The sequence below is a fragment of the Dipteris shenzhenensis genome, chromosome 2 (assembly GCF_047967505.1).
Source record: "Dipteris shenzhenensis isolate YYH24624 ecotype China chromosome 2, Dip_SZ_1.0, whole genome shotgun sequence".
Classification (NCBI taxonomy): Eukaryota; Viridiplantae; Streptophyta; class Polypodiopsida; order Gleicheniales; family Dipteridaceae; genus Dipteris; species Dipteris shenzhenensis.
The window spans coordinates 58,679,921-58,752,009 of NC_141597.1; the positions used below are offsets into that span (position 1 = coordinate 58,679,921).

General features: G+C 39.2%; 1 protein-coding gene across 2 annotated transcripts; it reads right to left on the reverse strand.

Moving 5' to 3' along the window:
- Positions 1 to 13,417: 13,417 nt before the first annotated feature.
- Positions 13,418 to 33,542, reverse strand: LOC147905056 (cytokinin hydroxylase-like). Of its 2 annotated transcripts, XM_087397506.1 has the most exons (6): positions 33,440 to 33,505; positions 33,142 to 33,329; positions 32,528 to 32,757; positions 32,190 to 32,437; positions 14,326 to 14,686; positions 13,418 to 14,223 (listed from the first exon to the last, which is right to left on the reverse strand). In XM_087397506.1, the coding sequence occupies exons 2-6, from the start codon at positions 33,305 to 33,307 to the stop codon at positions 13,795 to 13,797; spliced, it is 1,434 nt and encodes a 477-aa protein (XP_087253632.1). In that variant the 5' UTR covers positions 33,308 to 33,329; positions 33,440 to 33,505; the 3' UTR covers positions 13,418 to 13,794. The 2 variants fall into 2 exon arrangements, with proteins under 2 accessions (XP_087253632.1, XP_087253623.1); XM_087397497.1 differs by having other exon boundaries at positions 33,142 to 33,542.
- Between the last annotated feature and the right edge of the window lie 38,547 nt (positions 33,543 to 72,089).

The window sequence follows — 72,089 nt, forward strand, 5'->3', positions numbered from 1 at the left end:
GAGCATGGACGCAATGGAGATCAATTGCATGAACACAATAGTGAGCCTTGAACATTGAACCCCAAAGACTAGGAGCTTCATTCGATTGAGAAATATTTATACATCTTGGTCTCTACACCATCCATAGGTACCTCCGTGGTGGGACCTCTTTTGTAGGAGACATTTTGGACAAGATTCCCTCCACTTTTTGGGGGACCTTTTGGGTCTCTACACAAAGTTGGGGGACCCTTTGGGACTCTACACAAAGTGGGGGGACCTTTGAGTCTCTACACAAAGTGGGGGGACCTTTTGGGTCTCTACACAAAGGGGGGGAACCTTTGAGTCGAGTCACAATACAAAAAACAAAAATTTGATGGGGTGATCAAAGCTTTTTATTGCTGCTACCACAATGTAGAATATCTTTTGGATAGTAGTGGAGGAAGGAAGAGAAGGAAGAGTAGCACCACTGTTACACCTTTTTCCACAAAATTAAACTCTCTTATTCCATTTGATACTTTAATCTCAGGAAGAGAGAAATGTCCTTACATAGGATTTTCCTACACCAGAGACATTCGGCTCTAATTATCAAGGATATTTCAATTGATCCCCTTATCCCAAGCTGAATACTTGAAGGGACATTTGCACACCGGGTTGACCATAAGTTGTGGTCGCTCAGTGACTTGAGCCTTTACAGCACCTATCACATTTGCAATGTGGGCAGTCTTGGCAGGGATCACTGAGAATGTTGATACTGTTAAAAAAAGATAGGAACATGGGTATTGATGGGAGATGAGCACATACTGATAACATTATCTTACCGGAACTCTTTGCTCTAAATGAGTTGGAAGAGTACTTTTGCACATCAAAACAAGGGATTTTTCGCACGCGCGCGCACACACACACACACACACACACACACAATAAATTTGATTAGTAAATGTATCTCACACACATAGACACTTATTTCTTTACACATGAACACACACACACACACACAAAGTATGGCTAGTTTGCACTCTACCAAGTGACACTTACAGAACTCACAGTCTTTTATATGATTGGTCAATAATGCACATCGTGACATTGATGGGTGCTTTTAATGTTGTCTGTAGGTTGCCATCACTTTGATTGATGAGTGATCCACTAGGTGCTTAGACCTGAAGAAGGAGTGCTATTACTAGGATTGTTGCAAGAATATTTTATTTACATCTGCCTTGGATTTGTTTGATTTGTTAGGATTGTTCTGTTATTAGTTAGCTCCTTGGCACCTATGGATGTATGATTATTTAAATTTCATATAAAATGTGTCTGCTACTACTGTAATAAATCCATGGAGCATTCTCCATGATTTCCATGGCAATAATATATTGACTTTTTATGGCCCTTTAGTTTAATTGTCTTAGGCCAAGTATCCTTGGTAGTTAATGTGTTCCGTTGGTTAGTTTATACTTATCAATTATTTTTTTCCTTTTTTATAAGTATTAAGATATAGCTAAATTTTCCCTTTTATTTTTTTCCTTTTTATAAATATAGACATATGTTAAATTTTTCCTTCTGTTTTTTGCTTTTATAACCATAGACATATAGTTTTTCCCTTTTATAAGTCTAGACGTATAGTTTAAATTTTTCCTTTAACATTATGGACATATAGTTAAATTAGCCTTTTATTTTTCTTTTTGAAGTATAGAAGTATAGTTAAATCATTCTTGTAATTTCCCCCTTTTTTAATTGTGGACAAATAGGTATTTTGTCCATTTATTTTTTCTTTTGTTATTTTACACCTATAATTAATGTTCCTTGCGATGATTAATGTCGCTTGCAAATAATGTTAACTTTAGATTAGTTGTGGTTAATTTTTTACGTGAGCAAGTTTGCCTTTATAGATGTATAAATTAGTAATACCATATGGTGAATACAACTTGGCCACCTTGATGGTAATAAGTGAAAGTCAAGGTGATAATGCTTGGGATAATCATGATGACCCTGTGGTAATGGTTTGGCAATGGATGGATAACTTCTATATGTGTTAGTATTTCTGACTAGGTGGTTTGCATATCTTGATGTTTTTGCATTCATTTGATGCTTCATCCTTGATTCTAGAGAGAATGAGCATGGTGTGACTTCCTCTAACATTTTCCCACTTCTCCTGCATCTTCTAGCTACCTTTTGCTTGCTTTTGATATTCTGCACCTCTCTAGCTATCCCTAGCTACCTATTGCTTGCTACTGTGACTCTATGGGCATTTTTGCATCTTCACTTATGACCCAATCCACTACATAACAATGGCCACTTCCCAAGTATGGGATCACTCACTCTACAAATGGGTATGACTGTTATTATGACCTCTATTGTGATGTTTCCCAGACTTGAGCTTCTAATACGTAGGTATGGCCTCTTACTTGACTAGAGCTAGCATTCCATTTGCATTCTATAATAGGAGCTCTAGTGCCTCTAATACTTACGGGTCAACAATGGAGCCTTATCTATACAACGTGTTTATGTATTGCAACGAGTAACTCATGATGCCAAGCCCTCATAGCAGATAGTCTATTGTCTTGCATGGCAGATAGTACACATACTTCTAGTGTGACTTGGGTACTAGTACATGTTGTCATGTTGGCTACAGTATTCTAGTTAGTACGAGTCTTGTGTTCTATTGAGTTACCTTATGCAGGGCTAGCGGTATACATTCTCACATCCTCTTGCTCTATAGACTCTTGTTCAAGTGCTCTACTTCGCACCTTCTTCCTTGCTTGATGCCTAGCATAGTTTCCCTTCCTACCAACCATTCATGGTCACTTTTCTTCCCTTCAACCTGCAATCCTTTAACCACTAAGCTACTTAGGTATTGTCGTGGGTTCTACTACACTGTTGTCTATCATCTACATACCACCTGGGACTCTACCCCATGCTTGGTTTTCTCTTGCAATCATCCTAATGTGGGCGGCTATCATCTCTTATTAACCCTTAGCTATCTCCCTTAACATAGCTAGAGTGGTGTCTTGCTTCACATTGCGTGATACACATCAACTGAAGTTCATGCCTCCCTGATAATGGGTTTTGCTATTGTATGCTTGCCGAGATAATGGTCGAAGCTAGGTCAATGGTTGCTTCTTTTGTCACTTGTCTAGATCCGAGGTCTCTTTCCTATGATCATTCCTCTTGCTGCCCACTTCCTTTGTGCAGAATTTGCTCTTTTGTATTTTGATGTGTGTGTGTGTGTGTTCGTGTGTGCGTGCATGTATGCATGTGTGCATGCATGTGTGTGTGTGTGTGTAGTAGACATTTACAACACCCCTTTCCATAGTGAAGGGTAGACAAATTTGGAGTAAGAAAGAGAAATGTTTAACAGAAAAAATTTGACATAAACATCCACAAAAAATGAAGTAGCATCATTAAAGGATGAACAATTTTTCTAAAAGGAAATGTGAGCAATATAGCTTTGATAAGTCATTGGCAGCATCACTTTTATTAAAGAGGGGAGTCTGCCTACTTGCCACCATCCAACAAGAAAAACATGGTGAGAACCCGCTTAAAGCTTAGTTGGGAAGACAGGTGTCATAAACACCACTCCCTTGTTACTAGGATCACAATAAAATTAACACTAAACCACAAACTCATCAAGCATGTTTTAATTTTAAGAGTGTCAAGTAGATTAGAGTAACCATAAGTGAATTTTGTACTCTAGAGATTATATAGGGTGAACTTAGTATGTTGTAGAAAGAAAGGATGAGAAACAAAGGAAGGGGGAAGGGGGAAATGGAAGAATTTTGAGAGGAAGTTTTAAGAATATAGAGGACAGAGGATTAATTAAGAACTATGAAAACAAAGTATGTGTGTGTGTGCGTGTGTGTGTGTGTACACACACACGCACTCACACACACACACACATATATATAGATATAGATATAGATATATGTATGCTCCTTTACTTCTTTACTTCCCTCTCACCCCTCTAAGTTTACATAGTTGTTAGGTCTTTTCCTGTTAACCATGCACAAAAAAATTTATGCAATTAGCCACTCAACCTCTTAGTTGCTCTCTTATCTTGGTTGTTCTGTATTAAAACTTTCAATTCTTCCTTAGAAGGGTTACCTTGAAATAATGTGTACCAGAGTTGTTTGGTACTTGCCTACTCTTAGTGTTGTAATTTCCTAGGGGCCTTTTCTAGAAAAATTCTTGATTTTTGGAATAGACCTTTTGGCAACTAAATTTATCCATGGTTGCATGTAGGAGTTGCATGTAGAACATGCATGTAGGAGTTGCATGTAGAACTCGCATTTAGGAGTTGCATGTAGAACTCGCATGTAGGAGTTGCATGTTGCATGTAGGAATTGTGTGTAGAACTCGCATGTAGGAGCTGCATGTTGCATGTAGGAATCGTATGTAGAACTTGCATGTAGAACATGCAAGTTGGATTCCTAAGAGGGATTATTCCTAGCTTTATGCAAGTACAGGCGGAGCTTTTTTTGCTACTCTACACACATATTTTGTGCTACCTAAGTCCATGTTGGCACACAGACAACAGGACCCAAATCATGCTAAGTAAAAGCTAAGTTAGATAAGATCATTCAAATAGGTTTCATTTATTCTATTGATAGAAATGATTGGCTCTTTCTTATAGTGATAGTCCCTAAGAAAAATGGGAAACTATGAGTTTGTGTGGATTATAGCAAGTTAAATGCTAGACTGTACCCGACCCTTTTCCTATTCCATTCATAGATAGTAAACTTGATTAGGTTTTAGGACATGAGATATACTCCTTCATGGATGGATATGATGGCTATAATTAGATTTTTGTTGCAACAATAAAAGATCAAACTAAAATTTATTTTGTCAACTTATATTGCCAATGTGCCAATGGTGTATTCCAGTGGTAGATTTTGCTACACGAGTGCACCATGGTGTTTTTGGATGCTCATAAAGGTCTTGTAAAGGTTCATAAAGGTCTTGTTGGAGGTCATTTTATAAATGATCCTATACCTTAGAAGGTGTTACAAGTAGGGTCATGGTGGAGCACACTATTTTGGGATGCCCATGCCTTTACTGCTTAGTATGATGCTTGTCAACCTATAGGAAAGTTTCTTCCATGTGATCACATTTCTTTGCATACAAGTGACCCTTGGAAATCTTTTCAATGCTAGGGCCTCAACTTTTTTGGTCCTTTCAAAATAGCTAAAAATCAAAATAAGTATGTTACTATTGCCACTAAATATACAACCAAGTGGGCTGAAGTAAAAGCTATTAGAGACAACTCGGCTCACACTATTTCTAAGTTTCTCTTTGAAAATATAATCTCCAGATATGGCTCTCCTATTGAGTTTGTAAGTGATCAAGGTACTCATTTTATGAATCAATTCTTTGAAATCTTATTCATGATGGCTCATCAAGTGGCTACTACTTACTATCCTAGATGTAATGGAAGACTTTGAAGTTTGTACTTACAAAGACTATCAATTCTAATTGCACTGATTAGGACTCTAAATTGAATCCAATGTTTTGGGCATATAGAACTGCTTATAATGTCACAACCAATCATACTCAAAATTTTATGGCCTTTGGGTTGGAAGATGTTGTTCTAGTTGAGTTTCTAGTCTCAACTTCATGTGTAGCTTCCGAACATGAGTTAAGGGAACCTTGGGCATTGCAGTGGTGTCTAGAACAACTCACCAAATTGGATGAATTAATATTAAGGACTAAGAGCTTCATGGACACAATATGTAATTCAAAGGAGGAGGAAATCTTGCCATGACAGGTACATTATGCCCCTAAGAAGATAGAGATGAGCATCAGCCTTGTCCCTTTGTTGTTACAGACAAAGAAAGCCAATAAAAAACTAGTAGGTCATAAGGGGAAAAGGGTCACGGATGGGTTGACTGATCCAAGTGATCAGAAATCTTCAAGTTAGGAGGGTATCCCATAGCTTTCTTAATCCTAGAACACATAGATAATTAATTCGAGTAAAACAATAGTAGTTAGCAAACTTTATATAGGAGATGATGCTCCAACATATTGGACAAAATTTAAATGTGCATCTCTAGAAGATTCGTGGCAAATCCCTAGGTTCTCCTCCATGATATGTATTACCAAGTGAGGGTATCCACCCTCTATACCACTTTAAAGATTTGGCAACCCTTGAGGCAATTACTACCAATCAGTAGTAGCAGTTGAGAGAGACAAGGCTCAAAGTAGCAATAGGTGGTGACCCTTAAGCAAATCTAGGTCCTATTCTAGGACCTTGACTAGCCTGCACACTAGATCAAATCTTCAAAAAGAGATCTTCCAGCTAGCTCTTCACCTAGTATCTGTTTAGATCGCCATCTAAGCTTCACTGTGGGAGCGCACAGGTGGATGGAGCTATCATCTGTACTACATCAATATTGAAGGAAAATTTTGTTCATCTCCAGTTTGCTGTGTACTCTCTATTCTTTGTTCAGTTTCTCTTCTGTTGCGCCGTGTAATTTAACATGGTATCAGAGCCCAGGCGGCTATAAGGATCGAAGAATAGAAGAGATTTGGCTAAGTGTTGCATTGTCAAATGTGGACATAAAAAAGGCATCCACTAATTATATGAAGGTATTTGTGAAATATTGGAGTCCTATCCATAGAGAAAGATGTAGTAATGTAGTACGATATACGAATTGCTGGAACAAAGAGTGGTGATATATGGGGGATGAGGACTGTTGGGAGCATGTGGATTCAATAGTATGGAGTTGGAGCACAACAAAATTTCCAAATAAAAGAGGGTCAAAATACCACAGAGTGCAATCTTGAACGCATAAGAGAATCTTCAAATGCCTGTGAACAATAGTAGGAAGGATGTTTTTATTGTTGATGATTTCTTGGATGATTAAATTTAGTGAAAGATCAAGTCAATAATTACTGTGAAGATTGTGGGAGAGAGGGAAGGAGTCTCACTTACGGCTTTCTCACATACACAATAGGGGAATACACACAAAGGTGGAGGCTGAAAATAGTTTTCCTCTTCTTAGTTGTGTAAGCCAAAAGAACTCAAGTACGAAGAAATAGAAGAACCCTATATGTGGGTCTCAAACCAAACTCAACTAACTAAGGTGGCATACTAACTGAGCCACAAACTAGAGTAGATAAGGATAGCTGTCATCCAGCTATTATTTGTGGGCGGTGTACCAACCGCATCTCCAGCTAACAGGTTGGTGACATAAATGCACAACAGTCACCCTGGCATATCGCGAGTGGAGCTCGATATCTCAACACTCCCCCTCGAGCTCAATCCCAATTCCTGCACACCAAGCAGGTCTCTGAACTTGCGCAGCTTCTCTGTGCCCAATGCTTTCGTGAAGATGTCAGCTACCTGATCCTCTGTGCTGACATAAACTAGATCAATGAGACCTAGTAAAACCTTCTCCCGCACATAGTGATAATGCACCTCAATGTGCTTTGTTCTGGCATGAAAGACTGGGTTCTTTGCCAAATGTATACTACTCATGTTGTCACAATAAATGACAACTGGCCCATCTGTAGACTGATGCATATCATAGAGTAGCTTATGCAACCAAGCTACCTCACATGCATCCATTGCTACACCCCTGTACTCAGCCTCTGTGCTCGACAAGGCAACTGTAGGCTGTTTCTTGCTACTCCAAGTGACTGCAGCACTCCCAAAAGAGAACACATATCCACTGGTAGATCGTCTATCAGAAATGCTACCAGCCCAATCAACATCAGTGTATCCATGCAACTGTATCTGAACCCCAGCCTCATAAAATAGTCCATACTGCAATGTGGACTTCACATACCTGAGTATGCGTCTAGCCGCATCCAAATGCGGTTTCCTTGGAGCTTGCATAAACTGACTTACCAACCCAACAGCATAGCTCAAATCTGGCCTGGTAATAGTCATGTAAATCAAACTTCCTACTATGCGTCTGTACATAGTAGGGTCTTCCAGAAGCTCACCTGCATTTGTACTCAGCTTCACATTCTGCTCCAAAGGAACTGAAATAGGCTTATAGCCTGTCATCCCATATTTGGACAGCATGTCCAATCCATACTGCCTCTGCAAGAGCTGTATCCCACTTGGTGATCTAATCACCTCAATGCCCAAGAAATAACGCAGCTCTCCCAAATCCTTCATCTCAAACTTCTGCTCAATAGCATTTTCACATGAAGGATATCTTCATCACTATCACCTGTGATGATCAAATCATCAACATAAATGACCAGCAGCATAATCCCTTTCTCTGTTTTTCTCACATAGAGTGAGAAATCTGCCTTGGAAATCTGAAAGCCAATAGTGACAAGATACTGTCCTATCTTGTCAGACCATGCTCTAGGTGCTTGCTTCAAGCCATACAAGGCTTTCTTCAACCTGCAAACAAACTCAGGATGAGTAGCATGAACATAACCTGCTGGCTGCTCCATAAAGACCTCTTCTTGCAAATCACCATGCAAGAAGGCATTCTTTACATCCATCTGATGTAAAGACCATCCCTTTGATGCAGCCATAGCAATGGCTACTCTTACGGTTGCCATCCTTGCAACCGGGCTGAAAGTTTCTTCATAATCAATGCCATATGTCTGTGCATACCCCTTGACAACTAATCTTGCCTTGTATCTATTCACAGAACCATCTGCATTGTGCTTGATCTTATAAACCCACTTACAGCTAATTGCATTCTTGCCTTTAGGCAAAGGCACCAATTCCCATGTAGCATTAGCATCCAAGGCATCCATTTCTTCATCCATGGCTTTCTCCCACTTTTCATTTCCCATGGCTTGCTCAAAAGAAGTGGGTTCTAGTTCCTGTATCACTTTGACCATATAGGCATAGTGAATGGCTGTAAATCCATCATATTTCAGCCTATCCACAGGATACCTAACCCTGGTAGACCTGCGCAAAATAGGCTCACTTCCAGGTGCTCTCAAAACATCCCTGGTCTTCCTTAATCCAGGTGTAACAACAGAAGGAATACCCAACTCATCATCAATGCTCTGTTCTGAGCCACTGGATTCACCATCCACATAAGAGTGACCTGCATTCACATCAAACATGGGCTGATCTACCTTCTCTTTTCCTTTTCGTGATACCTGCGTACCACTATCTACATTGCTTTGAGGGGATTCTCCTGATCTCAATCTGCCTGTCCATGGCGAAGTATGTGAACCACTGGTAGAGGACACTCCAGGTCCACTGATATTTTGTGATTGCTGCTGTGCATTCTGTGCAGCATTACCATTTTGTGCATCTACATCAATCATCACATTTATTGGTTTATACCAGCTGCTCATCTCATCAAAAACAACATCTCTGCTCACTGTGAACTTACGTGTAGAAGGGTTATAGCATCTATACCCTTTCTGCTGCAGAGAATAACCAATAAAGACGCACTTCTCGGCTTTTGGATCCAACTTGGACCTCAACTCATCTGGCACATGGACATAAGCAATGCAACCAAAAATCTTCAAATGAGAAATATCTAGTTTCCTACCAGTATACATCTCCTCTGGCGTCATGCCATGTATTGCTGCAGTGGGAGTCCTGTTCATTATATAGACTGCTGTAGCAACTGCTTCAGCCCAATAATAATCTGGTAGATCTTTTTCATTTAGCATAGCCCGAGACACCTCTCCAATATGCTTGCTTTTTCTTTCTGCAATTCCATTTTGCTGTGGGGTATGACTGCATGAATATTGCTGCTTTATACCATGCTCCTGCAAGAACCTTGCAAACTCATTTGAGAGGTACTCTCCCCCTCCATCTGACCTTAGGCATTTTATTTGCAGGCCTGTTTCTTTTTCAACCATAGCTTTGAAAGCTTTGAAGTGCCCAAACACTTCACTTTTCTTTTTCATAAAATACACCCACAGTTTTCTGCTGAAGTCATCAATAAATGTGACAAAATAGTGACAGCCTCCAATAGATGCAGCTTTTGTAGTCCACACATCAGAGTGGATTAATTCCAATGATTTTTTACTCTCTTGAACATGCCTAGGAAAAGGTTTCCTTGCCTGTTTCCCAAATTGACAGGCTTCACAAATCTTGTGCATTTCTGCAACCTTGAATTTTGGCAATCCTGCAACAATATTTTGGGCTTGCATTGATTTAAGTCGCTGTATATTAACATGACCAATGCGTTTGTGCCAGATATCAATATCTGCAACTACACTGGTCCCATGTGCAAACATTGCTGCACTCAATTCAGGCATGTCTGCATCCAACGTAAACATCCTGCCCTTCTTCTTTCCTTTTGCTACCAAGCGACCATTATTTTTCATATCCTCAACAAAGCATCCATGAGGATTAAATCTAACCTGCAAGCCCTGCTCAACCATTTGACCAACAGAAACCAGGTTCTTGGTGATGTTCGAGACATGAAATACATTAGACAAGTATTTCTTTTTCCCATCCTGCATAGACAAAGGAATTTTGCCAATCTGCACAATAGGATGTGCAGTATCATCACCAGTCTCCACAAATCCTGGTTTTTCCATTTTTCTTGCATCCTGCATCCATTCAGCGTGACCTGTCATGTGGTTTGACGCACCCGAGTCAACATACCACACATCATTGCTTTCTTCTGCACTTGTTACAGAATTTGTCATATGCTGCACCATAAACAAATGCTCATTTCTGTCATCGCCCTGTCTACTAGAGGATGCATAATTGCCTTGCTGCAATTTTCCACTCATAATGTCATTCTGCTTTTTGTAGCAGTCTTTAGCCATATGACCCATTTTGCCACAATAGTAGCATTCAATATTGCTGTTTGCATTTTGGCCTCTCTGCCATCCACCACGGCCTCTTTGGCTCCCCCTGCCTCTAGAGTTACCACGTCCTCCTGCATAGGACTGGTTTTCTTGCGTTTGCTGCATATTCTGATTTCTACCACGGCCTGCAGATCGGCCTCCTCTACCTCTGCCTCTACCTCTGCCAGCATTTGAGTAGAAGACAGTTTCTTTTGAAGTTCCTGCTGAAGAAGATGCACCCCCATTTCTCTGCTCTTCAGAAATTAGAAGAGCAATCAACTCCTCAAAATCAGGAAAGTTTTCACGGACGGCAATGGATGTCCGGAACTGTGCATAATCCTTTCCTAGACCGTTCAAGGTCACAGAGACCAAATCGTCATCATCCACTGGCGACCCAATGGAAGCAAGTGCATCTGCAATTTTCTTCACTTTCATGTGGTAGTCATTTATGCTCAAATTTTCTCTCTGCACATTGTGCAACTCCTGTTTGAGTTGCATTTTCCTGGCTTGCGTATTTGTGCTGTACATCTTTGCCAAAGTATCCCATGCCTCCTTTGGCGTATTTGCATCCTGAATATGCACAATCATGGAGTCCGAAATACTGATAGACAGCCAGTACATAACTTTCCTGGCTCTCTCATGCCATCCTTTAAATGCCTGCATTTCCTATTGACTAGGAACATTAGGAAGAACAGGTTCTTCTTCATTTCCTGTAATGAATTCCCAATAGCCTTTTCCCATCAAGAAATTCGTCATTCTAAACTTCCATGCCTGGAAGTTGTTCTTGTCAAGCTTTTCAGTGACAATCTGTGAAAGAGAATCAGATGCCATTACAGAACACTGCAAAATATTCTGTCACTGCAAAAAACACAGCTTTTGCCTCACACGGGCAGATCTGCAAAACTGACGAAAGTGGTATTTCACCACACAGTCACTTCTTAGTGACGATTTTGCATCAACAGGCAACAGGCATGAATCTGCAACTCCCAATATCTCTGCACACAGGCATACGATGCAATTTCTGCGGCACCTTTCCACCGACTAGCCGCGCAGCAGTGGTCGCACAGCAAAAAACAGGGCCTTTTCCTGAGTGCCCGCGAAGAACTTCCGCCTTCAAAACGGGCCCCGAAACGGCCTCAAATTAGAAAAATAAAGTCACTGAGGGCTTTGCCCATACCCGCAGCATATACTGTGCTCTCGCCACACCGCGAAGGGCGTCTCAATCTGAAACAGTGCACTCCTGCACTTCTGGCTGTGCTACCTGCAGAGATTTGCTCCCAAACTCGAAATAGGAAAGCAACACTGGTCCTCTTACCAAGACACCACGAACTTGGCTTGCTTTCTTGAGCTCCTTACCACGAACAAGGCTCTGATACCATGTGAAGATTGTGGGAGAGAGGGAAGGAGTCTCACTTACGGCTTTCTCACATACACAATGGGGGAATACACACAAAGGTGGAGGCTGAAAACAGTTTTCCTCTTCTTAGTTGTGTAAGCCAAAAGAACTCAAGTATGAAGAAATAGAAGAACCCTATATGTGGGTCTCAAACCAAACTCAACTAACTAAGGTGGCATACTAACTGAGCCACAAACTAGAGTAGATAAGGATAGCTGTCATCCAGCTATTATTCGTGGGCGGTGTACCAACCGCATCTCTAGCTAACAGGTTGGTGACATAAATGCACAACAGTCACCCTGGCATATCGCGAGTGGAGCTCGATATCTCAACAATTACATGCATGTGCAATGTTTTGTAATGGAAGTACATATCATATAAACATTGAACATACAACGCATCATAAACATGGAAACTAATCACAAAAGTATATACAACAGTGAGTACATACAAACCAAATCGACCTTACCTCATACGTTGGACATGAAAGCCTTTAATCCAATTCAATTATAAATATTCCACAAATCATGCCACTAACATAAAAGAAACAAAACTTGAGAGTTTGAAGCAAGCCCCATTAAGCAAAAAAGAGCTCATTTTCTTCCTTCAAAACCAATTTGGAGAGTTCGAATTTCATTGGATTTTCCCACTTTTCCTAATACGGTCTTTACCCTTTTGTATGTCAAAATGTGCAAAATAAAGATTTTAAAATCCCTTCTTTTGAACCTAGGTGCTATGCTTATATATTTATGAGTGACCCCTCGAGCACCCCATGTAGCACAAATCCTCATGATAGTATTATCAACTAACTTTTGCATCAGGACAGTGAGTAGGTTTCATACACTAAGGAACCCTGGAGTACATGAGAGGGCATCTTCCACCCAAGCACTTACACTGTTTGCATCTGAGCACAGGGTACACTGGTCAACTAAGGAGTGATAGGGAAAAGCCGTCAATGTTGTGCCATGCACATGTAAGAAACACTGTTGCACGTTCTTGTGCTGTGCAGATGTATACATGCATGTAGTTTCTATGCATGTGTGTGTGTGTGTGTGTGTGTGTGAGAGAGAGAGAGAGAGAGAGAGAGAGAGAGAGAGAGAGATCACAACTAATATACTATGCATCCCTTTGATCTTCAGTGCTGCACGGTTTGAAAAAATCGAACGTATAGATAGATTTACATGTATGCACATAGACATTGAGATGCTATGTAGTGATAAGTAGTATCTATAAGATTCACATCTATTGGAGTGATTTGACAATGTGGTAGAGAAAATATCCATAAAGTTGATCATTACAGTACAATAAAGAACAAACAAGATATTGTATTCTTGTTAGCCCTTCCCTAGACCCTCCATTTTCTCTAGTTGTGAAATCCATCTCGTCAAATTTCTAATTCAGGTTCTTTGAAAGTGCCCCTCTATGTAATGTGTACATATAACCTGCTTTAGTGCCATTGCTAAGAAATTCACCTTGTGTGAAAGTCCCTCCACCTGTAACGTTTATATAACCTATTGTGACTCCATCCTACATGGGTGCACTTGTGATCGTGCGTGATACCAAGTGAGCTCGTTATGATAGATGATTTTTCTTGTAATTTCGTGATTGTGGATCACAAGCTGTTTTAGTTTAAGGTCATGTCCTAGCGTAGATTCGTATGTTTTTGTCGTGTGATCATTGTGCTTTGCTTCTTACACTAAACTTTGTATGATGATAGGGACACCATGTTTGGGCTTCAGCGTGAGCTCGAACACAGGAGCATGCCTGTAATTTGCAGAAAGATGGAACCTAAAGCGAGAAAGTATCATTCCAAGCACCACCTTTGCCTCCATGACTGCGAAATTCTGGCCAATGCAGCTTCTCGGGCCACAAGAGAAGGGCAAATAGGCCATCGAATGGTTGGGTGCCTTCGCTCCGCCTTCTGCAAACCGCTCTGGATTGAATTCGTTTGCATCCTGCCCCCAAATGCTCTTGTCGTGGTGAATTGCTAAGACAGGTACCCATATGGATAAACCTTTTGGGATGAACAGATCGCCCATTTTGATGTCCGCAAATGCTTGCCTCGGAAGAGGAGGTGCCGGAGTGTAAAGTCTGAGCGACTCAGATAGAATCATGCCCAGCTACACATGAGATGGTGGAAATTAGAGTGAATTGAAATAAGAAGAGAAACCGACGAGACCATAGCAATATGCCTACTCTTGCGAGAGAGAGGATGCACTCACCACCTTCAGTTTACTAAGCACGTCCCCATCTGGTGCGTTACCCTGGAAAACCTTCTGCACCTCTTCTCGCGCACGCTCTTGCCAGGAAGGATTTGAAGCGAGAAGCATGATGGTCCATGTTAAGAATGAGTACGTGGTATCATGTCCGGTAAAGAAAAATGTCTTGCACTCGTCCAGGATCTTCTGACAAGTGTAACGAAACGAGTGTCTCTCTTTCATAGCACTGTCCATTTCTGAGAGAAGGAGGCCAAGCAAATCGTCGCCATAGAAGGTGGGGCTTCCTAGCTTGAGTGCGGAGTCGCGGCGAGCATCGATTATGGTTAATAGAGACGTTTCCACTTCCTCCTTGAGTATCCGAATCCTGCATGCAACATATGCGAGATTTTAATAGCTTCTTTTTATCACCGTTTCAAACACAATCTGTGATGCATTCTTGAGCAGTCATCTAGCACTACTATCCTTCACTGCATTTCTCCGCATACCGCCATACCAGCTTGATGAGTATTTGAGAAAATTTAGGTGACCTTAATGCGACGAGTACCACGTGCACTTACATAGCACTACATCTACCACGTGGCAGCAACTGATCTAATAGTATCGCTTTTGTTAGCATTGCCCCATTAGGGGCACACCTCTAGCTCATAGAAAGATACTATTTTGGAAGCCCTTTGAAAGGGGAACAATAGCAGTTTAGTACTTAGTCTCTTGGGGGTAGTGCTCTAGGCACGTGTGCCTCTTGTTTATGATTGTGTAGATCTATGTTATAAATATTCACAGCCTATTGAGTGATTTTATCACGAATGTCTTCACTAGTGGATCCTTTGTGTATGCATGTTACTTAATCCTTTGTGTATGCATGAAACAAACCTATGAAATGAAATATGCATGAGACATCATCTCTCATTAACTATTAAAGGTCCTAGCAAATAGGAGGAAGCACCATGGAAATGGGAAAAGGAGGTCCAATACATTTTCAAGGTGTATTTCTATCCTATTCCCATCCTACCATGTACTACATATATAAGAAGTTTAAAAAACTAGCATGGGTTAGGTGAGAGATGACATGTATGGTGTTATTCATATGTTTAGGAGGTATGTCCTCATGCTATGCTTTCCAATCCCTTTAAAAGGGGGATCCCATTCTAGTTCTCAGGACCAAGTGAGGCCATAGTTTCTAGGGCCAAGTGAGGCCATAGTCCAAGATGAAAGAAAAAGTAGTTATTCGCATTCCAAACCCATCCTAGATCATTTGGTCTTGGATGGAAATAATGATGAAAAGTAGATTCCTAACCTAGTCCCATGAGCTTTGTATATTTTCTTCTTCATTGGTTTCCATTTCCTATAGTGAGTCTTTGTATGAACAACAAAGCTAGTAACATGCATAATATATGATCTTCTTGGGTACATGTAGAAAAATGTATTGTTGCATAGGTTGCTTCCACTCCTTGCTGTTTATGTGAACTTAAGTTGTTAAAACCTCAAATTGGATGCCTTGATAAGAAATAATGGCCTTTGTTGATTTCTAAGCTTTTATACTAGCTTTGGTGAACAAGGATCCATCTAGTCTAGCCTCTCTTAAGGAAAAAATTTCAACCATTGCTCTTATGCTTCCAAAGAAGGAATGGATAGCCCAATGGACTACCATCTAGTTTAGCGTCTCTAAAAGAGAAAACGTCTAATGAATATCCAACAAGTTTCACCTTCCCTATATGGCATGATTGTAATTAATAGACACATATATACGTACCAAACAATACGTAGATAATAGAAAACTAGTTTTCATTCACATGATAACATCTAATTCTAAAAGTTTCTAAGTTAGTAAATTATGCAATAATATATAACATTGATGTATCCATGCCTAAGGATGGTGTTTAAATTGCAAGGCTTAGGATCAAACCCTAACCATACCCCAAGGGGTTCGTGCATATATTCATGTTTACAACTCAATACAACATTATTACTATATAGCTACCTTTCTTGTGTTCTCAATTTTCTCCTCCTGGTCCTCTACTATGGTATGAAATCCACTTATGCTCTATACATTGTGAGAGAGTGCAAGTGCTAGCCCTTTCTTCATTTAAGAATAATCCCTTGCTCTTGTCAAGGTGAAATGAACTTTGTTAAGACTCTAAGCCCAAGAATAGGGATCATTTGATCTATGGAGCAAGCCCTCCTTCTTGATGCAACTTCCACTTTCTTTAGCTCACCTTGTAGAGCTCATTTCCCTTTCCACATTCTTTAGAAAAAGCAACATTTTGATGCCTAGAGCTTGAATTATGGACTTTTAAGTGTTTAGATTCTTTGAGAGAGATTGATTTCAAAGGTTCATTACATTACTTTTGTAAGATATCTTTTCAGAGATATGGATTTTTTCTCTATGCAAAGTTTTGCCTTGGCTCCATAAGGTTGGTCATGTCCTACCTTGAGGATAGAAGAAACTTTAAGTCAGCCTCAATAGTTAAGACAAACATAAACATTAAAGACTAGCAAGGGATTGAGCAAGGCATCAAGTATTATCAAGTAGCAACAAACATGCAATGTTGACAAAGACCTTGACTACAATTACACAGACCACAAATCAGATGTGACTAATTGCTATGCCAACAAAACTAATGCCACGACAAGCCAAGGATGAAAGCACAAACCTACAAGTAGAAAGAAAACAAGTGACACTAGCAATAAGCCCAATTGTAACACAAGACACATGGCCACAACAAGAATATTAAGTGCAACACATAGCATCTACTTTGATGGGAGTGAATTAAAAAACAACGATTGGCAACATAAGAGACTGAAAACATAAATAACACAACAACACAACTACAACTACATTACTTCAATGACAACAACCAATTATAGCTAAGCAATGGAAACCCAAAACAAATAGATGACTCACAACATACAAAACTTCAATGATAGCCCAAAAATGCAAAGATTAAGCCATGAAGATAGTCAAGTAGTTAAGTAAATAACAAAACATAGACAATAGAATGAGCTTAGAACAACATCCACAGAACACATGACAACGCGTTCTTCATCTTGTTCAATGATGCTACTATTGTTCTTCATCTCCTTCATCCTTAGCTACTATCGATGCCATTCTTGATATCCTTTGTCCCCAATTGCCATCATGGACCATCTTCTTTAGAGCTCCATCTTCTTCTCTTTAGGCTACATAGAAGCCATAGCCACATGCTAGACAAGATAGGGCTAGGTTTCAACAATTGTCCACCTCATACAGTCATGTGATTAGACACATTGTAATGCCACACAACACACATAGGTAGTTACCATGTCATCATGACCACCACATATTTGTTATCCATGTCAACAAAGTTTCCATGTTATCGATCACATCTTTGACCATATCGTTATGGCCACATCCACATGCCACATCATCATGGGCTACTTAAGCACACTGTGCCACATAGCTACACTTTTGTAAGCAACATGTGAGCAAATAGTGCCACATCATCATGCTAGCCACATCTTTATTTCAACCCCCTCCTTGACAAAGTTTGGCCACTTAAATGGTCATAAATTTTAATTCCTTAAGGACTTCTATAGAGATGTATAAAGGAACAATAGCAAATTGTGCTCTATGTAATATTAAGTCATATCAAGATTGACTTTTGAAATTTCCATATTGCAAATCATCAAGACACATCATTGGGAGCTAGTTCTTGATCCATTGTAGCCTCTTCAACCCAACACATAACTTTTAATGATAAAATATTTGGTTGCATGAATTATATATCACTCGTATAGTCTAAATGTAGAATAGCATAGCCACAGAGGAGACCAAACCACAGTAATCCAAGCAAACCATTGTATAAACTAGCTGATTAATTCCCACTAGTTTCAGTACTTTTAATCTGTCTGCAATGTCCACACTAATACATCGAGCACATAAGCTTGCTACTTTTGAAAGTAGGAAATTAATCACATTAGAGACTTTCGACACTTAGTAAAGTGATATCTCTTGGATTTAGGATTATTACACATATTGCACATATATTCCACACATGTAAAGTCACATTTTAAAAATAAAACTATTTTTGGCACTCTTCCTATGCGTACGTCACCCTTATACAACCTTTTGTGTATTCACAACATGTATTTATCGTGATTGCATTACAAGCTTGATACTATGGTGCATAGGTTTTCCACTATAGTTCTTACTTCACACATTGCTCGAAAGTTGAGCACTTCTCTCAAATCCATGTAAGTTGAATCATGCTTAACAAAACACTTTTGTTTTGTAAGGGAGTAGGGTCAATGGACGATCGAGAGTAGCCAATCATGTAATCACTATTGGGGCATGTTTCATTTGAACAGGTGGGGGGGTTATAAAATCAAAGGGTAGGCCATGATGAGTGGACTAGCACCCATGCTTACTGGTTTCTTTTCTAGATATGAAATGGAGGTCACCAAATTCTCACCACAACAATTTTTTTACCAATCGCCATCTTGTTACATAGCCTCCTTTATTGCACCAACACTGCTAGCATCATCAAATTTATTGTGTGGTGGTCGCTTACCACATGGACTTAAGCTACATTGGCGCTTGCATGTGGCACTACTAGTGCATACCACATGGGCTTAAACTATGGTGTCCATCACATTAGTTATTGCACATGGCATTGCTCGTGCATCTTTGAATCCATGGACATGATTCTTGGTGTAGGACATACAATCATGCTAAACATTATGCTTGCTAGACCATTGCCTTAGCCCATAGCCATGCATACCACATGATGGCTATAACCAACCAACTGAAACTAGACACATCAACCCACACATAAGTCTTTCAATTAAGGGAAATCCTAATGCATAACCACAATGTTTGAAATTAGCCACACCCACATTAACCATCACTTGGTTGAAACTAGCCACAATACCACCGTGATGGTTGTAACCACCCAACTAAAACTAAATATGTCAACCTGTAAGATTTTTTAAAGCCTTTGAGTTAAGGGCAATCCTAAAGTTTAATGAGAATTGTATCTTAAATTTCCAAAAAGTCATATGAATATCAGGATTTAAAATAAGTGCTACCTTTGTGTGCCAACTGAATGACCATCTTCTGTGCGAAGATGATGTGACCTAAGAGCATACCATCTTAATACAAATAGTACATTCATTCGAGTTAAGACTTAGGTGACCTAATTGGCAACAATGAAATAGACACATTGAACATAGACACTAAAATATCAATACTTTGAAAGGTTTACCAAAGGCCATTTCAAAGACCAAAATTCATAACACGTTTGTATAGAAAGTGTGCTTTTCATACAAGAAATCTCAACAAGTGCTTGGAAGGGCTTAAATTTAGGGGCTAGGCTACAATAATATTAGGTCTGTAGCATAATAAATTTGACATCTTCATGGATCAAAAGGTCATCCCATCATGCAAGCTAGATGGCTATATTGCATGCGAGCCTAGTGGCTATTCAATCGTTTGCAATCTTGGTGTATAAAAGAAGCAAAATGAATTCATCCCACTTAACCGTCATCGAGATTTGAGTGCCTCACTGCACTAATATTTCACCTAGATGGTGCTCTCTGCTCCATAATTTTAAGCTAATTGACAAGCCCTTTCCCATGTACCATTATAACCAATTCTTATAAGTTCAAGATAACCTAAGTAACAAGGTTCTGGACTAAAACTAGTTGATAGTAATTTGGTAGTGGGAATAGTTAGAAGTCATGCAATAATTAAAATGGCAACACACATCCCAATTAATCGATTTAGTCATTTTCCTCCAATGTGGTGGTAGAATCATTAAATTAGAGATGAATCATAATTATTATAAGTGTCCACATCCCCATTAAGCTAATTAGCCAAGCATGTATGCCATCCATGGCCATCATGCAATCTTGGTGGTTGTAATAGAATGCTAAAACTGAGCAAAAAGATGAATTCCTCCATTGTGGTGGGTAGAACTAGAGATGCAACATCATTGTTATAAGTGTTCACGTCCCAATTAAAAGCCAATTAGCCATGCATGTCAATAGTTTGTGGCCATCATGCAAGGCCAATGGTTGTAATTGAATGCTAGAACTAAACAAGAAATCCAATTTCCTCCATTGTGATGGATAGAATTTGAGATGTATGATCCTACAATATATCCATCTTGCCTCTTGCAAGCCTTGTTTCCCCTCGTGCTTACTCCTTATACTCCTACTACTACTTGTAATCCTTGCACTATACAAGAATTCTAAGTTCTTCCTGCAACTTTTGTTCCTTGTATTGATCATGAAAAGGAGCTCAACATTAAATTGTAGATCACATGTCACGATTGCGGACAAGAGAAGAGCTAGAAGGGATAGAAGATGAGCTACTAGATGCCGCATTATTTCAAATTGATGCTGTGCCTGACTGGTGTGCAAAAATCATTGGGTACTTAGTGGCAGGAAGACCACCCCCTCAAATGAAATTAGTGGATGCAAGAAAACTCATTCGAAAAGATGCACCCTATCAACTCATTGTTGCACTCGCTGAGCATGGGCCTTACAAATTAACTACACAAAATTGATGAGGAGATGAGGAAGGCATAGAGGATATCCAACAAAGCACATTCAAATGTGATACTCAAGCAAAATCTTAGGCATGATGCTAAAACCAAGGCATAATTTGAGGTAGATGCAACACACACAAGGAATTGCAAGCATAGCTCTCAACGAATTCACTATATGTAGATCGTCTACATCATGAGCATTCAAGGAAAGTCCCTTATTTATGACTTTTTTATGAATAAGATGCACCCTTTTTATATTTAATATTTGAAAACCCCCTTAAATGGTACGGTAACCCTTTTGTATGTTAAAAATGTGGCAAAAAATATTTTTGAAATTCCTTCTATTGGACCCATATTCTACACTTACATATTTGTGAGTGATTCCTTTGAGGCATAGCTACAAACCAAGGTAGCCAAGGAAAACGCAAAAGGGTTGGAAAGTTTTCTTTGGAGGGAAGACAATATATGAAAAGAAGCACTTGGGTGCCTAAACAAATAGTTGAAGGACATTGAAATCGGGGTGGGGAGTGTAGAGAGGGAGCTCAAGTCCATGGCAACAACTCTTGACAATCAAAAGAAGAAAAAGGATGACCTTCTCAAATAGTTTTCCAAGATATAAAATACAAGTAAAATGCATTGACAATTGCAAAATCCAGCATGATAGACAAGCTGCAAAAGGATAGTGAGGAAACTAGAGCAGTTTTAGGGGGACTACATGAATTCTTGAAAGCCAAAAAAATGTTGAGGATTTAGATTGGCCAAATAGGAGCCAAATAGTAGCTTTAGACAAGATGAAACAACTACATATTTGAGGGATATGTTTTACAAATTGAAACTGAATACAATGCCACTATGTAGGATGTTGGTAAGGCTATTGATAATGGTGAGAGGCAGGCTGCCCATAGTGATCAATTGGATGGTAGAACTATCCTCTTGTAGGATGCCTACTTAGAGAATCTAGAGAATCAAAATGGTTCAAGAATAGTAGGTGGACTTGAATGGAGCCATTGCTAAAAGCGAGTAGATAGTAGAGCATTTGAAGGACAATATCCACACCCTTAGGTTGAGGGAGGAAGCAATAAGAAAACATATTTTCCAATCATGGAATCAAAGATGGAATCAAAGACAACAATCCTCATTGCAGCATACATAAAATTTAAAAGCATCCTCTACAGATGTGATAGGATAAAGAGTGCACAATATGCAGTGGCCACATCATAGATGACTGCCACATCAAATGGCCCTTGTATTTGCACCCTTTGCACTTCTATTACTTTGCAATATTTGTAAAGGAAACATCGACATTTAGATTGTATAAATGCCCATTTCCTAACACATGGATAGATAAGATGTGCCTGCATACTCATGAAACTATTAGGGAGGAGAGAGTGGAAGCCGCGGCCAGGGAATCCATGGAGAGATTTCTTATGAACCTCCCATCCAATGAGAAGGCAAAGCCAAGGACAACTCATGGATCTTTATCCAAAAAGAAGGAAAAGTAAGGGGAGCCAAGTTCTGGATCCCCACCTAATAAGAAGGGAACAAGGAAGTAGCAGGAGCGAGGTTGTTTTGCTCAGTCATCGGCTCATAGTTGGCATGTGACTTGAGACTATCATTTCAATTTTCATCTTGATGTTTGTTAAATATGATGTATTAAAGTTCGGTCATGATACCTATATGATGATTTATTATCATGGAAATTCTCACTTTCATATTCACCACATGAATTGCCTTGTAGCCTATAATTTTTCCCAACTTCTCGTTGTTTGGATTTTGGAATTTTGATTCTAAGATGTGACTTGTAGGCTGTAGAATAGAGTCCTTATCTATATACAATATTATTTAAAGTTACAAAACTCAGTTCCTAAATTTAAAGGTGATAATTCCCTTCAAAGGTGGTTTTCCCCTTTTTCCTAGAAGGAAAAGAGAGAAATGAACCATATTGGAGAAGTGCCATCTTGGAGAAAAGTTATTGTAATGTCCTTTAAAAATGATCAAATACATCTTAACTAGAAGGATGACCCTTTAAAATGAAATTCTATGCTACCCTTCAAATTGGAGGCCTAAAGAAACTCACTTGGAAATATACACATGATGATGGAATTGGTCTTCCGTCTTATAGCCTAGGACATTGAATTGTGACGGCACTATTTTCACACAAGAGCATAAGGTAGCTTGCATGACTATTCTGTAGCTTCCAATGGCCTTGGTTAGATGGCACCCAACTTGATGGTTTTTGGTCATTTAATAGCTAGCTTAGTTGTTGATGCTTGAAAGACACCCCATGATGTGCCCATGAGTGTCTATATCCATTTTGAAGACTCTTTTACCCTTCTGTACTGGGACACAACTTCCATTTGAAAGTTAATAGCTCTAACTAGATGAGAGTAGACAAATGCCTATGGATTATTATCTAAGAGTCTATATCTCTAGCCTTTCTTGAATTTCTTCTTATACCAAATATCTCGAGCTACTACTTCGCATTTCTCATAGGTTGGTCCCCAATGATCCCTAAAGGACCCCTTCACCTTGTTTTTGGGTTTGGTACACCAACAAAAATTATGGATAATCTTCCTCATTCTCCTCAAAGTCAGTGACACATGCACAATTATTGCCCTCTTATGTGCATCAATGATGTCATCAAATTCCTCCCCAAATTGTAGTCCACTATTTCTCTCATTGGCACAATCATTATAGTGTAGATCTAGCATAGCATCCATTGTTTCACAATTGTAATTTCATCACACTTCTTAAGTCTCCATGATGCACGCATTGCAAAATCAAGAAATCTTTCGTAATTTGAGACAAATATGGTTGTCTAAGAATCCCCATATGCTGTGCAAACTTTGTGTCCCATCAATGGTGTTATAGTCATATCTATTCCTCCTTTCTACTTCATCCATCTTCACTACATGGGACACTCTATGGACTAAGCTATTGTTAAGGCTCTGTTTATTGTATGTCAACTATGACCTTGTGGAAAGGTTAGATGTTTGTCATGTTATTATAGCATGCACATTCTATAACTTATCTTAAGGCCATGTTAACTGATGTCAATATAGAGATTGCTTAATAGTGGCAACACATTTGTCATGTTCCCCCTTGTCATGGCTAGATCCAAAGAAATTCCACAACATGTTTAGACCCATGAGATATTTAAACTTTGCAACAAAGTAGAATCCACGAGATAATTTAATTTTCAATGAAGCACCATTTGATCACACCCAATGTTGTTTTAGTGTTTCCTTTGCTTAGGGCTCGCCTTTGGTTTACTAATCCTAGTGCAATATAGAAGAGCATGCTAAATAAAGAAGTTGTCATGTTCTCTATCATCCAAAATGTAAAAATGATATGTGAACTACAATTTCTTAAACTTCTTGGAGTCTATTGGAAGGTTGTATCAATGATGAAATCCAGCAGGTGGTTCTAGGAGATATGCACCAAAATTGTTATCTTCTTGTTATACTTATGTGCACTTTGTATTTCATCTTGTTCTTGAAAAGCTTACTTTTTAGAAAAGTCAATCATAGAGATAATCTTGTCCTTGGAGAATCAAAAAGGCATATCTTGAATTGCTTGTCTGGCTAGTGTGCTAGCATGAAATTTTGAAGCACATAAGTTGGGATGGATTTCACTATGTCAAAGATCCTATGGTGGAGTGGTCTTGTATGACAATATCCATCTCTTCTTGTCTATCCCTACAACATGAAACATTTCTAATCTCCACCATTTTAGAATGATAGGGTCGTCTTTCCTCAATTCATATGGGTAGACAAATTGCTTTCTCTTCACAACTTTGGGGTGCCAACTCCCTTCAATTTGAAAACCTATCAAAATCTTGAGTATCAGATGAATTTAACAATATGCCATAAAGAGCTTCAAATAAGTCTTTACCCTTGAAATTTGGGTAACACATGAAAAGGTTACATTAATTTGAAAGGAGATGGGTTTTCATATTTTAGTTTATTTTTCGTTTTACCCCCCCTCATCCAAAAGAACCCCCCCCCCCCACTTGGGCCTCACATATTATGAAAAATATGTACAAATCTTAAAATCTTGCATATTTTTCAAGGTATATACCTTATATTTTGTGGGAGGGGGGACATGAAATTTTCATATTCTTCCCTTGCATATTTGAAAATTTTAAAGGAAATCCATGCATATTTTATATGAACGTTGTCCCACCATACCCTAGATTTTGGACAAGGGTAGCAACATATTACATATTGAGTTGGTGCCTAGGTTCACACCACAATGTCGACATTTCCACAAATGCAGTCAATTTGGTGCCACTCAAAATCTCCCATTGTACAAATCACTATCTCCAACACAAAACATAGTGTGTTAGCCTTGCTTGCCCTTGCAACATAGACAAGGATCCAAGTGGTTGATAGATGAGACATAACCTGTATACAAGACACGGGTGTATATCTCCATGAAGCAATGCTCCACTAAGACTACTCTCAACCATTCAAAATTAATGCTTTTAGATTATGAAATGTGCCCTCTACTTTCTCACAATTCTTTATCGAAGCATTCTCAAATTAGTTGGGAAACTTCATGGCTATAGATGTTGATGATTTGTATGTGTACATCATTAAATGATACCACCTCATGCGTTTGGGTAAGGCATTTTAGTGGTGCTAGGTAACAATCATATCTCTCAATCTCACCAAGTTTTTGTTCTATGTTAGGTTTGAGAAATTACATATCAAAAACATTCATGAGATAGAGAGGGTAAACATTGAGGCTATTGCGAAAATGTCAAAAGCAATTACCCTAGGTCATTTTAAATGGCAATGATACTAATTTTCTCAATAATTTTTAAAGACTTTTCCTGAGTTATCAAGATAATATATTAGCTCATGTAAAAGGGAACTCGCTTGTACAATAGGGGAGAAATGGGTTCTCAAAAGGGCCCCCAATTAGCCTTTCCTAATTTCAAGGGATTAGAGAGCAATTTGAGGTGTACCAATGAGAGCGCTCTGAGGTGTGGGTCAATGCCATGTTGAAGTTGACAAAAGCATTTAAGGGCAGGGAGACCTCTAACCCAGAGTTTGGACCCATGATCTTCACTCCTAGCCCTTGATCTAATCTCCAATCCAAGGGATACATTCAAATTTGAGTTAGAGCACTCCCAACCATTAGATCAAGGGGTAGATCTAAGGGATAGCATCAAAGGATAGACGGATAAAATATAAACCCTTGATCAAGAACAAGATCCAATGGATGTGATGAAAAGAGGAGGCAGGTCAATATAATCCCTCGATGAAGATAAAGATCCAAGGGAGGAGATGAGTGCAAAAAGCACTCCAATCTGGGCCTTGGATTGGCAAGGGGATCAAGGGAGGAGGTTAGTGCAAAAGACGATTAAATCCAGGCCATCCAAACAGTCGCTTTAATCTGGACCATTGATCTTGGAATGTTGATCTCAACCATCCAAAATTCACTTGCATCTTAGCCCTCCAAACAAGCGCTTCCCTTCTAGCCATTGATCTTAGATTTAGATCAAGGGTCCACATTGAAAGTGCCTTCTCCCTCTTAATTAGGCCTCCCTAAAGTCAAATTTTGCAGCTTGGATCCCACCAAAGACATCCTAGGCCTTTGATCTATTCAACATCCATGTCCATCCAAAGGCCTAGGTTGCCTTATTTCAAAATAAAGGTACCCATGTTAGTTGATTCGTTGCTTGGGCCCCTTAGCCCATGGGTTACCATAGTAGGTTCACTTCCAATTAACTTAATCCATTCCTTACGAGGCCCTTTTGAGACCCCAAATCTTCCCTAATGGTAACATGCTAATAATCATCTAGGAAAAATGTTACTATCACATGCATTCAATAGAAGGACATTTTAAAATTATGTTTTAAATGAAATATATTTACAAAGGCACATCATAAATTGAATTCCAGAAAGAAGTTACATATTTGTATATAAAAATCATGTTTTTTGATCAACGATATTTGATCAAAATTATTGTCCATTAGTTTGACACTACTTCCTTTTAGATTTTATGTGGATGACTAATCTAGATGTTATTATAGAAAAACAATTAAAAAAAGATCACTCTAAGGTAGGATGGTATCATGGATGTTGTTATAATATGAATTCAATTCCAAAGATTATAGATGCATAAACCAAGAAAACTTTTGATTGCACATCACAGATACTAAAAATTTAAGCCTAGAAATACACATTTAATTTAATAGTTAGACAACTCTATCACCAACAATGGGTGCTGCCCCACATGAGAATTTATTGTTCCTAGAAGAGAAAGCATAGTACTAGGCCACAGGAGGAGGGACGTATTGCATTGAGATAATGACCCTAAAAAGTTTACAATCCAAAATCCACTAGACTACTCTATCTAAGGTACAAATAATTCCTACAAATAGTGTGATGTGTGCTAGCAAGTTGGAGAAACCCTACCCAAGCAATCAGCACAACCACACAAACTAGCCAACCATGGGAATCATTCCAATTATGGGGATTAGGATTTGTTGGTCTACTCAAAAGGAGGCCTCAAATAGTGAACAAATGCATACTCATAACCACTTAATTATGATGGGTAGAGGTCAATGCCTGCCAAGGTAACTCATTACAAATCATAGTTGGATTAATATTTGTGAATACAATTTTCTCCTTTAGATATGATTGAAGGTGCACATCTAATGAATAAAATCGTCCAATGGCTCAATAATTTATGTGATACATAGAATATGACCATTGACTACATTAGGTGCAAAAAAACAAGATAAGGCCAAAATGTAAAGTTAAATATTTGAGTCTATCGTCAATAAGACCATTAATCATATATACATTTTTTTGGACCTTTAAATCCACATATTGCATTATGGGCATGCTGTTAAGATTTGCAGTGTGATCTGCATTAGATAAAGGCAAGGTATGAGTAAATATCTGAAGGCAAGAATATGTTTCCACATGGCAAGGATGCATTATCCCACTTATGAGCAAGAAGTGCAAGTATGTATCCACTTTTATAAAAAGGGTGTTTCATGCAATTATGCATGAAAGATCTCAAGTCTCTTTATGAGTTCAAGGCTAAACCTTGAAACCAATTTGAAATTGAGTCCCTACTTCATTACGTTAGCTCTTCATAATCATGTGTGAACTTAGGTTGCATCCACCTTAGATTAGTTTAGGCATATCATAGATATAGAGGCATGTTTTGACATGTCATAAGAGCCTAGTCAAGCCTTCAATTGATGCATAGTGTTTGTGGAAAGATTAAGTGAATATCTTTGTGATTTTGAAAGTGAGCATGAGATAGAGGCCTATATTAAGTGATCTATCGCTACAAAAATTAGGGGCAGCTACTATTGAAAACTTGATGTCAAACGTGGATTCATCGTTACCTCCCATCGACACGGTAAAATTTAGAAGAAGGTGGATGCTACCAAAGTATATTGAACTTTATTTTTCAAATCATTCTAGTATACTAACGTGGTTTCAAATACACATGGGATATAATCTCAAAATATATATCATATTCTTTTGTGATAAGTAGCACTAATATAAGTTTTTTCCTTTTATGATTCTTTTTTTTGGTTCAAATGTAGCAACCAATGTGATTTCAAGTTAACTATGCTTATTGGTATAAAACATTATGCTTTAAAGCACCAATAGACTAGCATCCTATAGTATATTTTGTCATGTAAAGCATTACATCTACTTTGGTGTAATGCATGATAACAAAATAATATTTGATTTAAAGAAAGTTTTTTAAGCCTATACCATATGATTCAAGTATGTGTGCTAAATGGATTCTGATTTATAGCATGGCATGTGTTAATTATAGCATGTGTTTATAGCACTACATGTGCTAAATGGATTCTGATTTATAGCACTACATGTGTTTATGGCATGAGTACATGACTATGACACATACCCATAATCTATTGGTGCTCCATAGCACAATAAACTTCTTCAAAGCACATGTTTTCTTTGAGTACTATGCTTTCTCACACAACACATTGCTTCAAGCATGCATGTTAAGTTGTTTTTAAGTTATAATTCCCTTGCATGTGTTAATGGCATGAGCACATGACTATGACTTGTGGTTGTAATCTATTGGTGCTGCTTAGTAGCATACACTACTTCAAAGAACAAGATTGATTTGACTAATATGCTTGCTAATACAATACTCCACTTCAATTATGTCTATTGAAGGGTTTTTAATTTATAGACTGCACATTGTGTTTATAGCATGATTAAATGCCTAAGACATGTAGACATAGTAATCTATTAGTTCTTCATAGTACAATTGGAACTACTTCAAAGCACAAGATTTCATTGATTACTCTATTTTCTTACATAATAAAATGCTTCAAGTATGTGTGCTAAATGGTTTCTAATAATAGCACTACATGAGTCTATAGCATGGGTAAAATACCTATGACATGTAGTAATCTATTGGTGCTTCTTAGCACAATAGATTGCTTTAGAGCACAACACAAGCTTTCCTTACTATGGTTCTTTTTGAGGTAGTGTGCTACTTCAAGTATGTGTGTTGAATGGTTTTCAATTTATAGCACTGCATGTATTTATAGCATGGCTACATAAATAACACATATACTTGTAATCTGTTGGTGCCGCCATGGCATAATACATTGCTACACTATTGCAAGCATAAGACTACTTTGAGTACTGTTCTTTCTAACCCAATACACTACTTCAAGTATTGGTTTCCAATTTATCAAACTACAGGTGTTTATAGCATGGATATATAAATATGACATGTACTTAATTTGTTGGTATTGCTTCATGGCATAATACACTACTTCAAAGCAGAAGCGTAGTTTGACTACAATACCACAAAGCATAAACCTACTTTGATTACTATGCTTTCTGACACAATAGACTACTTCAAATATGTTTGATGAATGGTTTTTTATTCATAGGACTATATGTTTTCATAGCATGGCCGTGGTACATGACTAAGACATGTACTTTTAATCTATTGGTGCATCATAGCACAATACACTACTTCAAAGAATAAGCTTTCAATACACTACTTCAAGTATGTGTGTTGAATGGTTTCTAATTTATAGCATGAGTACATGACTATGACGTGTATTTTATAGCATAATACACTACTTGAAAACACAAGCTTGGGTTGATTATTGTGCTTTCTAACATAATACACTATTTTAATTATGTGTTCAAGTGATTTTTGATTTATGACTTGGCAGGCAAAGAGAACTTATTTGATGAGAAAAAATCCCATGTGACTTTTTGTGCATCATTGAAGGATTGGGTTGGTTAGGATATCCTTCATTCTTCTCATCCACTTCTACCACCACACTCGATTGGTTATGGGACACAATTACAATTGGTTACTATCGTAGCTATTTGTGCATATTTGAAGGATTGGGTTGCTTAAGGTATGCTTCATTCTTATCATCCACTTACTCCACCACACTTGGTTGGTTTATGGGACATCATTACAATAGCTCACTATCCTATCTATTGTAGGTGCCGTTTTCCCTTTTGTGTAGGGGTTTAGAGTGTTTCTTGCTACCTTGTGGTCATGTCTACCATTGCCTGTGCTTTGTGCATCTATGCACCATTCTAACCATGAGTATAGTGGATGGTTGCAATCAAGTTGTCCCTATAAAGACACTAAGGATGCTGGGTATTATAGCTCAAAAAGGGAGATATCAGAGTGCACAGGTATTTGCCATACTCTCAATCTAAGGGCATCAAACTCTCAATTTGTGATGTTGTTTTTTATTTTTATTTTTATTTTTTTTAATGCTCTAAATCATGTAGGGTCTTCAAGGATATGCAAGAATTTTGTTGGAGATGAAAGTGAAACGCACACAAAGGGTCCACCTTTGAACAACGTAGGTGGAATACAAACCATTAAATTTTGTTGCCAGTATAGCTTACAAGAATTTTTTTGATGTTGTTCCTTCTTTATCTTTAGAGCAATTCTATGATCTACACTTCCCCATTGATGGTATGCATGATAGATGCCTTCTCAACTGACACGAGAAGGCATTCTATGAGTTTTGTTGAACAAAATGCTACTCCAAGAATGGGTGAGAGCACATAAAACTTCATATACTATTAATACTTCTGTATTATGCACTATAGGTCTACTCCTGAACATATTTTGTATTAAATCATTTTGATGGTAGACAGTCAAGAGGGTGGTGCAAAGAAAGGGGCTACATTATGCAGAAAGACAAGTCAAGAAAAGACATTAGCAAAGACCTCTCTTTCAGGAAGATTGGGACTCCAATAGTTGTTGAGGATGTGCCTTCATCTCCTACACTCATAGACTAGAGTGGTGGAATAGTGGACACCCCAAGAAGATGAGGAACCCGATCCAATGCTGAGTGGAAAGATCATGCACATGCAGATCCTATGAAGACTCCTAGAAGCTCCCTCTTAGAGATCATATAGTAATTAGATAACCCATGTAGATTGGATGAAGACTACAATGCTCTCTTATCAACCGTATTTCCTAACCCTAAAGTTGATATTTGTAAACATGAAAGACCTTTTGAACAAAAGAAGTAGATGTCAGGCAAGCCAGAAAGCACAAGGTGAGTGATAGAGTTTAGTTGTGTAGGGGTGGGAGCGGGGTTGTTTGTGAGTTGTGTTTTCCACATGATGCAATTTATAACCATTATCATCCTTTTGGCACATCAATTGCAATTTTTAAGGTCTCTGCTCTTGGGTCTCTCCTATTCCTATCATATATATATGTACATTTCTTTGCAAATGTTGCTCATTTATTACATACTTTAATGAAGAAGGGTTCTTTATTCCAGAGGTTAATAGCTACTAAAAATGCTTTTAAAGAGCTTAAATATATCATGAATAACAAATCTATATGCCTAGACTTTCATAATTGGTTACTAGTGCCAGTGGTTTTGGAATTGCTAGTTAACACAACTAGATTCACTTGAAAAAACATAAATAATGTTACAATAACATATTGCACATTTATATGGATATTTTCTTTTATACACAAATCTAGGTAAGAATGTAAAGTAAACTAAACTTTTCATAGCATCATGAGAAAGTTTATTTTACCTTGATTATGATTTTGTAAGTTTTTTAGTTGTACGTATAGAGTTCATGGCATCTAATGTGATTTGTATAATAGGAGCTGGACATATTTGCACACATTTTGAAGCATAGTAGATCATGTCACGTGAGTTTCTCCTTAGGTTTGTGAACATCGTTTCCAGTTCTATTTGCTTTGCATATATTGTGTAGAACAAATTTTTAACAAATTCCAATGTCATATCGAGTCTTCACAAACAAAAATAAAGAATTGTTTTCTGATTTGTCTCTTCGTTCTTACCTGAGGTTATGAGCGTGTGTTTGCTGGCCGGACTGGGTGGACAGCTTCTTGAGCTCACTCAACTTTGCGAATATCGTCTTTGATTCCTCGTAGCTGCTCCCAAATTCTGTTCGCGCCAGAATATCTATGGCCAGCCGACTCATATGCTCGCCAACCTCAATCTCCCACCATCCCGTTCCATTGTTCAGAAGCTCATCCCATCCATTCAAGACCCTGCTGGTGCACTCCACCATGCTTGTTACTTTTCCCTACAAAGGCATCCTTGCATGTCAGCCTCCGGCAATCATGAATTCTGAGATTTACAGTACCACAATTCCTGAATTTAATTTTAGGTTTACCTTCAGCTTCTGTAGATGAAATGCGGAGGCGACTACTCTCCTCTGATGTGCCCAAGCCTCTCCGTTCGCCATCAAGAGTCCCTTTCCAATAAAATACTTCACCCCTTCCTGCTGATGATAAGATCTTCCGAGTGATAGAGCGTGCTTTGAAGATAACGACTCTCGAATGTGTTCGGGCTCAGAAAGTGTCAAGCGAGGTTCCACACCCCACCAGAAGATAAATTGCTTTCCTGGTGAATACGACGTGAAGTCAAAAGGAATATCTACACTAGACAAAAAAATGAATGCCTTCATCGATTCCATGGGCTCGGATGCAGCACCTACGTCTACGCAATCACCAGTACGAACTTTCGGAGAAAACGCAGATTATGATGTCTATGCCGCCAAAATTTTGTGCAACTTAGCCGGAACTAGTCTGATAAATATTTAATTGATCGAGAAAACGCTAGGCTGCTGGATGAACAATCACTACATCTATAGAAGGGTGTCCGCTCTGCGGGTATTGAATCCTCTACGAGACGACAGTCATACTCCGTGCTTCACTGTAAGAGCGTCGAGGACATGACGAACTCATCACATGTGTTGTTAAAAAACGTGGGTTTGATAAAACGAACCATAGAGTGTCGACCAGTGCACATATTCAGGCATCACACGTCCAACGATGTCATGTGTAACGGCTTGCATGTCCTGTTGAATCTCTCGTTCTCGCATCCTTCCCCTTTCAGAGCTGTTTCCGAGCATGAACTGAGGAGGTGGTCCAGATACGCCTTGCTTGTGCATCAAAATTTTGATTCTCCGATGTCTCCACCAGTAAGCATTAAGAAAGTATACCAAATTACAGGCAAAAAAAATGCAGGAACATGCCAAAAAAGCTCCTGCTACAATTTCTTGGGAGCGACAACGCGAGCTTACTATTAGGGGAACGGAAGCTAAGAACTCCATGGATAAGATCAAGCCTGGCTGCAAGTACTCGTAAGAACGTGCTGGAAGCCTGGATAGCATACGGTCAGTTTCGAGCCCATTCTAGTGTCGGGCGAGTGGCACAAGAAAAATAAAACTGGTTAAGTCCAGCACAGGTATTACATGCCTGCACGGAGCTCCTCAGTAGGATCAACGGAGCCATTGTCAACTACAGGATTGGACGGCTAAGCCTAAAAAGTCCTGTAAGAGACGCTTTTCTCTGTAGCAGATCTAGCCTTGGGCCATAGGTTGGGGAAGAGCTTATCGACGGATCAAATTCCAGGAGACGATTCGTGGAGGAGACACACTCTACGTTTCATGAGAAGCCCACAGGATGGCGCTTTTGGATAAGTCGAGTCGATCCTTGAAGAAGAAACCTGAGTTTACAGCAGCCGGGGGAGGAATATTTCTTTTTTTTTTTCGAAGAGACGTTAATTTGGAAATAACACACCACACACAACAACATGTTGCCGGAAGGCTAGCTGGGGAATTGATCCCTTGACCTGGGTTTCATATCGATCCGCCTCAACCACTAGGACCCTCTTTTATTGATGGGGGGAGGAACACTTCATGCATGTGAGTGAACCAGTACTCGGAGAGCAAATCTTTCGTATGCACAATGGTGGCAGGAAGATCTTGGGCGCATTTTGCTACTTTTCTAAAAGCGAAAGGTGAAAGTAAAGAGCAACCAGGTTTGGCTGAGAGATGTCAGTCGCAAGCCGCAGTCGTGACAAATACTTGGACGAGACCATTTGATAAGATTGCAAGAACGTAAAGGCTGTTGAGAGCGCTGCCAACAGTGCCAAGAGCCATAGAATAAAGCTGAGGCTGAGTTGATAAGACAAGACAAGACAGCTCCTTGGTAGCGTCTTCTTGTATAATGAGTTTCGTGTATAAGAGACCGACACTCAATAAGCTTTTCCTATTTGATGCTTGATCATTGCACATTTTGCTTCCATTCTAGCTAATAGGCACCTTTTTGGAGTGAAGAGTCTACCTTACCTTCTCTCTCTTTAAGAGAAAACGTTTTTTAAATCCCTAGCTATACACTGTGCACTTTGTTCACAATCCCGGAACTATCTTTGAGTGTTGTAGAGCAACTCTTCAAAGGTGATCTTAATTTTCTTAGGCTATTCTTTTCCATGCCTTCTAAAACTTTAAGAACCTAAATGCTAAAGGTCAAAGGGGAGGCTCAAGGGAGGCCAATAATGTGTCTTTTATGTCTGCACGGGCTAATCCAAAAATAGACTGCCGGCCCTACCATTTCTCTTTACTACCCACCAAAATATTATGCTTGTAGATTCTCCTCCATGTAATACACCGATTTATTTCACTCTTCTATGCTTATTTTTCTTATTCGAATCCTCCTTTTAATTAGAACTTTCTCAGTATTGCTCTTCATTGAACTCACCGCCCTAGACCCCCTCCCATAGCCCACAACCCCACCCCCTCTGTCACTCTCTCTCCCCATATCTGATAAATAATACATACCTTATTTACAATGTCCATTGGGTGCGTTCAATTTTTATAGTGGTGTTGATATCAAAATCAATGTTTTATATATTTTCAAACTTCTAAGAGCCTTAATACAACCTATTCATGAATTATTACATTGTACATGCCAAAAATAGCACATCACATGATGCTAAACAACTTAGTTCTCACCACACATGTGATTGGATTTTCCCTAGATACTAGAGAGCTATAATATGTGGGTATGACAGCCACAATTGGACATCTTCTATATCCACACTTCATTATCTGCATTCTTTCATGTTTTTTCCTAATGAAATACCAAAAGCTTAGACATATTGACTAGAAAGCAAAATCTATCCCTTCCAAAATTATGGCTTTTCTTTTTCTAAATTGTGCAAAGAGATTAACAATTGTAAATAAGCTTTATAGTGTAGCTGGCTAGCAAATCCATATAAGGTATACAACTTTATCAATGTAAAAAGCTCGAGGAGTATACCTAAAAATACCTAAATGTACAATGTCACAACAACACAAAGCATCCATAGACACACACACAGACGCGTTTCCTTAACAAAATGAGCGTGTCTATTTGCATGTCTATTAGCACATCTACAGATCCATGTCTATAGGCGCATCTATATAACAGGCATACGTGCATATAGATGTGTCTATAAACGCACTATTAGACGCTTTGTAGAAATTTAAAAAAAAACAAAAAGACGCGTTTATAGATGCTCTATTGGAAATAAAATAATTTAAAGCAGAATTTTGTGTGGTTGAATATAATGTTGTGTATGCTGTGTGGTTACAAGAATCCATTTCCATAGTGTACAATTCAATTATTACAAGCCAACTGCATTTTAATTAGCATGATTCCAAGCATGTCTATAGTCAACGATTACAATTTCAAATAAAATATTACAACTCCAAAACGTTTAGTTCACATGGCATTCATTGATAGAACATTGCACAAGGAAATTGAAAGCCAAAAAAATAAAAGGAGTGTATATTAATTCATAGCCTAAAAAGTGGTTTTATGTACATATAGCATGAAGCCAAGCCATGTCCTGTGACATCAAGTACAAAAAATAAGAGGAGTGTATATACAAGAGAAGCATAAGCCAAGCCAATGGCTTCAAGTATAAAAAAGAGTAGCTAGCACTACTTCTACGACTAATCTAAGTCATCCGCATCCTTGTTCCCTTCTTCATCATCTTCTTCCTCCTCAGTATCCTCGTCTTTTTCCTCCTGATTAGCCCCAAGGGCCTATAAATGAGGGACACCATGTATCAATGTATGAAAAATCAAATCTGTATTTATAATATTGACATTATTTAAGTAGTTTTAAATACCTGGGGGGCGCTCTAGTAGCCCAGATATACTACTCCTCAGTAATTAACCCCTCATCATAGAAGTGCCTCTAAGTATGTCCTCTGCGATATCCATGATGGTAGGCCATCTTGATAGAAGTAGGATACCTGCCCACAATATCAAGCTGCAAGATGACACAATTTGCGGAGGGGTTAGTACAAAGAAACAACCTCCTAATCAACCACATAAACACAATATAATTTGAGATCGATACTTACAAATTGGGCCTCCCATGATTCAACACCCTCTCCTCCAAAATGCATGTTTCCATATTGCTCCATTTGGATCCTTCGGGCCTCCACGTGCTGCAGATTGGGGTCTTCGTTCGCTGCCTTCATTGCTTTCTTCCACTCACACTTATGAGTAGTTTGGGGCTAGCCCCCTGGTGGTTGACCTCCCTCTCTCCTAGTAATCTCGGCTAGTGCATGCCTCTTAAGCTAAGATCTTTTATTGGCAAGTATAATAACAATATTTGACTTTGCCCATTTATCTGTGAACTCAACATTGCCAGGGATTGGGATACCTAGAACGTACAGCAGCGATGGTCACATCAGCCAACGTGCTTGGATGCTCTTTGTATAGAATAAAGCAATCTATGTAGTGGTTAGCAACTACAAAGTGCATGAAGGCCATGATGTCCTTCCCCCATGCATCCATCAAGATGCCTCCTGTTTGAGTGGTCTCATAGAAGATTATACCATCACCCTATGGCACGTCTGCATCATCTGAATCATCCCTGCCCCTACCATTACCCCCTCCAAAGCATTGTGCCATGCATCCCCCACCACTCTCTCTGCTACTACACCTATTGCCTTGTCGTGGACAAGTTAGTATGCTAGCCACTCGTATCTAGAGAAGGGACTCGCGACTGCATGGGATTACACTGGCGGCTCTGCGAGGGAAAAAAGGGCCTTTTGATCGCAAGGGGGGAGAAGGGGCTCCAAACTGCCACAGGGCAGAAGGGAGTGCTGATGGTCGAGGAGAAGGGACACTAGACTGCATGGGAGAAGAGAACCGTGATGATTGGGTAGAAGGGACGCGGCTCTATAGCCTACTGGGTTGTCTCGACTCCAAAGGAGTTATCTCAGCTGGTGTGGGGTTGGGGTGGTTTGGAGTCTGTGCTGCTGACTCTTGGGGCTTGTTTAGAGTACCCATCATGTATGTGTATAACTCCCAAAAGATGGCATCCCGAAGATCAGGCGAGGCTGAAGAGCTTCCTGGCCACATGATGAACTGCAGAAAAGAAGAGAAGATTTCCATCATGCATGTCCTCTTTCCATCATGCATGCAATCATTTATAGAAAAAGATAGCTTGACATTGAGCAAGCATTTACAGACTCCTGCATTCTTTGAATTAGAGTGACAAAGTCTGTATCCGCTTGCTCAATGTCATGCTATTGAAGCTTCACGTGGATGGAAAAGAGAGAAAGAAAGAGAGGAAAAGAGAGAAAAAGGGAGGCAAAAAGATAGGAAAAGAGAGGGGAAAAGAGAGGAAAAGAGACGGGAAAAGAAATGAGAAAAGAGGAGAAAAAAGAGAGAAAAAGAGAGGAGAAAAGAGAGAAAAAGAGAGAAGGAAAGAGAGGAGAAAAGAGAGGAAAAGAGAGGGGGAAAGAGAGGAAAAGAGAGGAGGAAAGAGAGAAGAAAAAAGAGAGAAAAAGAGAGGAGAAAAGACAAGAAAAGAGAGAAGGAAAGAGAGGAGAAAAGAGAGGAAAAGGGAGGGGGAAAGAGAGGAAAAGAGAGGAGAAAAGAGAGGAGAAAAAATACAGAAAAAGAGAGGAGAAAAGAGAGAAAAAGAGAGAAGGAAAGAGAGGAGGAAAGGGAGGAAAAGTGAGGGGAAATAGAGGAGAAGAGAGGGGGAAAGAGAGGGGAAAAGAGAGGAGAAGAGAGGGAAAAAGAGAGGAAAAGAGAGGGAAAAAGAGAGGGAAAGAGAGGAGAAAAGAGAGGAGAAAAAAGAGAGAAAGAGAGGAGAAAAGAGAGAAAAAGAGAGAAGGAAAGAGAGGAAAAGAGAGGGAAAAAGAGAGGGAAAGAGAGAAGGAAAGAGGGGAGAAAAAAGAGAGGAAAAGAGAGGAAAAGAGAGGGGAAAAGAGAGGAAAAGAGAGAAGGAAAGAGAGGAGAGAAAAGAGAGAAAAAGAGAGGAGAAAAGAGAGAAAAAGAGAGAAGGAAAGAGAGGAGATTCGATTTCCATCATGTATGCCCTCTTTCTTTATCCCGCCCTCATGCTTCAGTCCAATTTTTCTCATGCAATCACTTATTTTCATCATTCATGCAATGCCTTATTTCCTCACGAATGCTTAAGGAATTGAAAATTTGACTTAAACATGCATGCAAAGGAAAGGAGAAAGGAAAGAGAAGGAAGGGGAAGGGGAAGGGGAAGGGGAAAGGAGAAGGAGAAGGGGAAGGGAAGGAAGGGGAATGCAACAAAAGAAAACTATTGGAGAGCATCTATAGGCGCATCCATTAGCGTGTCTATAAGCGTGGTTGCTTGTTTTTCCAAAAGTTAGATGCATTGTTAGACGCATCTATAGACACGCCCCAACAAGTGCTTTTTTTGATAAAGGTGAAAAGGACATGTGCCCGACCCCAAAAAGAACAACACTAGTGCCCAAAACATCCTTTCCTACATACGACAAAGGATGAATCCAAAGAAAATGACTTCCAGAGAGGACCAACCACTAAGAGACTTACCTTAGATAGAAGTATGGAAGCTTCTTGTCTTTCTTCAAAGTTGCCTCTCCTTCTTCTCTTCCTTGTTTACCCTCTTCTCTTGTATGCTTGGGGATGAGTGTGTAAGCCTGCAGATGAGTGTGGGTGCTTGGAGATGAGTGTGAATGTCTGGAGTTGTGTGTGTTAATAGGAAAGCAAGCTGCGCAATGCTAAAAGTATCATAAGGAAAGCAAGCGCGCTAAAAGTAGGTTCAAAAATTAGTTCGCAATATATGTGTCTATTAGGGCATCTACACTATATTTTAGACACACCTATAGATGCATTCCACAGTACAGACGCATTGTTAGACACTATATAGAGTTTTGACATTTAAAACTCATGCAAGAATACATTTTTTGGGTTGTTTATCTAAAGGATGTCTTCATCTTCAATAAGTAGCTCCAATGAGGATGAATCCCTCCTGTATGTGATTGGAGCAAAAAGTCAAATGTATGTGTGATCGATGTCAAGGAAACTATGGGTGTTCATGTGTTTGATATATGATCCTTTTTTAATTTGATACAGGATGTAGTGCCACACCCACATATGTTGCCCTATGCTCATCGTGAGGCGAAGCATCAACAATATGAAGTGGGATCTTCAGAGGGATCGTTACAGATGCATGGAGTGATGGTGATAGTAGCCCTCCACCATTACCTCATGAGGCTGTGGAGGAGGAGGTGTTTGATGATATGGTATGGGATTTATATGTCCATCAGTCCTCAGGTAGGGATGATAGCAGGACAATATTTTTACTATAGCATCGACTCCATTGTTTGAGTGGTGCACATTCTCTGTTCTATGTGCCTCCCTTGAGTTACTAAACTTGCAGAACATCTATGGATGGAGCAATGCAAGTTTGAATGCATTACTCAAGTAAGTCTATTTGGCAAACATGGTGAATTATGCTGGTGGGTCAGTTACTGGAATAATTTTTCTCATTTATGGTCTTCACGTGTAGGATATTGTGTAAAATGCTTCCAAGGGATAATAAATTACCGACCTCAAGAGATATGGCAAGGCAACATGTGACCTCTCTTGGAGGATTGGATTACAAGCGCATCCATGCATGCATCAACGATTGCGTTTTGTTATGTGGACCACATAAGGAGGCAAGATATAGAGCAGATCTCAAAACTTTGGATGTGCCTCGTAAGGTTCTGCGACATTTTGCCATAATTCTTTGCATCCAACATATGTTCAAGTGAAAATCCATTGCAGAGCTCATGTCATGGCATTCCTCCCATCGATCAGCCAATGGAAAGTGGAGAACTCCCGCAGACCAATCCTGTGTGGAAGCATATTAAAGACATGACCAAGCTTCAAGGAAGAACCTAGGAATTTGATACTTGGATTGGGTACAGACAATGTGAACCCATTTGGTCTCAAAAGCACCTCTTACAATGTATGGCCAGTGATATTGGCGAATTATAATCTTCCACCCTCTATGGCAATTAAGAAAGGACATGTTATGTTATCCCTTCTAATTCCAGGGAAACATAACGTAAAAAATCCTGATGTTTATCTAGAGCCTTTGATTGATGAGCTAGAGGTACTTTGGAGAGGTATCGAGGTGCATGACGTGAGGCCTCCCTCCTCACAAGACTTCAACTGCAAAGCATTCTTGATGTGGACGATGCATGACTTCCCAGGCTATGGTGAGTGTTCAGGTAAGCATTAAACTTTTAATTATGAGTAGGCAATCGATGTGACACCCTAAACCCACCTTACTCTCTTAATTGCATCTATTGTTCAGGTCTCACTACATCGAGTTACCATGCATGTACTATTTGTGGTCCTTCGCTCGTTGCTTCATGGGCAGACAGACGCATTGAATAAGGTCATCGATGAGAATCACCATCGATTTCTCCCACCTGATCATCCTAGATATGTCGCCCCTTGGAATGAATTCCCCCCATAGTCACTCACTATAGGAGATTGGATGAGAATTTGGGATGGTTCCATGACTCCTCTACCACTTGACATGAGCCGGTAAGGGTTTGTAATTATTGTGTGCTAGATTGAATGGAAATAAAGATTGCACGCTAACACCATATTTTGTTTAGATACTCCATGTCTTATCGACTACCATATTGGTCCCACCTCAAGATCAATCACCTACTTGATCCCATGCATATCTTCAAGAATGTGGCATCTACCATTTGGGAACATTTGAATGGGACACGAGATTCCACAGGCATAAGGGAGGATCGACTCACCATAGGGAGGATGCATGAAGCTTGGCCACAAGAGAGGCCAAATGGGCGTGTCTTTTTACCCCATGCAGCTATCAAAGCTAGAGCTGGTGGCAGTGAAGCGAGCTATCACTACAATTCGTACTCCCACTGGATGCATGAGGTGTTTGAAGGGGGCCTTCAAAAAGAGCAAAAAAAGAGGTGTAGATCAATTATATGGCTTGAAATCTCATGATTGGCATAAGATGCTCCAAGTAAGTATTTTATTAGCATAATCTCTTTTTCCTTCCAAATTTGTGAGTGTAGAAGCAACTAATCAACCATTCCTCGTGTGTTTAGTTCATACTACCTACTAGCATTTCTTGTAGTGCATCGAAGGATGTGAAGGATTGTATTTACAAGATGGGCGAGCTTGTGAGGTACTTTACATGATACAAAATGTGAAGTGTATTAATGCTCCATGCAAGGTTTTCATATTGCTAATATGGTGCACTTTTTCCTTTCTAGGTATGTGAGCTTAAAGGAAATAGATCCCACCATGCTTGAGCATGCTCAAGTTATGTCAGTGGAGGTGGTTTGTTTAGTGGAGGAGAACTTTCCACGTTATCATGCCTCAAGAGAAAGGACGGATCATAGTAATAGACATGGAATTGCTTAATAATATCAACCTCTATTGCATGCTTAATAGTGATGTGATGAAAAGATGGGTAGATACGAGGATGCAAAGGCAAGAAGACAAGGAGAAAGGGCCCTCTTTCGTACACACCACGGATCTCGTGTGTCATACGCTCAGCACATCTAAGAGCACTTCCAAAGGATATTCATCTAGATTGGCTACTTGATGAAATGGAGAGAGCAAAGAGAGATGAGGGGATGCATATCATAATGAAAGAATGGGAGTATGCTAGAGGATGCATGAGCAAGGTTGGTACATAGAATGTTATGCATAAGTTAGGAGCTTTCAACAATTTAGATTGCTTATTCGATTGATTTTGTCTTGGTGTAGTGTACTCTGTTCAATGCTATATGGTATGAGGGCAAGCATTTTCAAACACAACGGATTGATGATAAGAGAAACACACAAGATTGTGGCATCATTGCTAGCTTTGAGGGAGCCAATGGAGCCATGGACTATTGTGGCATAATCCAAGATATTATTAAGCTTGACTTTCGACGCTTCTTTGTGTATGTAACTTTGGATGTCAAGTGGTTTAAGGACATGGTGGAGAGAGGCCCTAATGCAAAAACCAAACGTCATGCAAGTGGCTTTGTAACTATTAACTCCACAAAGTTTTGGCAAAGCAAGAAGGACACAATAGTACTACCGCAACAATGTGAACAAGTACTGTACATATATATATATATATATATATATATACTCACTTTTAAATATTTGATACCTTCTTTGCAAGGAAAATAACATGATTGTATTTGTATTTGAAGTAAGTTGTCTATCAACCAATGGTCATACCTATTACGCCATGTTCCAAAGTGATGTATAGTACATTTACTAATATGGAGCATATGAAGGATGATCATGGCCATGGAGGTGATGATGATTGTGATACGAGAGAGGAGATGATCGTGAGATAGGAGATACAGATATTGAGGCCATTACGCATGAGGACGAGCCTACCATTGGTGATGCTGATTTCGATGAGCACATGAGTAGCACAAGTAGTAGTGGGCTGAATGTATTTGTAGATCTCAACATTGGTTTGGATTTTGAAGTAGATAGTTTGGCAAGGGTGATCTCATTGAGGATGAGAGGATGAGATCAAACCATCATTGATATTGGCAAAACTATTTCACATATTGTCTCATTCTCCTCACCTCACTTAATTTTTGTATATGTGGGTTTGCAAAAAAGCATTGATAATTTTATTAAAATTATGTGCTTTGGTAATCATGGGCAATATTTGGAAAGCAGTGATGCACATTTATCAACCTATAGTAAATATCACTCTCTGTGTTCTCTGTTCCATGTTTATAAAGGAATCTAAATATACGTCTAAAAGATAGTACAGATGCGCTAGTAAACATGTTAACAACCACGCTATTAGACGCACTGATAGATGCGCTCATAGACGTGCCTGTATTTTCACTATTCTAGCTACGCCTATAGACGCGCCTCCTATTTTGTGCATCTATGAGGCACGAGTTGCTTTGTCTTGTTGTTTGTGTCTTTGATATTAGGGAATTCTAAATCTAGTTGTAGATACAGACTAGGTTTTTTAATTCCAAACTAATAAAAAGTAAATTTGTATGTATGAAAAGGAGTATAGGGGCCACATGTAAGCCTGGGGGGCACTATATAAAATACCATATAGTGCTTGTGATCAAGGAATATTTAAAAATTCCCCTACCTATGGATTTTTGTAACCTATATATGCCCCTTCTGTAAAAGATTTAGATGATAAAAGTATCCCTCGTGTATTGAACTTCACACTTTTTGAATTAAAAAACCCCTTATGTATGTCTATTTCCTGTAACTCCAAAAAATATAAAAACTCTTATGCTTATTTTCATGCTGTCTTACATGTTTCTTAGTGACACCCCCGGGCATGTAAGAGGGGTTTAAATATTACCACTTGGATATGCAAGGATTCAGTGCACCTCCCTCGGGGTTAAAAGAAAGAGAGGCCCTATGTAGATCAAAATGGTTAACCTAACTTCAAACTTGCTACCAAACATACACAAAAAAATTTGCATGTCTTTATCTTCATTATCACCTATATACTCTTATACTACTTCTTGGTATAGGACATGATTGCTCAAATGAGGTTTGCTTGAATAGCCCAATCATACTAGGTAGGCTTTGTAGTCACTACAATTAATAAAAATGGGTTCTCTCTTTTTCTTGTTTTTGTGGACTCGAATGGAACTACATGTTTAACATTGTATAGAGTGCTTTAAAGAGTCACCTTGATGGCCATGGATTAGTTTTCAGTGGCCTATAATATTTTGTAGGTTTATATATTTAAATCCTACTCTAAAGAGGACTCATGCCTATATCATTCATCATCATCCTCATAAACCTAGTTTAGTTGATCCTCATCTTCCCCCTTTTGTTGGCTTACTTTTCAAAATTGTTTTATTAATCCTTGTCCTTATCATCAACCTCATCCTCATCCTCATCATTGTTGCCACATGTAGCCCAAACTATAAGTTGAGTCTCCCTAGATGCCTACTTTTTGTCATGTATTGTTGAAACCAATCTTACTGAAACCAATTTTAAAGGTTAGTAAAAGAATTTAAGGGTAAAGATTGAGATACATGGACACAAGTAAAACATGCATCAATGAAGAGGTCTATGGATATGATCCCTCCTCCATGAGTCCTCCTCCTTGAAATTAGCCTAATGGCCCATGTCGTCCACCTGCTTGGCCTTTATCCATATCAAACTTTAAAATTATAATTCATGATAATCCAATCAAATTTATGCCATAGTGTACGTCAAACTATCCCAACCATGCACGTGATCTATTGCACTAGTTGCGAATTTATTTATCTAGTATCTCATATCTAGAGCTACAAATTGAATCCACACATGGCAACCTAATGGCCATCTTGTGAAGTAAAGTGAATGTGAGTCTTCCACATTAGCACGGAAGCCTCACCCTCTACACTTTAGCTTCATTCTCCCATACATACATGTAAGCCATGCCCTCTCCATATTTTCACTATTGTAAATTTTACAAACATTTCCCCTCAGTTGTCTAACTTGCAAGCTTTCACTACTACACCTTTTTCCTTTTACGATGATTTATATCAATGCTTTCAATTTACTCGAGGATTTCATTGAGCAATTGATATGTGATCTAGCATGTGAGTTTAATAGAAGGGGTATTATTTTATTGTGGAGTTATAGTAAATATTCATATATAAAGTATAAGGGATACTAAAAAACCCTTTTGTTGAATGCAAATCAAGTAGGAGTTTTTTGGTAGTGAACACCCAAGACAGATTTGATACTAGAGGGGCTGATGTAGAAACAATGTGACTATTATGTGAGCTCAAAACAATACATTATTTCTAAAGGGGTATCATAAAAGTCATAAACTTGTATAGAAAAATGAATATCTGTAATAAACAAAATTGCTTATTGTAACCTACATTCTCTTGTAAACCTACAAATCATTCCATGTCTCACTTTCATGAAATACATTGTTACTTTTCATACTATATCACATGGAAATTTCCTTGAAATATTTAGAACAAAAGATGCTAGATCTACCATAATATAATCAATAAATGTATAAAATCTTGAAACATGAGTACACCATCATTAATTTTGTTGCATATTAGTTATGTAAATCATTAGATTCATTTTCTTTTGTATCATCTTTAAGATTATAATATATTGATACTTATATCATGTTCATTATATGCTAAGTCTTTGACATCCTTTGCATATCAAAGACTATACTCTAAGTAATGATCCAAAGAGCCTAAGTTATCACTATCTTATGGAGGTTCTATATGCCACACCTATCTCAAGAGGTAGTTGGAAAAAAATGGAATTGCTTGCTTGCATGTCATGTACTATGACATTTTTCATCTCTTTCTTGACATACTCACCTTCAAAGTCACATTACTATGTTGTGCAAGTTGAATCACCTACCACATTTTAAGTCCAAGCAATGCATTAATAATTGGAAAATGTATGTTCCAAACTATTCAATAAGAATAGAACAAAAATGTATGTGCTTGCTCACAATGATGAGGTAGCACAAATGTAAAGTAAGGTCACCCCAAATTTGGTTGAGTAAATGTCAATAAACCCATTAGAATATTTCCTCATATTTGCTTGATCCACTCTTCACACAACTTTGAACCATTATGCATTCAATATAAACACATTGAATATTCAAAATTATTTTTTTAATGATCATAATTAATATCTTTCTAACATAATCTAGCACACTTTCCACCTTTTGTTGGATATTTTTTGCACTAGCTCAACTCTCTTTGAAGATTTTTCCACAACTCCATGATGAAATGTGTTACATTGCTTCACACTCGGGGGTTCACCTAAAAACATTTAGTGTACCACATGCATTCAAAAGGAGGGGTATTTAATTAATCCAACTTTTTGAAAAATTTTAACAGAATTACAATAACAAGAGTGGTTTTGTAATTCAATTTTTGAAAAAAATCACTTCGTTCATAAGTAAAGAGGGGTGTTTTTATTGTGGGAGATTTTTTAGTTGAGGGGTTTCTTTAATACCCTTTGAATGCATGTGATACATAGGGTTTCTTAATAGTACACTCCCCGAGGCTTCACATCAACCTTCTTATGTAAAATATTCATTGTAAAATGCATGCCCTACCCCTAAGGGGTGCACTTTTAAGAAACCCCAGATATGACATGAGTTGAAGAGATATTCCAAAATCCCTTTATCTATAGGCAGGGATTTGTAGGGATTTGAATCTTTTTGCAATCCATTCCTGACATGAGTTATCTTGTGACATGTTTGCACAGTTTATGAGGATCTTGGCTATTTCTTTAAATAACCAAGCTGCAACATAGAAATTTGACATCTTTGACCATGCCACTTGGGATTTGGATGAGCACTAGAGCTTTCATATAGCTCCGATGCAAACCAAGGAAATTTGAGTGGGGAACCATCCATCAGATCTTGTTCATGCTTACTCACTGTCCAATGGAGACCCTTTCCCCAATCCATAATTCCTACCAACACCAATCTACCATCCTTCATGAAATAAAACTTATAGTTATAGGCTTTCAAATCTCAGTGTATGAAATTTTGTTCACATAGTGCTTTGAATACACTTACAATAGCAATAGTGATTGGAAGTGCATGCTTTAGGTATCACTGCATTCAAGGGGTCTTTTAAAAACCCCTCAACTAAAATTTTTCCCCAATAAAACTACCCATCTTTACTTATGAACTGATGGAATTTTTTAAAAAGTTAAAGGGGGGGGGTGGTGGTGGAAGGGGGAGGAGGGCAAGTGGTGGTGGAAACTTTACGGATGGAAAACTTTGACTTTAAATAAAAGGGAGGAATAGATGATCACCTCCAACATTCTTCTAGTCTTTCTCGATGTAATAGGATTGTTGAGGGTGAATAGATGGTGGGTGGATGGCTACATTATCGGCTACAAGAAGGGCTCGAAATAACTCACCGATGAGGATAGGAGTAGGGTGGTGGTCGATGTGGAGAGGGAGGAGGGTACTGTGTAGGGTTTGGAATGGGGAAGAGGATGGAGGCTAGATGTGGAAGGAGAAGAATGAGGGGGTGAGGTGGGTTTTTATAGGAATGGGTGTAGGGTTAGGATTAAACCCTAAACTCTTCTTAGGCCATAACTTTTCATGGTTAGCTCGGATCGCTCTTCTGTAAAAAGGTGAAATGTTTGAAATTGCGATCTCTACACATTGTTGTCCATTACATAGCCTGATTTTTTCTTCAAGTGGCTTCTTTTTAAGAAAAAAAGAAAATTTGTTAAGGTAGTAACCCAAGGTCAATGCTTGGGGTTGATATGTTTGGCTTGAGTTGAAAAATCTTTTTACTCTCCTTACCCTTGAGTGCTATGGTGAAGAAGCTGAGATCAGATAGAGGTGGAGAGTTCACATCGATGGAATTCGAAAGTTACTGCAAAAGTCATGGAATCAAGAGGCAGAAACCCCCACCACATACATCACAGCAAAATGGAGTAGCATAATGCAAGATGCGCGTCATCTACAAAATGGACCGGAGTATGATGAAAGGGAAAGATTTGCCAAAGACTTTCTAGGCTGAAGCATGTAACACTGTAGTTTACATCCTCAATCATAGCTACACGAAGGCTGTGAACGGGATGACTCCACTACAAGCCTTTTCTCATAAGAAACCTTCAGTTGCACATTTCAAAGTTTTTGGATGTGACTGTTTTGTGCATGTCCTTGATGCTACCAGGACCAAACGGGAACCGAAGAGCCGGAAGTGTATTTTCTTAGGCTATAGTGAAGAGGCGAAGGGTTACCATCTCTATAGCCCTGTTACTAAGAAGGTAATTGTAAGTCGTGATGTGGTCTTCTCAAAACAACTGCATCAATTAGAGGAGGATGCTTCCTTCCCAGACAACTAGGACCAGGATATCCATCCAATACCACCACCAACAGCAGACTGAACTCCCCCCAACAGTGCTTGGGAGGATTCCAGACAAAGAAGATGAAGAAGAGCCTGCAAAACCACAACGGCAATGGTCATTCCCGAAGTGGGTAAAGTAGCTTTTGGATGGCAGAGAACCTCATGCGATTGAGGAGGAACCATCCGAACACCGCCGGTCCAGGAGATTAGAGGAGCAAAGAAGGGCACAGGAACACTTGGTCAACTATGCTTTGATGATAGAAGTGATCCGTGCTTATGAACCCAATTGTCTTGAAGAGACACAAGGCGATGATAGGTGGATGGAGGCTATGCAGTCGGAGTATGGCTCCATAATGAAGAACAACACTTGGGACCTTGTGGATCGACCACCAAAGCACAAGGTAATCGGAACCAAGTGGGTGTACAAGATCAAGTACAAGTCCGACGGCACGTTGGATAAGTACAAGGCTCGGCTCGTGGCAAAAGGATTTGCATAGGTACATGGTTTTGATTATCAAGATACTTTGCTCCCATAGCTCGACTAACCACAATTCGTAGTGTTTTGGCTTTAGCTGCCCAGGAAAGTTGGCCCGTGTTTCAGATGGATGTGAAATCCACCTTTTTGAATGGAGATCTCAAGGAGGAGGTATACATGGAACAACAACCAGGTTTTGAGATCCCCGGTTCAGAAGGTAAAGTATGCAAACTAAAGAAGACACTTTACCGGCTGAAACAGGCCCCACGAGTGTGGTACCAATGAATTGATGCCTACTTTCTACAAAACGGGTTCAGGAGGAGCCCATCTGATGCAAATTTGTATATCTTCAGAGAAAGAGGCAAGTGTATGATCGTGGTCCTTTATGTGGACGACCTTGTCATAACAGGGAACCATGAAGAGAAGATCTCGCAGACGAAGCATTTGTTAGGAAGAGAGTTTGAAATGACAGACCTCATACTAATGCATTTCTGTTTGGGGATTGAAGTTTGGCAGGAGCAGAAACAGATCTTCATTTCACAGCTAAAATATGCTGGAGAGATACTGAAAGCATTTGGCATGGCTGAGTGCAAAATAGTTGGTACCCTTATGGAGGTTGACGCGAAGCTCTCAAGCGAGGATTCATCACCACTGGTGGACGAAGCGAAGTACAGAAGGCTTGTGGGCAGCTTGATCTACCTGTGCAACACACGGCTGAACATCAACTTTGCGACTGGTGTACTAAGCAGGTTTTTGAATAAGCCCCGGGAGAACCATTGGAGGGCAGGGATGTGGGTGCTGAAATACATCAAAGGCACACTTGATTATGGCATCACCTATACCAAGGGCAACATCTTGACCAGATTCTGTGACTCGGATTGGGCAGGAGACATGGACAATAGATCAGTGACAGGGTACTATTTCTCACTTGGATCTGGAGTTGTGTCATGGGTCAGCAAGAAGCAACCCACAGTTGCTCTTTCTTCTACTGAGGCCAAGTACAAATCTGCATGCTTTGCTTCTTGTGAGGTAGTGTGGTTGAGGAGGATTTTAGAGGACATGGGTGTAGTGCAGAACAAGCCTATGCAGTTATCATGTGACAATCAGAGTTGCATGGTGATTGCAAAGAACCCGGTGTTCCACGCTCACACAAAACACATTGAGATTCAATATGACTTTGTATGCGAGTTGATCATGGATGGAGAGGTCGACTTGGTGTACTGTTCGGACTACAGAGAATGTTGCGGACATCTTCACGAAGGCTCTTGGAAGAGACATGCTGGAGAGGCATCTTCATTGACTTAGCATTGGGCCAAAAAAGTAAGTTCACTTGCAGGTGGACATTGAGGGGGGGTGTTAGATATCAATGCTCCACTCTCATGTAACTACGGAGGAACCAGCTAACTCTACTTGTAAGCCCCCCATATGAGGAGAAGGCATTTGAGTAGCTCAGTTATGTGGTAGGTCTTGGTTTGGACACCAGATGGGGGCCATGTGTGGCCTGATGGTTGGACGGCTTCAGATAGAGTTGGTACACTGCCAACTAGGCTATATGCAAGTGTGGGAAGGCATCCCATGACTAACCACATTGAGGGTAGATAGAGCATTTCTTGGGGCAGCCCACTCTTGGGTTGTGGGGCCCGTTTGGAGCCTCAGATGATCTCGAATGGCTGTTGCTCTATTTTGCGCACCGATTCTATCGTATGGTCGGTGGCCTATTTCAAGACTAACCCCAGTCGATCGTTTTGGGTGGACTAGGTCGGCCACCCAATTGAGCCTAACCGACTATGACTGGTGGCTATATAAGAGCAAGCCCGTGAAGCCCATTTCATCACTATCTACAACAACCTTGATTCCTTAGCATTCAGCCTCCATCTTCTACTGTTTCCAGCATGCCATCGAAGCTTCTTTCACAAGAGCGCACGGTTGGGAGGCAATGCCATCTATTGTATCAATTCTACAGTAATCAAATTTTTTATTCTCCATACTATCTTGTTTTCTCTCTTGCGTATGAGATCCTGTTATCTGTTGAGCACAGACGTTGTATTATTTTCTTATAGTAGCTACTCATGGTGGATACATAGCTATGACTTGACATTTGGTACCTTCCACATGGTGCATAGATAGCTACAGCCTAACGAGTAGCGGTTACCATGGTAGCTACCTCATGGTGGATAGATAGATATGTCGTAGTGGTAGCTACTCCATGGAATAGGTAGCTACCTACTGTCCACCACACGGTGGTAGGTACTACATGGTGGATAGATAGCTATGTCACAATGGTAGCTACTCCATGGAATAGGTAGCTACCTACTATCTACCACATGGTGGAGAGGTGGCTACAACACAGTGGTAGCTAAAATTCCTTTTATAGGTACCTCTTCATGGTGTTGGATTATGTATATAATGACATTGTTACATTCATACTTTTGATTTGGTTGGCAAGTAGATTTGCGTATGACTGGTACCTTGTGTGATACTTTTCCATTCCATATCTCACAACTATCTTCATGATTGCAGAATTGCAGACACCTAAAAAAGAAAGCTGTGAGCCAAAAAGAGCTGTTGTTAATGAGGGTCCTCAAAATGGTATAAGACATGACTGGTTATTCCTTCTTCCTTTTTGACAACATGATTGAATGTATGCAGATGTTACTTGAAGTACTCCTTACATCTTTCGTTTTTGGCTGTCTGACAGTGGGTGAGTCGGTCAATACTGCTACTGTTGATGGAGATTTGCTTGATTTTCTCAAAAACTTGAGAAATGGCATCCCTTCAATTGAGCCGGATTCTCTGTTGCAAATGCAAGTCATACTTCTAGTGAAACGGAGCAAGTAGAAGCGGATGCACCAAATCCAATTTCTCCTGTCGACAACATGGGGGTGTTGGGAGACAATGTGACAAAGACACTTGGTGGTTCAAATTTAGGAGATATAAGTGACCTGGTCCCTCAAATTTTGGAGAAGACACCTGCTAGTTCAAAATTAGGAAATGGAAGCGAGGGGAGCCCTACACTTGCAGAGACCTTGACGCTATTGCAAAAAAGAACGAAACAGAAGTTTGGAAGAGGTGAATTCAGTTGGCCTTTTCCTTTCTTTGGTAATGATGGACGCGTCTTCTCTCCAATTACTAATTGATTGTTCTTGCAGGAGAAACTACCATGAAAATTGGACCTACCATGAAGAATGACACTAGTCAAGATGCAAGGGAAGGTGGTGTTACTTCCAAGGCCAAAAAACGCTTGCCTTCCTAGTTGTTTCTGTCAGAAGCTAGTGTTGTAACAAAAAATCTCTAACAAAATACTATGGCTACTTTTGGCTTTGTAATATCCCACTGACAATAATTTTCAATGGAATTTTGTGTTCTTCAGTGTCTTTTCTTCTAGCCCATTATCCAATAAAGTTGTCTTGTGCATTGTAATGTTGCACTTTGACATATGTTCCTTGTACTCCCTATCTTGTACATCATGAATATGTAACCTTGATTGAACAAGCAGTTGTAAAATAATGTCGTGTGTCCTGATACAAAGATTTATGTTACAAACTATTGCTGGAAATTGCCATGGGGAGTGAAGGGCATGGCAGTGCTCCTAAACGCTTGTGCAAGGACAATGGTTTTGTCTTGGACTTGCATCGTGTAGCCAAAGATGTACATTGTGCCATAAAATCTATAGCAAGGGGTGTGATACACATGGCTCACGAGAGGAAGGCAGGGATGCATATCAACAAAGAAGTGAACAAGAGGGGAGTGTTGAGGATTGCTCAGAAGGCGCAAAGTTTTTAGCAACAACAGAATTTTCTTGGAAGTTGCCATGGGGACAAAGAGGCATGGCAGTGGTCCTAGACTCTTGCAAGGACCAAGGTTTTGGCTTACACATGCTACGTGAATGCCGGGATGTACTCAGTGCCATAAAAGCTGTGGCTGTTTTGTGTGATCCACCATGCACACGAGAGGGAGGCATGGCTGCATTTCAACCAAAGAATGAACTTGAAGCAATTATTGTGGATTCCCCAATCTTCTCTAGCATACCCCACCGGCAATCTAAGTGGAAGGGGGATGGAAACAAGTTTCCATTACAAAAAATTTGATCCCCTCTTGCATAGCTCATAGGCGATCTATGTTGGAGGACAATGGAAAAATGTATCTATTATAAAAATGTTGACCCCCCTCTGATATAGCTCACCGGTGAGCTATGTTAGAGGGATGGAAAAATATGTCTACTATAGAAATTTTGACCCTCATCGACATAGCTCGCCGGCGAGCTATGTCTCGTGGGGATAAATTTTTTAAGGAGTGGTAATATTTAAATAGTGAAAATTGTTTAGATAAGCGACACACTCAATTGTGGGAAGGACAAGTTCAAAATTTTTAATTTGCATTATATTGATGTGAGCATGCTAATAGGGAGAGATAGAAAGAGAGGAAGAGAGGAGGGAAAGGAAAGAGAGAGGATAAGAGAGAGGTTACTAAATTTAGAGGTTTCTTTTGCTACTCTATATGGAGTTTCTCATGCTTTTATCAAACTGGTATAACTAAGAATATTGAAAAAAATATATTGAAAGGTGATGATTGACGAGGACAGGATGCGCATCGAGCTGGAATTTTGCCCGGAAAGATCTTGATGGGTCGAGTTTTTGAGCTCATGGTTGACTGTTCGACTACTACTGAGTATTGGCTTTTGTATTCAACTCCTATTGAATGTTCTGGAGTGGAGTACAAAGGACATTCGAGAGTCTTTATGATGATATATATCTCCCCGCATAGTTCTCCTACGATCTACTATTTTTTAGTGACAAGCATTGAGGCCCAAGTGTCTCTAACTTGCAAGTGAAAATAGATACTAAAATTGTTTGCCGAGTTTGCTCCGTGGTGGTTGCCAAAGATGGCAATTGCTCCTTCCACAGCAACTTTTCATCGGATGTGAGCATGAGTTCTTCATCTTCAGAGTGTCCATGACTAAGCATTCTCACATCCACCTTCCTTGATCAAAAGGAGAGAGAGTGTAGGCCATGTTTGCGCTTTAGATGCATGGCGATTCATTGCATTGCCAAAGAGAATGCCATGAGAAAGCAAAATCTATGCATATGTCGGCAACAAATGTCAGTTATCACAAGAATCCGATAGTAATCGACATAGGTTGCCACGAATCTAGCAAAAATTTGATCAAACTGCAAGATTCCAAAAGAATCCATTGAACAATTTCATCAAAAAACGAGTTTGATCGATCCATCTACACAAAAACTTTAGCCAAAGTCGTTTATCTCCCATATCTTAGGATTGTGATCCAATTGTATTTTTGCAGGGTAGCAATATACAATGTCTACATGATTATGCTTCAAATATAGATTGATGGAAGAAATGTTTGGAATCTTGCATGGGAGTTAGCGCTTCACTTCTCGCATGGGCAAGCTAGCCTTTGAAATAAAGCATGTTACAAAGAGGAGAAAGAGATCCTTTTTGTAAACTGATACTTCAATTGTTGTTGTGGTGAATCCAATTATACTGATCATGCATATATAATTCTATGCTAGCAAATGGAAAATTGTGACAATCCAATATTAAAGATGCTAAAAATTACGATGAAATTTTTAAGACTAAGAATATTTCCGACAAAACTATTTGCTTTCTATGCTAAAAGAAGAAAAAATGTGTAGCTCTATCATCACTCACTTAGATATTTGAAGTGCCGGCGTGCTTTGATGGCCAAGTCTCTCATCGACAAAGCTAGAAATTGAAGAATTGGTGTTTTATGTCCCAGTATAGCGATTGGATAGATATTCCATGAATTTCGACTAATTGTGTCTAACGAAGATGTTCTTCCAAATGGTGGATATATAACTCGAGAGATTGTGATCGCAATAGTGCATGCATATGTTTGAAGGTTGATTGCTACTCTACTCACGGGTATTCCGCGACTGAATTGGTCTATGTTAGACATGAGCTACTCTCTAGGTTGAAGATGAATGTTTGATTTTGATTATATCCCCTCAATCACAACGGTTTAATTAGAACGTACTGTGTGTAGCAAATATTTGGCAAGTTAAACAATCATCTAGCAGTTCATAGCATGGACAAAATCAGCCCCAACATGAAAATAAGGATGTGTTTTTTCAACTCTGATCAATGATGGCATATGTGGGATTTGGGACTGAATGTATTAACAGTCAAGAATGTTCGGAAGTGATGGGAATGCTATCAATGTTTTCATCAATATAGGAAAACCGATTGGTTAATGGCACTATGCCATAGAACATCTCTAACATGTGCAAAATGTAGCTCAATTTAAGAAACAAAGTGTCACTAAGATTATTGCATTATAGCATAGAAATATAATGAGAGGGTCCTCGTCATATGTTTGTAATATCTTCGCATTTACAACACATAGAACACATTGACATGAACTCCTACTTCAAATATAAAGCTATCAAAATTAACGATGCACATTCCATTCGGATCGGAGTGGCCATGTGATGAGCCATTTCATCAAAAGAAGTAAAAGATGCGTTTATAAGGTTCCCCATTTGCTATTGTGCATGCCAAATAGAAGGGGTTCAATTGCATGAATGGCTAGAATTTAGCCTTATCCTTTCGAACACAGAGTTCGACAGGATGATTGGGGAGATGGTGAAGTATTCACAATCACCATTCCCACTACTTTCTCATTGGGTCTTCCCTCTGCATTTGCCGCAGCAATGCACGGGTGCCCATGCTTTATTGTTATAATGGCACTCATCTATAGATGTAGTGATTGTTCATGTAGCAACCTAGTTCTTTCTTGACCGAATTCTTGCCAGACTCCGGTAAGTTGCATTTGTGCTTTCTTATCCCAAATTTTGTTTCATTTTCCCATCACACTATTGTGATTGCATAATGGATGCTGCATCAGAGCGCATAAGAATCATCAAAGGCATTCGCTTTTCGGTGAACTGATTCACTTTCATATTGCCTTTAACTTCATGTCCTATTCATCAGGAAAGCGATTTATCTTCTGGAACCACGCTTGACACTTTCTGAGTCGAGAGTTCTTATCGTCAAGGCATGCTCTATCACTAGGAAGATCCTCTTATCAGCAAGAAGGGGTAAAGTATTTCATTGGAAAGGGACTCTTGATGGCGAGCAGAGGGACTTAGGCACATCAGAGAAGAGTAGTCGCCTCTGCATTTCATCTAGGGAAGGTAAAGGTAAGCCTAAATTAAACTTCAAACTTTGCATATTAAAGTTCATAGCTACCGGTGGCTGACATGAGGGCTATGATTGTAAGAAAAAGTAAGGCACATGGTGGATTGCACCTGGAGGCTCTTGGATGGATGAGCTTCTATAGAAAACAGAGATGCGCATGAATACGAATGAATTGCTTGTATTGAACGTGAGAGAGAGACATATAAGATGCAAATGGTAGAAAGGGTTGTGCCCCTTTGCTTCAGAGATGAGAGTGTGTGTGAGTAGACATATGATGTCTTACTTCCAATACTCCCCCGTAAGACAAAATGTATACAAGTAATAAAGTATGGAAAAGAATGTGTATACATTCACCAGTTTTCAGTTGGAGGTGAGCCGCCAGATATATGTGTGAGTGTGACTATGATTTAGCCAACGATCAATCAAGTCCTTGAACACCCACCACACTTTTGCATGATCCTGAATTTGAATGAAAAAGCATAGCTCCAAGTAGCATTCTTTTTCATTGCATTGATGATAACCTTCTCTCTCCCTCAATGGGATGAAAAAGATAATGGAAATCCAATTCAAATCCAATTCTTCTTGCTGAGTTCGCGGATCTCGGGTCCTCCAAAAAGTGTGCCCAGGAAGAGGCAATAACGGAAGATGTGAGCGGACTGGCGGATTATTCTAGGATCGATCAGAAGGCATTTTTGAAGGCATAGAAGAAGAAGTTCATATCTCATCTTCACCCGGGGATGTGGAAAAAATTCTTTGCTGCGCTTCATTTTCACCCGAGGTCTTGGAATTATAGAAAGCCATGGATCATATCGTCGAACGTGAGTTCCCACAAAATGAGGTAAGGCTGAAGAAATGGCCTAGAATATGAACACATGGGTATGGGAGTAGAGTTGATCGCTGAGCGATTTGTCGCTCTCCTTTTGGTAAACGCTTTTTAGAGCCTTCATTGTAGCGATCAAGATTTCCGTTTCTAGTGGAGGATCGTTGATTGGTTCTTTGACTATGTTGGGCAGGGCTATGTTTTATGCCTCGATAGTTTTTGTTGCGGGTTCTCTTGGTTCGGCATCGATCGATTCTGACTGAGCAGCTTGGTTTACTGCTTCGAGGTCCTTGTCTGCGTTGTTTGGGTCGTTGCACCCTTTTTCTCCTTGTGGCTGGAGTCGGCCGTCTTCTGGGTTTGTTTTCCCATCATCTCCGTGCTTTCTTGGCCGGAGGGAAATTTGGGGCTCAGAGGGTGAGTTTGACGTCTCCTCACCTTGGCCATCACTACGCTCAGAGGATGAATTTGTGTCACCTTGTCGTGCATCATGCAGATCAATTGTGTCTGCGATGAAGTCTTTGGGCAGGTCAATGGTTTCTGTGCCATGAATACCCGTGCTCTCATAAGGGGTTTTGGCTCCATCGTTGAAACGATTTCCCTGATCAATGATTGTCGATGCAGGATGAGGATCTTGTTTCCTCCATGTGAGAGGTCAGTGTTTTCTCCCATGCTGTCGCTTGCTCTCCGGATCGTGAAAAATTCTATGAGTGGCAGGCAGGAGAGAAAGAGTGAAAGGCATGCCACTGGTTTGGACCCATGCAAGCTCTGATACCATATAGAAAACAGTCGCGCATGAGTACGAATGAATTTCTTGTATTGATCGTGAGAGAGAGACATATAAGATGCAGTTAATGGTGACGGTTAGAAAGGGTTGTGCCCCTTCGCATCAGAGGTGAGAGTGAGTGTGAGTAGACATATGATGTCTTACTTCCAATACTTCTGGACAAAGTAACGGGGTGGTGGGAGATTGAGGTTGGTACAGCTGGCCATAGATACGCTGGCGCGAATGGAATTTGGGATCAGCTACGAGGAAGCAAAGATGATATTCGCAAAGTCGAGTGAGCTCAAGAAGCTGTCCACGGGCCAGTTCCGCCAGCAAACACGCACGCATGTCCATGTGTAAGATACATGAAAGGTCAATGAATATGCAACAATTGTGAGACTAAGATATACATTGTCAAGGATGAAGACAATGAAGGTATCAAATTGGCATCATCGCGGTTAAGAGTGGGTGGAATATATGAAACACTTAATGCAACAGTTTCAATGTGATTGAGGTGCACATACTTGTCATTGAGTACACACATATATGCACATTGACATCTCAATGGATTAACATGCATGGTATCTTTAGGTTTAATCATCCTATTGTATCTTGCTAATTTTTTTCCCAATTACCAAGATCTTCCACACACGATCAACAATGATGAACACATTCAACCTTGTTGCAGGGGTGTTCGGTCCTCCTATCTATGAGCGGGTGGTCATACCAACTCTAAAGAGATTGACTAGTTTCTCGACAAGACTCACACCGTTGTAGTACATGGGGGGACTCCATGTGCTAAGAAATTGAAAAGAATTCAAAATTGAATTAATTAGTACAAAAAGAGGAGCATAGGGATTGGAAGACAAGGGGAGGTGTAAAGAAGAGAGTGATTAATAAGATGAGGGGAGGGGGGCTCTCCTCCTTATTTGTGAGGTCACGATTTTAAAACCATTTTGGTTTACTTTATGTCTTTTTACAACATCTTCATGTACCTAGTACTAAGAACTCTTGAAACTGTAACAGGTGTCTTCAATTACGTTCCCCCTTTGCATTAAACTTTATAGCTGACCCTTTTTAATTGGGGTCTCAATGGGAGTTACTATATGTAAACCCTATATATCATGTGCACTCAAGGCCTAACTTTTAAATCCATTATCTGTGAATATTGTATGATTAAAAGACACCATTTTTTTATAAAAAGCTATAAATTTCTCAATGGGAGTTACTATATGTAAACCCTATATATCATGTGCACTCAAGGCCTAATTTTTAAATCCATTATCTGTGAATATTGTATGATTAAAAGACACCGTTTTTCCATAAAAAGTTATAAATTTCTTATAAATGTTTCTATAATTTGTTGAGATTAAGTGCATTTAGGAGATGCTCAAATTTTTTTATAATAAGTGGATGGGAAGTGTAGATGCTCAATTTATTGAGAAAGTAGGTGAGAGCCATTAGGAGAGTGAAAGCCATTTGGCTCATGCTAGATATGCTCACACAAACATAATTTGGGAGTAGCTATGAAGAAGCAAACATGATATTTATGAAGTTGAATGGCTCAAGAAGCTATCCATGGGCGAGTTCATTTATAGCAAGCATGTGGGCACCCATATGCATATGTAAGAATGAAGAGAAAAAGAGGAAAACAATACTTTATTATTTTGAAGTTTTGGAAGTGTAATGTGTCCATGTGTAACGGAACTTTGATCCTAAGATACATGAATGGTCAATGAACATATAACAATTTTGAACCTAAGATACATTGTCAAGGATGAAGACAATGAAGGCATAGTCCATTACATATGGGTTCCACCTCCAAGTAACCATCCACCTATTAGCACTGGGGTAGACCCTAACATTGCCACGTCTCAAGTAACAAATGTACTAAGTGTTATCAAGTCTAAGAGTGTGGGGAACTTTAAACATGAGTGCAACATATTTAGTGCAATGGAGGTGCATATGCGTTTCATTAAAATGCATGTTTGCACACACGTTTATACACATTGACATTTCAACAGATCAACATGCATGGTATTTTTGGATTTAATTATCTTGCTAATTGGCTTCCCCAAATGAAGATAAAGTATCATTTTAAAATCACTCTTGTAAGTATCATTTAATCCTAATCCTTTGTAATATTTAATTTTTAATTATAAAGTATCATTTTAAAATCACTCTTGTAAGTATAATTCTATAAAAATGTGGAAATTATTTGATTTAGAACCCGTTATTATGATGCACATGTTATTTAATATATTTTTTAGTGTACACCCTAGGAGGAGGTCACCTGTCATCTGCTAATTCCCAATAGTGTCATGAATGGTGACCACTCTAAGTACCTTATGATGGGAAATCTTGTTTATGTGAACTCTAATGCTCTAATGGAGGCATGAGGCGTGGATATTTGTGCACCTAATTTGCAATGTCTCTAGCCCTTTGAAATTCCCTTTGAATAGTTTTTATCTTATTGGTGTAATCTAGCCCAATTGATAGGCTTTCCCCTTTTTTGAACTACAATATCATTGGTCCTTGTTAGCATGTTTCCTATCAATTTCTCAAGCTTGATATATCTGGACAAAACTTTAAAAAAAGGTTAATCTTTTTTTAGTCAACTTTACTGTAGAATATGCTTGATGGGTGAAGTAATTCACTTAAAATAATACCTTCGAGTGGCAAAGGACTATCTTCCATTGTCAATAGTTCAAATGCTTCATTGTAATCATAATTAAAGAGATTTTGTAGTTTGTTGTATGTGCTTATTAAATGTTTGATAAGATCTCAAAGTATAGTCCAAACATTGAAATTAATTAAGCTCAAATCACTACAAGAGGGATTCCATGTCCCCTTTGCAGTTCATAGGGTCTCAGGGAGGTCACTTTATGAAAACCTATATAGCATGTGTGCTCAAGGGGGAGGATTTATAAAACTCCCTCCTTACATTTTTTTAGGTTTATATATACCCCTTGTGTACCCTTTTTAAAAATTAAAATGGCCCTTTTATATGAAACTTGTCACTCTTCCAATTAACTTGAACCCCTTATGTATGTACATTTCTAGTGATTTAAAAAGTATATTTTTTTAAATAAAATATGCACTTTTCGATTTAAAAATGCATCCTCACATCCTAAATGCAAAAAACACATTTTTTCCAGTGGTCAAAGGTGAGTTGTTGACCAAGAAAATACCGTGCAATTTGGCAGGTCACTGTGCAATATCTTCCTTCATATACCACATGGTGTAACATGGAGGTAACATGATGCCATACGGTACGTAGCACTTTGCACGGTGCAGTAGCGAACCACGCGGTGCACCACGTGTCGCATCCAAGATCATTCAATTTTCTAGAGTTTCCAATTAGGGCCATTGAGATACCATATGATGGGTCGATGTACCATGCGGTATCTCTACGATAGGTTATAAAAGGGCCCCACACCCGTATTCATTCCAAACAAACTTCGTACAATAATCGCTTTTGCAAAGTATAGAGTCTTAGTCTGACCATCTGTCGGTGAGTTTCCTTCCTTTGGTGTTAGTAAATTAGGCCAAGTGATGGTTCACCTTAGCTGAATATAGGTGTTAGAGAGGGAGATGGAGAGAGAGAGAGAGAGAGAGAGAGAGAGAGAGAGAGAGAGAGAAATGCATGTTTGTGTGTTAGTCAGTGACCCGCTTCGTTCGATCAAAATCGCCCTGCCTCGATTGATGTGTGTAATAGCATATTAAAGATCAAAGCTGGGCGATGGCTCACATCTGCCAGTCAGTTCCCCCGCTTTGATCTTCTTATATTTCATATTTAGAGCCGGGTTTTATCTAGATGATGGCCTGCTTTTGTTGTTCGGTTCATCCCGATAATAACCCTCCCCAACCAGATGTGTGATTGGCAAAGCTAATTTAGATCATCTTGGTTATGTGATGATGTTATATGTTTCCTATTCTAGCCTCCACCACTTGAAAGGTTGACACTTGATAATGACTTTACAAAATTCCTAATACGTTTAAATAAACACTTTGCATTATAATAGTGGATTATGTAGTGAGATGATAGAATATTCCATTGTTTTAAAAAGCAAAAGTATTTACTATTTTATTATTCTATGGAACGGAATTTCTATGAATGTTATTTTGGAATATGCAACTATTTTTACCAACAACAAGAATCTTGATATATCTTATGTGATGCAGATATTCGAGGCTTTGGTGGATGGCAAGAAATTGATGGTCTCTAATGTAGTCAAGATTACATCCAATCATGTTCTATCCAAATATAGGTAGCCGTGACAATGGAATTATGTTTCAAGTACCTATGCATTTTTTGAGGAGACATTCATCAAATACTTCACATAACACCTTTGATAGGAGTGCATCAATGTATAGGTGACACATGATGCAATGGATAGTGTGATTAGATATTTGCTCACAAAAAAAGATATCCTTGTTGGTCAATGCAATATTGACCCTAGTATTGTGAAACATATAGCCACTTTATCCATAGCTAAGAAAAAGGCATGGACACATAAGTGGATGAAGAATCAAGAAGATGTGGGTCCGAAGTAGTCACCTTGTTCATGAGATCCCAAATCCCACCACAAATGATTATGTATGTATATGAGAAGCTGGTGAATGAGCATCAAATGAGAATATCAAGGGATGTCAACCACGGCTTTCAATTCAATGTGAACATCACTTCATAATTTGGAAAGGTTGTAGCATACAAGGGTGTTTCAGATGAGGACTTTTTACTTTATGAAGCAAGTTGGAATAAGCCCCAAGTATTCTTTATCGATGAGGTTTCTTCAAATACTATATACCACCATTAGTAGAGTTGGAATTTGCAATATTGTCATTTTTTTCAAGAAAGAAAACAAGGAAGAGATGCATAGCACTTTGGAGAAAGTTTATGCTTATGATTTCAAGATCTACAATGGTGCGTATGCAACCACAAGACAAGCAAGAGAGAATGCGGATTAAAGATCCAATGCCTCAAATCATTCTTGTTATGCATGCGGAGTCCATATCCTAACCACTCGCTACAACATACCATAAGGGGGACTTCAACACCTATTTCATTAATTTTGTACTTTTTCTGTTGTTTTTGGACGAAGCCCAAAAATCCTTCCCAAATGAAAAGTTTACTTTGTGAAAATATCGTTCCCAAATCAAGATTTATGCGACTAGAGAGGGAGCTCCATCGCATAGAGAGGGAGCTCCATTAGAGAGAGAGAGAGAGCCCACTACATAGAGAAGAGGAGTAGAGGGAGAGAGGTCGAATTCTTACAAGAGCGACAAATAAGATTTGACTTAGGAAAATAATGAAAGGGACTTACGAGAAGAAAGTATCAAGAAGAATGTTGAACACAAATTTGAATTCTTACAACTAAGAGTAGAACTATCACAAGCTCTTCAACACAAATTTGAATTCTTATAACTAAAAGTAGAACTATCACGAGCAAGAGCAACAAATAAGATTTGACTTACTATCATGAGCAAGAGCGACAAATAAGATTTGACTTATGAGAAGAATGAAAGGGACTTACGAGAAGAAAGTATCAAGAAGAATGTTGAACACAAATTTGAATTCAAAAGGAACGTACGAGAAGAAAGTATCAAGAAGAATGTTGAACACAAATTTGAATTCAAATTTATGATGAATTCAAATTTCCCTCTCTTTTATAAAAATTCAAATTTATGCGTGGGAGGAGTGGGCTAGTTTTTCTTATATATACTCTTCTTTCCATTCATTCATTCTCATTCTCTCCTCATTTCATTGAAGCAATCAAGAGCGGAAGAGAAAGGATAAGCGGAGCCTTACTTTTTTCACTTTTTCCAGGTCCTTGCATTCTTTTTCATTCGTCTTGTAATTCTTTTTCTTTACTTATAATTCTTTTTCAATTAGTTTCTTATTAAAGTTTTTGAGTTCTATTTCTTAAAATTCATCTTGTAATTCTTTTTCTTTACTTACAATTCTTTTTCAATTAGTTTCTTGTTAAAGTTTTTGAGTTCTATTTGAATTAATTTCTTATTGAAATTTGTGTTCTAAATTTGAAAAGAGAGATACAGAGAAAGAGAGAGCTAGAGAGAGAGAGGAGAGAGAGAGTGTGTGTGAGAGAGATAGCACTAGATTAAGAGAGAAAAGAAAGGAGGGAGAGAAAGTAGGACAGAGAGAGAGAGAGAGAGAGAGAGAGAGAGAGAGAGAGAGAGAGAGAGAAAGAGGGAAAGAGAGAGAGAGATTAAGAGAGAGAAGAGGGGCAGAGGGAGAGAGAGAAAACTCTTGACGGCCGTGGCAGCTAGAGGAGGGGGGTTTTTTAGAAGGCATTACAATTCTTTTTAAATTAGTTTCTTATTTGAGTTTTTGAGTTCTATTTTAATTAGTTTCTTATTTATATTTGAGTTTGTAAATTTGAGAAATGAGAGAGAATAGGGAGGGAGAGAAAGAGAGAGGAGAGAGGGAAAGAGAGAAATTAAGAGAGAGAAGAGGGGCTCTTGGCGGCCGTGGCCGCCAAAGGGAGAGAGAGAATAGAAATGAGAGAGAGAATGAGAAATGAGAGAGGAGTAGGGTGGGAGAGAAAGAGAGAGGAGAGAGGGAGAGAGAGAGAGAGAGAGAGAGAGAGAGAGAGAGATTCAGAGAGAGAAGAGGGGCTCCTTAAATGAGAGAGAAGAGTAGGGAGGGAAAGAAAGAGAGAGAGGAGAGAGGGGGAGAGAGATTAAGAGAGAGAAGAGGGTATCCTGGCGGCCATGGCTGCTAGAGGGAGGGAGAGAGTAGGGAGAGAGAGGGAGAGAGAGAGAAAGGGAGAGAGGGAGAGAGAGGGAGAGAGAGAGAAGTTTAAGAGAACAAAACGTGGCGAGAGGAGAGAGGGAAAGAGAGAAATTAAGAGAGAGAAGAGGGTCTCTTCGTGGCCATGGCCGCCAAAGAGAGAGAGAGAATGAGAAATGAGAGAGAAGAGTAGGGAGGGAGAGAAAGAGAGAGAGGGAGAGAGACAAGAGATTAAGAGAGAGAAGAGGGGCTCCTTAAATGAGAGAGGAGTAGGGAGGGAAAGAAAGAGAGAGCTGAGAGAGGGAGAGAGAGAGAAGAGAGTCTCCTGGCAGCAATGAGAGAGAAGAGTAGGGAGGGAAAGAAAGAGAGAGCTGAGAGAGGGAGAGAGAGATTAAGAGAGAGAAGAGAGTCTCCTGGCAGCCGTGGCTACTAGAGGGAGGGAGAGGGAGAGAGAGAGAGAGAGAAGAGAGAGGAGGGAGACTTAGGGAGAGAGAAAGAGAGAGAGGGAGAGAGAGAGAGAGAGAGAGAAAGAGAGAGAGGGAGAGAGAGGGAATGAAACTTCTGTGCTAGAGGGAGGGAGAAAGTAGGGAGGGAGAGGGAGAGAGAGAGAGAGAGAAGAGAGGAGGGAGACTTAGGGAGAGAGAAAGAGAGAGAGGGAGAAAGAGGGAGAGAGAGGGAGAGAGAGAGAAAGAGAGAGAGAGAGAGATGAGAGAGAAGAGAGGAGGGAGACTTAGGGAGAGAGAGAGGGAGAGAGAGATAAAGAGAGAGGGGGGGAGAATGAAACTTCTAGCGGCTGTGGCTTCCAAGAGAGGGAGGTAGAGAGAGAAAGAGAGAGACTTCTCACAGCCGTGGCCACCAAGGGAGGGAGGGAGGGAGAGAGAGTGAGAGAGAGAATGAGAAATGAGAGAGAAGAGGGGAGGGAGAGAAAGAGAGATTAAGAGTGAGAAGAGGGACAGAGGAGAGAGAGAAAGGGAGAGAGGGAGGGAGGGAGGGAGGGAGGGAGGAAGGCTGGGAGAGATTAAGAGAGAGAATTCAGAGAGAGAGAGAGAGACATAGAGAGGGAAAGAATGACAAATCCTAGCGGCCAAGAGGATAGAGGTAGGGAGGTAGAGAGGCTAAGAGAGAGAGAGGGAGGGAGAGGGAGAGAGAGAGAAGAGGAGAGAGAGATAGAGGAGAGAGGTGGATAGAGAGAGTGAAATACTTACAAATCCTAGGGAGAGAGAGAGAGAGAGAGATAAAGAGAGAGAATGATAAATCTTAGCCGCCATGGGAGGGAGAGAAAGAGAGACTTGAGATAAACTAAGAGAGACAATTAGTGGGATGAGGACAGAGAGGGAAACACATAAGAGTTGTTAGAGAGAGAGAGATTAAGAGAGAGAATGAGGTGTCTTGACTATGGCTTTAGAGAGAATTAGGAGTCGAGAGAGAGAGAGAGAGAGAGAGAGAAAAAGTTCAGAGGAAAGAGAGAGTTTTATATATTTACATGTTTTATATTATACTTTTAAAAAATTATAAAAGAGTGCATTTATGGTTTGTTTTGAAGGTGAGATAATATTTTTATATATATTCATCTTTTAAATTGAAAAATGTTAACTTTTCTTTAGATACTTGTTCTTCATTTCTCTCACATGCAAGTTTAGCCTCTACATCAAAACCCCTTCTTTTGCATATTTAAGCCTCTTAAACCCCAGCACATTAAAATGAATACAGAGAAAGAAATTATTTATTGCTTTTCATCGCTTCGACGGTTGGTTTAGCATAGTTTAGCATAGATTAGATTGCCTTAGAGGAGAGACAATTCTCCAAGTTGCCAATCGAAGCCATGCTCAAATTTTTCTAACTAGTTCCTAATCGTTGTTAGTCCCTTCGCTCACATGTGGTTTAACACTCATAACATGCTATTAAATAAGACCTTTTACCATTTACCAAGAATTTTATTAGTGTGCAGATTGCATGAGCAGATATCAGTGGACAGATTACATGTCATGGGACATATTGTAGCTTGATGATTATTGGTTATTTTTATTACATTTGTATAAATATTTAAGCTCATTTATTGTCATAAAAAACCTTGTAAAGCCTTCTAGGCTATTTTTTACATTTATTGTCATATGAAGCGCCTTGTAATAAACCCGACCATCTTGACCATTCACTATTTAACGAGTATCAGTGGGCTGCATAAGTGGATATCATGTGGGCTGCATAAGTGGATATTAGTGGAACAGCTTTTAGTGGGTAGATTGCATCAGTTGGGTATCAGTGCACAGATATCAATGGATGGACAGATTACATGTCATCACGAAGATTGAAGCTTTATCACTAGAGGGCAAATCAATGGATGGACAGATTACATGTCTTCACGAAGATTGAAGCTTTATCACTAGAGGACATTTTATTTCATTGTAAAGCCTTATTGGCTAATTTTTTTACATTGGTACAAATATTTAAGCCTTGTAAAGCCTTCTAGGCTATTTCCCACATTTATTTCTATAAAATACTTTGTAAATCCCTCTCTGCTATTGGTCACATTTATTGCCATATGAAGCCTTGTAAAGCCTTTTGGGCTATTTCCCACATTTATTGTATCAAGCATTGTATATTGTACTTTACTTGTATGTATCTAAATTCTTCATTATCTTTTCTTGTAGGATTATGGAGCAATCAACTAATGTGGGGGCTATCCTAAATGACTCTGAGATCAGAGCATGGGTCTCTAATGTCACTTTGAATTTGAAAGGAAAGGAATCTAGCCCCAATGGCTTTAGTAGGTGGACTCGATATCACATGGGCAGAAGATCTTGGTTTCTTCATCAAAAGGAAAAGAGACTCTTTCTACTTATGTCAAAAAGGGAGTTCAATGATGTTGAAGATCCATGGGATGCTACTTTCTTCAAAAAAGATATGACTTCAAGCCTTGTAGTAGGCATAATGATAGAGCCAAAAGAGACTTTTATGGATATTTTTACAAAGAGTTCAGATCCTAAAGTTGGCGGTCTTCATTTTGTTGTGTCAAGGAGAGACTCAAAGACCTTTGTGATGCCTCCTCCTCAACCATCAAAGTTTCCAGAGCTACAAAGTGCATTGGAGGCTCTTGCATATACTTGGGAGCAATTTCCTAGTGTGGTGGCAAAAAGGATGCATGCAAAGATAATGTTTGAGTACTTTGAGGATGCACAATATGCTCATATTCAAGGATCTTCACATGAAGGAGATCAAAAAGCTCAGACTTCGATGCAGGGACAAGAAGAACACGCACATTGTCACAAATGTGTAGAACATGAGCGCAAACTTCTAGAGCAAGAAATGGTGGATGTAACTAAGGATGATGAAACACAAGCCTTGAGTACATGGGAATTTAAAAAAATTGAAGAAGATCAAGGTCGATCCACTGCAGTTATGCTAGAAGCTCTTGCTAGCAAACCACGACGTGAAATGCAAAAGGCTAGTACTGCAAGAGCCACGGTTCCAAGCAATAAAAAAAGGCATCATCCCACTGTAGAGAGAGATAATGTGGATGAAAAATGGTTAAAAGAAGAGAAAGATGAAGAAGACTTAGAACCCGAGGCTGAAGATGATCAGGATGAACTCACATCAATCAAAAATCTTAATCTACGTCTTAATGAAGCAGTAACAGATGATGATGTGGGATATATCTGGGGTCAAAGTACATGGTTTGTGAATGCCATAGATGTGGAAGCTGTAGCTGTCTTTACTAATAGCCAAAGCCTTAATATATCCTATGCACTGCAAATATACGAGGCTTTGAGAGATGGTAAGAAACCTGTGGCAAGCAATGTGGTCCTGCACCCAATAATGTTTTGTCCAATCAAAAATAGTTTTTTGGATCAAATAACATTTACAGGGCCTACACATTTTGAGGAAACCTTCAGTCAATTCTTTAAAGACACTCTTAAAAATATTCCACATGAACAAGGTGAAGAGGCACAAGGTGAGAACATGCTAAAGGAAGCAAAGAAGGAATTCCTCCTTCATTGCAGATTCCAACCCATTGATGGTCAACATTGGGCTTATGCTTGTAATCAGATCGCAAAAGAAGCAAAGGAGGTCAAAAGACTCACTTTAGAACAATTTGCAAAGATAAGTTCATTCCATTATTATCCTGCAACAATTTGTATATTCAAGCATGAGATCAAGTATTTGATTGAGTCCGAAAGACTTAATCATTATGTCCATGGAAAGCATAAGATATCCTCAACATCAGAGGTCTTACAGAAGGCAAGGGTTATATGGATAACATTTGGTTCTCCAAATCCTGATTTGAAGCAAAAGGTCACAAAAGCAGACACTGACACACTCACAAACTTCTATACTTCTTTGAGTGCAGTTGTGCCTAGGGGAACTCAAGAGCGAGAAGAAAATATGACAAGCCTCAAGGTGGTGAGGGACAGATATGCCGACTACACTTCTATCATATTTCATCCTGTTGAATTGTTTAACGAGATGCTTGAAACGTGCATTGCTTGTGAGCATGGACAGTTGACCTATGAAGCTCCTTTGTTTATCTTCAGAAAGTCAAAGGTAATGGATAAGGAGGAGTTGACGGCAAGGATGTGGAGGCCTATAAAGTACTTACCTGACAAGTATGCATCCATGGTAGCACAAAAAATTTTAAAGAAAGAATGGTTTTTTGGAAAGAAAGACAAAGACCACTGCATGGAAGAATGCATCAATGTACAGGTGAGGCGTGATGCAATGCATAGTGCCATTAAGTATTTGTTGTCAGAGAAACAAATTCCACTTACTCATTGTAACATTGACTATAATGTGGTCAAGCATAGAGCTTCTTTGTCAACACCCAAGGTAAAGCTATGGGCAAACAGGTGGATTAAAAAGGATAAAGATGGGTAAGAAATAGTAACCTCTTACATGAGAAAAGAAATCCCACAACAGGTGGTTGCATATGTGGAAAGATTAATCAGCAAGATAAGGATGCCGACAGATATGCACCAAAGCTTTCAATTCAATGTAGAGGTTACGGCAAAGTCTGGAAAGCTTGTGAACTTCAGGGGAGTTTCAAAAGATGACTTCATCAAGAATGAGTCAACATGGGATAAGCCACAACTATTCTTTATCAATGAAGTTTCTAGTGATGATATCCATAACTTCATTGATAGAATATTATATACCACCATTAGCAAAGTGGCTATTTGCAACATTGTCATTTTTGTTGATAAAAAAGACAAAGAAGCCATGCAGGTTACTCTAGAGTGAGCATATTCATCAGATTTGAAGATCTATAGTGGTGTTTATGCAGCAAAGAGAGGCAAGAGAGAATGTGGCATAGTGATTCAATCTCTTAAATCATTCTTTTTGTGTATGCGGAGTCTCAACCCCGAGATCACTCCTTACAAAAGAACATAAGAGGGAATTCAAACAATTTGAGATTGATGCTAGAAGAGCAAGATATTCCCAGGTCCATACATTAAAAAAAAAACAACTATGGAAGTCCTGCAAAAAGTGGGAGTCTCTTGCTTACCATGATGGAGAATTTGCTACCGGTAGGTTGGGAGGTCACCTTGTGCAGGATGGGATATTTATTTAAGGATCTCCTCAGAAAAGGCAACTCCACAAATATTATTGAAAACAAGCATTTCATGGCTTATTTTCAGCTTCAAGCAGATCTAACCATAGGCTATGAAAAAGAGATAGAGCACACGGACACTGATGACATGGATGACTACCTTGAAGATCATAATGTCCCAGTTGATGATGATGAAAAGATGGACTTACATGACTCGTTCAGAGAGAGGTTGGTGGATGAAGACATGATGATGCCTTCTTTGATAATTATGGCTCGTAGGGTTATGTAAAAAGGCCACTACGACAATACTCAGTGGTATGGACTCTCTATTTCTCAACTAAATACAATTTTTTAAATAAGATTTAAATTTAAAGATAATGAATCTAATCTCTCATATTTGTTTACAGGTAATAGAGGGAGAAGAAATGGATGAAGTCAATATGGAGGCACTCCCTTCTACTTTAGCAATGCAACCACCTCTAAATTTGATTGAAGAATCCCATGAGCACAAGAGCTTGAAAGACACCATGGAAAAGCAGAATGACTGCAAACATAGAATACAAGCTATGACAGAGACCCATTCTGCAAATTTAGCTGCATTGGATAAAATGGAGAGCTCATTTGAAGTTAGGATCGTTTTGAAACGAGAACCTCAGTATTTAAGCTTTGGTAGAGAGGAGGTTTCAATCCTCTCCAATCCTTTAAAAGAGGTTAATGACAATGTTATCCTGGCCATTCTCAGGTAACGTTTGTTTATTTGTTGCTACTTCAATGAGCTAACATTTGTTTATTTGTTTACAGTAAGTGTAGTTATACAATCAGTTTCCTAGTGCAAAATGCAAATCAATTCTATGAGCTAATGTTTGGTTATTTCTTAGTGCAGTGTAGTTATTTCTCAGCTTCCTAGTGCAGTGCAGCATCATGTCTACATGCTCGATGCTCTCCTTTCTTCTATTCTTAGCTCTCCTCAAAAGACTATAGAAGATGTTTGTACTTGGTTAAGCCCTTTGAATTTAGATGGGGTGCGAGTCATCTTTATGCCTTATCATGAGGAGTAAGTATCAACTCTAACCTTATTTTTACTATTTCTTTGGCAAGTTTATGTAAAACAATAATCATTTTTATTCTGATTGTGTAGCTCACATTGGAGTCTGATCGCTTGGGACCTTGAAGTCAACCGTTTGTGGTTTGTGAATTCAATGGAAGGCTATCATGCCAACTCCCCAAGGTAATTATTCTCTTAATATTTTTGTTACTTTCTTATTTTCTATCTTATGATCATGAGATATTAATATATTTAATATGTCATGATGGATAATGCTGCATATCGGCTAGTATCTGCTGTCAGAACAACCAGGGAGCAACAAGACCAAGTAGAATTCAAAAGACATCTACCAGTGGAGCAAAAAGATGGGCACAGCTGTGGGTGGAGAGTTGCCTACAACTGCATGTTATTTCTTAGAGAGATTTTTGATTTGGAGTCACTAGTCAAAATGGAATCATATACAGAAGCCGATCTGCTAGCATTTCAGGCTGAGAGCATTCAGCATCTAATTGCTACCATTGGGAAACAACCTAAAAATATGAGTACATTGCAGCATGTATAAAACCTTATCTTTATACTTGTATGCTTGTTCAAGCCTTTTTAATTGGGATGTGTAAATCTCATAACTTTTTTATATTTTCCTCTAAGAGGAGAAGAGACTGAGTCTAATGAAAGCATACTATCTTTATACTTTTATGATTATTTAAAACTTTATTTTTATTTGGGATGTGTAAATCTCATAACTTTTTAAAATTTTCCTCAAAGAGGAGAGACTCACTCTAATGAAAGCATCTATGAAACCTTACTTTTTAAATTTTTGCTCCAAGAGGAGGAGAGACTCACTCTAATGAAAGCATGTATGAAACCTTATCTGCTTGTTTAAGCCTTTATTTGGGATGTGTACATCGCATAACTTTTTAATATTAGCAGAAGGAGGATGTAGAAGACATAGCAAGTGAAGAAGAATACGATGTAGACTACTCTCTCAATAAGATGAGTCATGAAAATATAAATCTATTGGAGCAGATTGGAAGTTCAGTCACCGCTATGTTATTAATTCGACAACAACCTCATTTTTTTGAATTTGGTGAAGAAGAGATTTTAATCCTCTTGAATCCTAAGAAAGAGGTTAATGTCAAAGTCATTACAACCATCCTCAGGTTTGATGGAGCCTTTCCCTTTGC

What these genes read in the sequence shown, in the direction of transcription:
- LOC147905056 (XM_087397497.1), bottom strand. Translation starts at nt 33,529, where the DNA reads ATGCTATCCAGGCTTCCAGCACGTTCTTACGAGTACTTGCAGCCAGGC. An exon ending in TTCATCTACAGAAGCTGAAG is followed by an intron (nt 32,438 to 32,527) that starts GTAAACCTAAAA and finishes ATGCCTTTGTAG; the next exon opens with GGAAAAGTAACAAGCATGGT. An exon ending in TGCTTAGTAAACTGAAGGTG is followed by an intron (nt 14,224 to 14,325) that starts GTGAGTGCATCC and finishes TCTCATGTGTAG; the next exon opens with CTGGGCATGATTCTATCTGA.